At 48.7% G+C, this 70,319-nt stretch overlaps 1 protein-coding gene and 2 long non-coding RNA genes across 4 annotated transcripts; 1 reads left to right on the top strand and 2 right to left on the bottom strand.

Moving 5' to 3' along the window:
• Positions 1-17,942: 17,942 nt before the first annotated feature.
• GATA2 (GATA binding protein 2) lies at positions 17,943-28,048 on the top strand. Its single transcript, XM_058812838.1, has 6 exons — positions 17,943-18,263; positions 18,803-19,290; positions 19,944-20,543; positions 23,180-23,325; positions 26,266-26,391; positions 27,216-28,048. Exons 2-6 carry the CDS (start codon positions 19,062-19,064, stop codon positions 27,513-27,515), a joined length of 1,401 nt encoding a protein of 466 aa, XP_058668821.1. The 5' UTR covers positions 17,943-18,263; positions 18,803-19,061; the 3' UTR covers positions 27,516-28,048.
• On the bottom strand, positions 28,024-44,844 carry LOC131562991 (uncharacterized). Of its 2 annotated transcripts, XR_009275273.1 has the most exons (6): positions 44,802-44,844; positions 44,230-44,651; positions 32,351-32,492; positions 31,952-32,059; positions 31,269-31,414; positions 28,024-28,744 (listed from the first exon to the last, which is right to left on the bottom strand). It is a non-coding gene; the product is annotated as an uncharacterized LOC131562991 (long non-coding RNA). The 2 variants fall into 2 exon arrangements; XR_009275272.1 differs by lacking the exon at positions 31,952-32,059.
• A 2,575-nt stretch (positions 44,845-47,419) lies between these two features.
• Positions 47,420-59,189, bottom strand: LOC131562992 (uncharacterized). Its single transcript, XR_009275274.1, has 4 exons — positions 59,066-59,189; positions 56,001-56,142; positions 51,523-51,575; positions 47,420-47,476 (listed from the first exon to the last, which is right to left on the bottom strand). It is a non-coding gene; the product is annotated as an uncharacterized LOC131562992 (long non-coding RNA).
• Between the last annotated feature and the right edge of the window lie 11,130 nt (positions 59,190-70,319).

Below are 70,319 nucleotides of genomic sequence, written 5' to 3' on the forward strand. Positions count from 1 at the left end.
GCACATACAGACAAAAAACAGAGAGATAATCCAGGATGGTGGGTCTGGCACAGTCCTAGAGGGCACTGAGGATGGAGGTCAGCTGGGTGGGCATCCCATGGGGCCCACAGAAACACCCAGCACAAGATGCAGGATAAAAGGACATACACCGGAATTGCTAAGAGGGAGATGCTGAACCAGCACCCACCTGCAAGACCTGTCAGGAGGCAAAGATGGGCTGTCTGCAACACGCCCTGGGGCAAAGGAGGATCCTTCTCTCTTTATTTTCCCCTTCACTTGTGCTGTTTGGGTATGACAGGGCAGTCATTCCTTGCAGAAGCAGCACCAGGCTCCTGGGCTCTCTTAAATGCCATCTCCCCGCTCTGTGGAATGGAAAACCAAGCCACTGGGAGCCCTTTGCTGAGGCATTTGTCACTTTTAAGGACAGCAAAGGCCACTGCCATGCCCCTGAGGGGGTGGGAGAGGTGTCTCCCCTTGGCAGCCCCTCCTGGGGCTCCTCCCCATCCCTGCACTGTTTCCAGCCCCAGGCTCCATTTCATCCTGGGCAGAGCAGGGGAGGATTCAGTGTGGGATTCAAGATGGTGACATGAACCTGTTATAAACTCCCTGAGGCTTCCAGCTGCTGCTTTTCATTTGGCACCAGGACAGGACCTGCTGCTCCCTGGCCCTCTGTGACCTGGGGGTGTTCTGTGTACATGAACCCCACAGACATTTTGGGTGCATTTGACCCTGAAGCACCTGGGGAAATACCGGAAAAGGGAACCAGATGCCTCCCACAGTGAGGCACCAAGGTTCAGGTAAAAACCTGGGGGAGCAGGGGCAGGAGATGCTCTTCCCTGTGTTGGGTGCTCCTCCACTCCACATTCAGAGACAGGAGCATCCCTGATGGATAAAGTCTGGATCTTTGCTGCTATCCCAATGAAATGTGCTGCACAACCCCTAATCCCAGATATTTAATGGTCAAGAAGAAGGATTTCCTTGGCTCTCCAGCCCAGTGCTCACTCTGTGGGCTTGCAGCACATCCCTGGCTGAGCTTTAGTGTGGAGAACTAGGGTGGGTACAGTACACAGCAAGGCTGCTGATGGCTGAGCAAAAAGTGGAGAAATAAACCTGGTGCAGCTAGGACAGCACTAATTTTAGCAAGGCTGAATCCAACAAGCTCAACTGGAATAAATCAGACGAGCAGCCAGGGCTGTGGGGCTGCAGGAGCAATCTCTGTGCTTCCATGGAGAGAGTGTTTCCTTGCAGCAGCTTTTCCCATCCCTGCTCCAGCGGCCCCATCTCCACCAGGCCTGACACAGCCCACATTTGTAAGTTATTTTTTGTTGTTTTAACGCAATGCTGCAATTCTAACCCACAGCCTCAGATTGTCAAGCAGTTTTTCTTTTATTTCCTTCAGAAAAAAAAAAAAAAATACAGCTGAACTAATTTGATGAAAGGAGAAAATAAAATGTAAGCCAGACTAAACACATGCAGTTCCTACCTACAGCCAGGGCCTGGCTTCTCCCAGGCCAAAGTCAACACATGTCAATTTTTAACATGACAGGGCTTTAAAAGGGAGGTTTGAGCCCTGGATGAGAGGCGGCTGGAAAACATTAATAACAAGGTCTGTCAATTAAAGGCAGGAATGACAAGTCATCAAGACAAGAGCTGAGGGGTTTTCCCTTCCTCCCCTTCTCTTCCTCCTTAGTTTGGTGGGAAAAAAAAGTGATTTAAGAAAAAAAAAATTAAATTCTGAAAGAACAAAATGTAGCCACATTACCTAATGAAGGATGGGTTTTGTTTAGGAGCCTTGGGAACAGCCCAGCAGGAAAGGGTTGAGATCAACAGGTGAAGGAAAGCATTGCTGTGAGGGATGCTCCCAGTGGTTCCACCCATCCCAGGGCCATTGCTCCCACTCCACCTGGGCATGCTGGGCAGGAGCAGCAGCCTGGCTGCCTCCAGCATCACTATCCAGAGGGATTTGCAGTTACTGCACTGAGGTGAGTTGGTGGTGATGTATCTGTTGCACTGGAAAGGGCTATTTTGGGTTCTGGTCAAGGGAAAATAAAAAAAAAAAAATTAAAAAGGAAAACCACCACCCTACTTTTATCAGCCCCATAGGAAGTGTTTCTATGGCTTTCATGAGCTGGGCAGGCTTCTGTCCCAAGCCACCCACTGGGCTCCAAAACAGTTGGGAAAAACAAGGGAAAGAGGCAGAGCAGTGGCAGCCCCACCAGCATTTGGAAATGAAGGCAAAAGTGGGTGAGGAGAGGGGTAAGAGGGAAAGGGGGAGTGAGTGTTGGCATTGGGGGTGTGGAGGGAAAAGGGCTTTGCTCCCAAAACCCAGCAAACATCCCTCTGAGCTGGGAGGGCGTTCCCATGGTGCAGTGTTGCCTTTCAGCTGGGAGAGCAGGTAAAGATTGAGCCCAGAGGGGAATGGCAGAGATCTATTTCACCTTCAACACCTAAATAAATACTGCATCCCCAGTCACACCCTGTGTACAGTGCATTCTGTGCTGGTGTGCATTACACACCCACAGCAGAGGACCTGGCTGGTGCAGCAGCTCCAGCATCCCTGCTGCCATGTCCTGTGCCCAGCCTGATGCTCCAGCAGGTCTTAAGAGCCCCACAACAGTCAAAGGTAACGTGCTCTGCCTCCCAGCATCAGCTCTCTCAGTCTCTGAAGGGGAGAGGGCCTTCCTGGAGACTCCCAAGTTACAGGCATTGCATCCTGGCTGGTGGCTGTGTGGGGCTGCAGCAGCAAAATTCCAGTGGCTCAGACCTGCAGGGCTTTGAGGGATGAAGCTCTGCCCCTTCATGAGCCATTTGCCTGAGTGTGGCAGGTGAGCTGGGCTCCTGCCCTGCTCTCAGGCTGTGCTCCACTTTTTCTGGCCCAGCAAACAAACCCTCCCTGCAGCACACTTGGGGGTTCACTCTGCAAGGACAGGCAGAGCCATGCCAGGCTGATTTATTGCAACGAGCCCTAGGCCAGGGCCCTGAGGTGGGGGAAAGGCTCCTGGGCTCTCTTATGGCTCTCTACAAGTGCCATCTCCCCTCTCTGTGGAGAGGAAAGCAAAGCCATTAGGTGCTCTCTGCTCAGGGATTTGTCACTGTTAAGGACAGCAAGAGCAGACCAAGATGTTGAGTGAAAACAGTGGTGAAGCTGATGCTTTCACCCCAGCAGAGACTGAATGCACTGAGGATGGAGAAACCCCACAGGAGAGTCACCCCTGAGCTCCTGCACTGTCTGTTTTCTCCATTTGGGCATGCTGGCCTCACTGCCCAGCTCTGGCCACTGCCACAGCAGCGCAGGCCCCCAGCCCAGGCAGTGCCCACCCGTGCTCAGCACCAGAGAGCTTGTGGTGATCTTTCACAGCAGCCACTTTCATCATCAAAAAGCATCTGAAGGCAGAGCTCAGAAAGCCTTTGGCTGTCCCTGTTCTGTGCCCATGGCTTCTGGAAGCTGCTTCATTGATGCTCCCACTGCTGTGGGCCTGCTGGGACAGCTCTTGGGAGCACCACTGATGTGTCCACAGGCAGGGGGTTGGAAACATTGCTCTGAGCAGTGCAAGCACTGTGCCTGAAGTCAAGAGCAGCTGCCTGTGCTCCTGGCCTTACTCATGTAAACCCTTGGCTCTGGTGGCTGCCACCAAGCCCGTGTACCACCCACAGTGGGTCAGTGCTGGCTCTGAGCTCCCTCCAGGCCCTGCACAAAGCCAGAGCACTGTGCACCATACCTGGGGCACAGGTAGGTGGCACCTGGGATGATGACCTCTGCCTTTGCTGCTGAGGCACTGTTGGGGCTTTTGGAGCTGTCAGTGCAGCTCAGAGGAGACTGAAAGCAGGGGGATGATCCCTCTGTGGCCAGCAGGGACCATCTGACATCTCCATCCCCATGGCTGCCTGCTGTCACTGTGCTGTCCCCACACCCATGCTGTCCTCTAGCACACAGGTCCCACATACCCAGCACAGCCTATCACACTGTCCTCCCTCCTCCCCTTCCCTTCCAGGCAGGCAGAGCATCCCCTGCCTTCCACAGAATCACCCTGAGGATCCCTCAGCACTGTTCAGGGGAACAAAAGTGAAGGGAAGCCCTTTTAAATCAAGTTCACACCTTGTATCAAGCAAGGTGAGTCTTCCACTCCCCAGATAATGGATAGAGGTGTTACACTGATGCCACGTTTGATTTCAGCCAAAAAGCCAAGGGAGTTTAAAACATTTATTAATCTTAAACTGTAAGCAAAGCTTATTCTTGCTAATCTCAATAATTACTGGACTTCTCCCACAACACAAGGAACAGCCATACAATGGCAAGATTTCCTTCCTCCATAGGACCCTGCTCAGGGCAGGGATCAGAGATTTGCAAGAAATTCCCTCTTTAAAGGGACATTGCTGGTGTTGCTGAACTGGATTCAGCAGGACTGGGGCCCAAACCCTCCCCATTCAAGCAAACATCTTTGCCCCAAGAGCAGCAGGCTGTTGGTGCCACTGTGAGACCAGACATGTACAAAGTCACGAGGGATCAGGAGGACTCAGCTCCCTCTCAAACTCCCCAGGATCTCTTTAGGCATACAGTGGGGACAGGGATAAATTAACATCTCCAGTATAGTATCAAGTGAACAATTAGCAGAGAAAAGCTGCTCATGAGGGCCTGATGGAAAAGAGTAAAGAGATTTTCTTCCCAGACATGTCTGCTAGAAACAGCCTGAAACATTTCCATTTCTGTTGCCTTTTAACAGCAAGGTCAGCTCCTTTCTTCCTACCCTGACATCCTCCATCAGGGCCTCTTTCTGGGAACTCACAGCAATGCACCAGATGTCACCGAGAGACAGAAAAACAACCAGGGGCCAAACTGGGGCATTCACCATGGCCCTGAACGAACCACACAGCATTTGGCTCATGGGGAGGGGAGCACAGAACATCCCTTGGTTGCACTGCCAGGCCTCCCAAGCCCTGGGGCTGGAAGGAGCCCCCTTCTCCCAGCAGGAGCAGCCCCACATCCTCCAGGCTCCCCCAGCACTAACTGGGCACTGGAAATAATCTAAATATTAAAGGAGACTTGTTTTCCCCATTTTTGCTGAGTTTGAGCAGCACTCAGCACGGTACCCAGCACCATTCCAGTTCCCAGCAGCCCCAGTGGGCACCAGCACACAAACACCCCACTTGCTGGAGGACAGGAGTGCTCACAGTGAGCTCTGTCCCAGACCCTCCACAACAGCCACACTGCCAGCCCTGGGGCAGCTTAGCCCCACCTGGCACAGCAGCAGCTACCACAGGAGAGCCAGAGATGTGGGACAAGAACAACACCACTACCCCAGAAAGAGGGTGCTAACACCATACTCAAACATGTTTTTTTAGCTGAAGGATGCAATTACTCCCAGATTTCTAAAGGCTTTCTCAGGACCATAGACCTCAGGTATGCAACCACCATGGCAGCTGCTGACCAGGAGGGCAAGGGTGAAGCTGGAGAGAAAAGAAACCACAAGACTTAGAAAAGAAACCCACCTGTGTTTGGTGATGGGCTCGATTCCTCCTTAAAATATTCAGCTCAGGACACATTTCCAGCCTTCTTCTCTTTAGTACAAACTTTGAGACTAAAAAATACATCCACCTTAAAAAAACCCAAACCAAACATCCAAAAATCTAAAAATATGTGTGTTTGTACTAGTTCTAAAGATGTGCTCTCCCCCCAGAGGGGCAGAAGGAAGCAGGGAGCAGAGGAAGGGGAGGGGAAGGTGCAGGTGTGGGTTTTTATGGGTGCACAGCTGGGGAAGGCACCTTGGCATCCCCTCCCAGGTGTGCTGCTGAGAGCAGGGGCTACTCCCTGCCTTCAGAGGGTGGGCATGGCTCTGGCAGCTGCTGTGCAACCCCTTCCTGCAAACAGCTCATTGAGAGCACCCTGGGCCTGTGCTGAGCTCTGGCAACTCCTCTGTGCCCTCGCCCAGGCTGGGGGAAGCTGAGGCAGTGGGGGAATGCAGGGGTCAGGTGGGGTTTGGCTTTGCCCACACCAGCTCCTGCCTCCCAGTCCCATTGCAGGTGTAGATCATCTCCAGGGATAGACTGGGATACACCATCCCTGCTAAACCCCCAGCTGGCTCCTCCAACAGCATGGCTGGGGCCACTGGGACACCCCTGTGGAATCTCCTGGGAATGGAGGGATGGGGAAAAGTAGGAAAAAAAAATCCTTCCATCCTTTTGCCACCCTTGGGGTTCTCCCCATTTCCACATATTCCAAGAGTGTCTATTTTTCCACATTAAAAGGGACTAGAATAAATGTCACATTGGAGCCTGTATCTGTGAACAAAGCCACAAGTGTGAGTGGCCACATGCACAAATTCTGTCCCCTGATTTCCCAGGTTTTCAGGAGTGACCTTGGGAAAAGAGTGAGCCGCAGTTCTTCACGGCACGGGTGATAAGTGTTTGCCACCATTCAAACTGTCTGAAGGCTGCCCAGGTTTTACTTTATTGCATTTCCAGGTGTCACCGAGACCTGGTTGAATTACGTTGCCAACTCCTTCATAAAAAAAGAAAAGTGACTTCAGGGCTCACAGGAGCCACTCAGATGTGTGTAAAAAAAATATTTTTTTTTTCCTTTTTTTTCCTGTAAGCCTGCAATAGCTAAAACTTGTGGGCGAAAGGCTTTGGGAACCTACGTAAATAAAGATGTTTAATCATGGGGGAAAGCAGCAGATGCAGACTCAGAAGTGTTGCAGCCACAGCGGGGTTTATGAATTGTTACGGTCCGGGGCAAATTCGGGTGGGGCCGTCCCGGGGTACCCGTGAGGAGCCCCCGGACCCCGGCCGAGCTCGGTTCGTCCCGGGGATGCTGATCTGGCCCGTCCCGGCGTCCCGGTGCTCCTGTGTCCCGCTGTCCCGGTGCCCCAGTCCCGGTGCCCCAGTCCCGGTGTCCCGGTGTCCCGCTGTCCCGGTGTCCCCGCTGTCCCTGTGTCCCGGTGTCCCGGTGCCCCAGTCCCGGTGTCCTGGTGTCCCGGTGTCCCGCTGTCCCGGTGTCCCGCTGTCCCGGTGTCTCGGTCCCGGTGTCCCGCTGTCCCTGTGTCCCCCTGTCCCGGTGTCCCGCTGTCCCGGTGTCCCCCTGTCCCGGTGTCCCGGTGTCCCGCTGTCCCTGTGTCCCCCTGTCCCGGTCCCGCTGTCCCGCTGTCCCTGTGTCCCCCTGTCCCGGTCCCGCTGTCCCGGCCCCGCCGCGCTCACCCGCCGCTGCCAGAAGGTGCCGCCGTCCGCCTGCGAATCGCTCCCAGCCCAATTAGGCAGCAGGTATCGGCTGCAATCACGGCTGCTGATAGAGATAAATGGCGAAGGCACTATCTGCCCAACAATAGTGGGGGTTTTTTAAAGAGAATAAAAAAAAAAAAAAAGAGAGAGAGAGAGAGAGAAGGAAAAAAAAAAAAAGAAAAAAACAATTGAACTTTTCATCAGCTGCTAATCATGATTTTTTTATTGCTTTGCTTAGCATTTTCTGGGGAATAAAACCTCAGAGGAGCCCAGTCTTTTGTGGAAAATGAAAAGGGCAATATAAAAAAATGAATGTACATGGATTCTAAATATTTCAGGTTGTATGACTTTGTGTTTGACCTTAGCAGAAGATGAACTAATCCTGCAATATAATAGACTTTCATAGAGATATGGAAAATGGCTGCTTTTTTATCTCAGTTGCCATGGGAACCATCAGAGAGAAGGCCTAGCTGAGATGCAATAGAAGGTTATTAAATGTGTGCTTGTGTATATTGGAAAAATACAGCTTTTTGTCATCTTGTGTCACTCATAGGTCTTTAATGCGTAATGTTTAGGTTATTAATAACTAACACAGGTCCATTTTTTACAGAGAACAACTGTGAATACAGCCATACAAAATTAGTACAAGTTGAACATTTGCAAAACTTTGAAGCGCGGGCAGGGGCTGCTGCTTGCCTGCAACATCCCATCAAAGTTTCTCTCTCTTTGCAGGCAGGGATGAGATGAGCTGTGCTGGACAGGCAGAGGAGATTGTGGGTGTCCTGTCCCCAAGCCAGAATCTTGCTGTCCCCCCTGGCCTGGGGGTCCAGGGCAGTGCTGGCAATGTGTCATGTGCTGCAAAATAAAATGTTTCCTTGTCTGGTTGCTGGCACAAGCTCAGGTAGTGCCAGAGGAAAGAAGATTGGGTGAGCCAAAGGGATTTCTGTCCCTGCCTCTGGGTTGGGGGATCTCCTGTTCTGGAGCTGGGGGCTGCACACCCAGACTGGGAGGTGTTTACTGTTATATAGATGGGTTTTGGGGAGGGAAAAGAAAAGAAAAGAAAGGAAAGGAAAGGAAAGAGGAAAGGAAAGGAAAGGAAAGGAAAGGAAAGGAAAGGAAAGGAAAGGAAAGGAAAGGAAAGGAAAGGAAAGGAAAGGAAAGGAAAGAGGAAAGGAAAGGAAAGGAAAGGAAAGGAAAGAGGAAAGGAAAGGAAAGGAAAGGAAAGAGGAAAGGAAAGGAAAGGAAAGGAAAGAGGAAAGGAAAGGAAAGGAAAGGAAAGGAAAGGAAAGGAAAGGAAAGGAAAGGAAAGGAAAGGAAAGGAAAAGGAAAGGAAAGGAAAGGAAAGGAAAGGAAAGGAAAGGAAAGGAAAGGAAAGGAAAGGAAAGGAAAGGAAAGGAAAGGAAAGGAAAGGAAAGGAAAGGAAAAGAAAAAGAAAAGGAAAGGAAAAGAAAAAGAAAAGAAAAGAAAAAGAAAAGAAAAAGAAAAAAAAAAGAAAAGAAAAGAAAAAGAAAAGGAAAGAAGAAATAAGGAGAGAACTAAAGAAAGAGAGGAAGAGAGAAAGAAAGGAAGAAAAATCTGATACTGTCCTGAGCTGGAAGGGACAGACTTCATACTAACTCTAGGAGAAAATAACTCCCTTTCTGTAAGGTTTATTTCTGTCCCACAGAATCACCAATTTTCTTCCCGAATTCGGGCTGTCTCACGTGCCCTGTTGTGCCTGTGGCTGGAAGGGATCACCCAGCCCAGCCTGTGGAGGACCGGCCAGGGTTTGGGGGGAACAAGCCGGGGGAGCCCTGGGAGTTTTCCCTAGACTGACCCAGCTGACCCTGAGGCTGCCGAGGCAGGGCAGGACTGGGGCACAGCTGAGCCTGGCCGTGGCTCTCCGCGTGGGGACAGAGGTGCTGCCACAACTTCATCACTCCCGAAGCACGGACTGCCCAGGGATGCAGGTGAAGGAGGCTGTGGGTGCAGGAGTGAGTGTGAGTACCAGCAGGTGCCCAGGATGATGTTCTCAACTCTTCTCCCTTCCCTGCAAATCCACCAGTGCCTCAGCAGAGCAACCCAAATTTCCAAGCGTGCTGTGTGGCAGCGCCCTGCACGCTGAGCTGCTGTCCACCCGGCTGCCCCGATCGGGGACGGGCAGGGGACACTCCTGTCATCCACAGAATCCACAGCAAAACCCTTGGCGTGTGCCAAGAGCCTCGGGGGTGGTCCCGGGCCCGGCCGGGGGCAGCCCCGGGCTCAGCAGCCCCGCATCCATGCATACTAAGTAAAGCAAGGAATACATAGATTTTGCCTAGCAGCCGATCAAACGCGGAGAGTCTGCTCTGGTAAATGATGCATTAGATGCGGTGGCTGTATTTGTTGTGTGAGTTTTGAAAGGGTTCCGATAATCTGGAAGCGAGAGATAAGGAACACCATTTATTCAGCAGCCACTATTGGAACCAATTTTCAACCTGTTCAACTTTTCATCTCCTCATTCTTCTATCTCCAGCAGCCTCCAGGAGCCCAGGAGATAAGGATTGGGCTATTCATTATCTTCACAAGGAACAAAGATTAGCTAGCAGAGATGAAAAATTACCCCTGGATAGTAATAATAAGGAAGCTAACCTGGAGAGCTGCTGAGCCTATATTCTCCTTGCTGCTGGTGCTGCTTCTTCTCTTTTAAAATTCTCTCCCTTTTTTTTTTTTTTTGAATCAATATTGAAAAGGTTGGTTTTTTTTTTATTTTCTTTTTTTCTTTTCTTTTCTTTTTTTTTTTTTTTTTTTTTTTTTAATGGGGGAGGAAATCTTCCCCCACTGTCCATCATATTTTTCAATATGATATGGTTGTTACCGTGAAAGAGAGCAGAGCACGGTCCCCCTTCTTCCTAGACTTTCAGATGACATCTTTAGTATGAAAGCTTAACAGGAAAGAAAAACATCCTTCTTTTCCAGCGGGCATGAGGGGAAAATCCTGACTCCCTGCCCGTGCGACCCCCGATGTCCCTGGTGGCACGTGGAGGGGTGACCCGGGCTGTCCCGGGACAGCGCGGTCAGCTCGGCTGGGCATCGCTCCGGTCTCAGCCCCCGGAGCCCCCGGCTCGCACACCCCCGTTTGACCCCGCTTGGGGAAAAATCCGCAGCCTTCAAACCCCACTTGTCCCGTAGTTTTTCCGCCTGAGAGACAGTTCCTCGTTTGGGAGTCGTTCGGTGCCGGGCGATCCCAGGACGCGGCTGCCGACGGCGTCTCCCTCAGCCTGGGCACAAGGGAAAAAAGAGGGGAAAGATGTATGGATGTGTTTTAATACCACATTCTTTTGTATTTTTCCCCTGCATAAATCTGGCGATGTATCTTCTCTCAGAGGATGAAGGGTAATACAGGAGGAGTAATTAAAACACTTACTTTGGAAATGGGCTGCGTGGGGCTGATAAGAATTATCTGCCGCATATCAAGGACCCTTTTTCCCCCGAACCATATCACAAAGACAGACAGAAAATGCCAGCAGAATAGGATCCCCCCCCTCTTTTCCCTGCTCACATTTTTACCTCCATTATGATGATAATTCCTCTCCCGCGAAACTTTTCTCCATCCTTTCCCGAACCATATTTCGTTACCCCACCGCCCGCAGGGCCCCCGCCGGACGGTCCGGCCTTTGTTTCTGTATTAATGTGGTTTTCCCGCAGCCTCGGGCGGGGGTCCCGCCTGTCCCCCCCTCTGGAGAATCGCGCCCCCGGCAGCCCGAGGGAAGCCCCCAGCCCCGCACACACTCGCACCGGGCAGGGAAACACCCGGCAGGTGAGGGCTGCCAAGCCAGGGCTGGGGCGAGCAAACATTTCCCAAAACATTCGTTCTGCATTTCTTAGCGATCTACGAAATGTGTATTTTACCGTCTCTTTCCTAGCTATAACAACGACTCGTCGCGTAATATCTGCTAGTGCCTCTTCCAGCTTCTCTGCTTCCTCACTTAGGTGCAGGTGCACAGCCTGAAAGGCTGAATTTGGAAGGGAAAGGTGTGAGAAGAAACATGAGGTTATGCAAAAACCAGGCTGTCAATGGGAAAAAAAATCCAAGACTCCCAAAGCATTTCCTTCGCTAGAGAGGGAAAGAAAATTAATACGACTAGGAGTAATTTATAGGAATAATTGATCCTACGAAGGGTCTCCTCCCCAGCCCACCTTCCCTGGGACCAGAGGAAGAAACGAGAGGCTCGGGAGAGGCTGGGGCTGCGGCGCCCGCCGTGCCGGAGCCCGCTTTCCCCGCGTCGGGGATGTGAGTGCGTGTTGTTGGTATAATATCAATTCATTTAAAATATGAAAGTCAAGTCGCGTAGACTGTGACAGCAACCGTAACAAAAGGTGCAAGCAACAGACAATGTGATGTGCTTGTACAGATATTGTAATGATGCAAATGAAGTGGAGGGGACGAGCTGCCGTATTATGTACATAAATACACAGCGGCTCGCCGTGCCATCCGTGAATGCAGGAGAGTGAGAGAGAGAAGGGGAGGGAAAGAAGGGAGAGAGGAAAGGAGAGGGAGGGAGGAGGGAGGAAGGGAAGGGGGGAAGGAGGGAACGGAGGAAAAAAAAAAAAGGGCTCAGCTCGGAGCTGCTGCCAGTTTCCAGCGGCGCGCTCGGCCGCAGCCCCTCCGCACAGCCGCGCTCCGGCCGCGGGCACCGGGGAGGCTCCGGCGGCCGAACCCCTCCCCAGCCCGCCGAGCGGCCCCGCCAGCAGCACAACTGCCGCTTCCCGTGCACCGTGCGGAGAACTGAAAGAAAACCGAGGAGCGGCGAGAGGCAAGGTAAGGGGCCGCGGCTTTGCGCGGCTTTGCGCGGCCCTGCCGGCGCCGAGGCGCGGGTCCCGTTGCGGGAGCGCTTCTCTCGGGGCAGTTTTCCCCAGGGACAGATCTGGCAGGGTTTGTAAAGAACGAAAAAACGTCCCCGGAGCGGCCGGAGCTCCCGGGCCGCCGCCTCGCAGCCGGCCGGGCGGAGCCGGTGCAGCGCCGCCTGCCCGGGGGCACCGGGGGCTCCCCGGCTCTGCCCGCGGCGGGGCTCTCCCCGCACCGCGCCCGCGGCAGCGCGGCCGCCGGGCCCTGGTTGGCTGTTCTGATTTTTTTTTTCCTTTCCCATTGTCACTGGGGTGATTATTTAAATCTCCATCTTGGAAAGTTGCATTTCACCCAGGGCGGCCAGGCAGAGATTTCCCGGAGACAGGGTGTGCAGAGAGCCCTGCGTCCCCTCCCCGCAGCTACATCCTATCTCCTCTCTCCCTTTGTTGGCAGATTTGGGCATTAAAAAAAAAAAAAAAAAAAAAAAAAGAAAAAAAAAAAAAAAAAAGAGATGCGAGTGTTTGTTCTGCCCCGAAAGGCGGCAGGGCCCGGCCCCGCTCTCTCTGCACCTGCCTGCCGGGGAGTCCTCCCGTCCCAGTCCCGTGCGGCAGCTTTACGGGGCTTTGCATGATTTAAAATTACCCAGGCACGTCGGGGCACGGCCGCTCCTCTCCGCCGACTCTTTCACCCCTTCGCCTTTTTTTTTTTTTTCTTCTGTTTTTGTATGTGCAAAGTTCCCCTCTTTATCCTCCTTTTGCTTTGGGGTGCTCAGGCTGGAAGGCAAGAAAAAAAAATATAAAAAAAGAGAAGCGTCCAGGAGCGAAGCCTGTCCGGTTTTGATGCGATTTCAATAAGAAAAGCGATTTCACTGAGGGAGTGCGAGTTTCGGTGGCGGGGATTGTTCTTCCCCGGCGCACGGAGCATCTTTATTAAACGCAAATATTTTTTCCTCGGAAGTCTAAGCTCGGGCCCTGGCTCAGCCCCGCGGCTCGGGGAAGGCGTGAGGCGAGTCCCGTTCACCGTGCCGGGTCCGTCTCTCCCCACCAAAGTTTTGCCTGAGGAGAAAAAAATCAAACCTGCGGGGTCGGCCTCGTTCCTCCCTCCTACAACAGCTTCTTCCGAAATAACCTTGAAAGAAAAAAAAAAAAAACAAAAAACCCAAAAATATATATACATAAAATTAACGAGATCCTGCAAACGAAATCTTTCCTGGCAGCTCCTGAAAAGGAAAATTATACCTTTTTCTGGACAAAGCTGCGCGTGTCCAACCTCCCCCTTCCCCACGCACGCATTTCTCTTCGGAAACTTACACAAAAGGCGGTTTTGTGGCCAGGCTGGGGTCTGCTTGAGGCTTTTCCTCCCCTTTAAATTTGCAGCCTAGCCAGCCGGGGGGCTGCGGGCACCAGGCAAATTGCGGACAAAGCGCAGGTGAAGGCGTGTGCGGGAGCGGGACCGAGGTCTCCCACTGTGGGCTACAAACCCCGCAGAAATCCTCTGCGGGATGGGGATAGATTATTTACAAAAACAAGCAAAAAAAAAAATTTTTCCGTGATTTATTCCCCTAGACGTATCTCTAGCGCTTCCCCCCCCCCCTTTTTTGTTTTTCTTTTTGTTTTTCCTTAATGCAGTTTAAGTCAGGGTCTTGTGGTTACGAGGTAACTGTGTCACTTTATAACCCTATCAGGAGCCATTAATACGATTTAGTAACGCAGGACGGGGGAGCCGGGGGACACAGAAAGCAAAGCGGAGACAAGACCAGAGGGCCTAAAACACCGAGAATTTATTTTTTTTTAAGGCAGACAGCAAGAACTTTCTCTCCCCCCAAAATCCAAGGAGATACACCCTGTGCGGGTGTGGGGGCTGCTCGCAGGGATCGCTGCCCGGGGCTCCTACCTGCGGGCGGGGGCAGAGCCGGCTCTCCCCATCCTGCAGGAGGGGAGCAGGGACGGGACACCCACGGCAAACCCTCCCAGCCCCTTCCCCAGCCCGCCCGGGGCTCGCACACCGCCCGCCGGCACCGGCAGCGCCCGTGCGCGGCTGAGCACCGAGCGCTTCCCTCTCGCCCTCTTCTCCTTTCCTTTCACGGAGTTTTCCTGCCCTCCCTGCTGGCGTGTGCGGGCTGCACCCCGGGGAGGCAGCGGGCGATGCTGCACGGGAGGTCTCGGTCCCCGGTCTCCGTTCACCGGGACAGGGTGGCCCTGGGGGCACCCCAGGAACGAGGGGTCTCCCCTGGGGTCTGCGGGGTCTCCTCAGCTACAATTTTTCCCAGATCGAAATACCCAGAATGAAGGGAAAAAAAAAAAAAAAAAGAGGAAGAATCCCCTCTCCGGACATGTAAATAAATGGTCCGTGTGCGGCGCCGGCTTATTTGTTTTCTGCCTTCTCCTCTGCCCAGGAATAGGTGTCAACTCTATCACATGGCACCACTAACTGTTGCTAAAACATGTTGTCGTCTCCCCCCTCCCTTAATGATATGACATCACTTGTCAATCAAATCAAAATAACCAGTTGTGCTTCCAGATCTGGGAAAGCTCCCTTATTAAAAGAGAAAAATACATTGCAACAGTAATAATAATAATAAAAATAAAGGTAATAAAACGAAGCCCGTAGTGCCCGGGGGAAGAAAGGGGGAAAGAAGGTAAAAGGGGGTTGGCAGGCGCGGGGTGAAGGAGGGGGCCCGGCTGGACCCTCTCCGGGGAAGCTTTGGCAGAAAATTGAGGGAAGAGCTGCTTAACCAGCCGTGTGAGCGGCGGGCTGCGGAGCGGAGCTAAGCCGCTCGCCTCCAGCAGCCAGCGCAGTTCGCTGCTGCTCCCGGCGGGTGCATTAATTCAATTAAAACCCTCAGCCGTGCCGCCGGGGCGGTGAGCGGCCGAGCCCAGAGCCGGCACCCGGTTCGCCAGAACCAGGCAGCGGGGACGGGACACGTCAGGAATTTAAAAAATAACAAAATTGGATAAAATTATAAAATAGAACAAAATAAACCAACATACTGCGAGCCGGCCGCTTAGGAAGTCTCCCAGCTCAGGCGGGCTCTCAGCAGAAATCTTTCATCCCTGCCGGAGGGGTCATTTATTTTACAAAAGGCTTGAATGGGAGGGGTTGCAGAAGGCGAGAGGTGGGTGCGAGGAGAGGCGCCGGCCGCCGGAGGAGAGCACCGGGCGGCGGGAGTTGGCAGCCGGACCCCCGGGCCGGAGGTGGGGCGGGCGCCGGGGAAGCCGGTCCGGAGCCGCCGCCGCCGCCCGCTCGCCCCTTTTGTTTTCCTTCGCCTGCCGGGCCTCGGGTAACCCGAGACGGGGGCTTCAGGGAGCCCTGGCCGGGCAGCGCCGGGGTCTGCCTCGCCATAAATCAAGCCGCCTGATTAATCTTTACAATTTGTCTTTTAAAACAAACACGAACGAATTATCAGCTCGTTAACTGCGATTTTATCACCTGCCTAAAACAAACAGCCCACCCCATTCCCCCCCCCCCAAAAAAAAAAAAACCCAAAATCGCGTCCCCGTGCTGACGGCAGGAGGACAGTAATTAAAACATCCAAATTAATTAATAAGCATGTAGCGAGGAGCTGGATTTGGCTGGCGGCGGGAGCCGGCGAGGCCCGGGTGATCCCGGCTGACCACAGCCCTGCTCCGCCGGCCGGGGCTCACCGGCCCGGCCGCCTCCGCCTGGGTACAACGAGGCGCCGGGGGGATCTACCTGCAAAGGCCCGCGTTTGTTTTATAGTTATCAATCTTTCAAAACATTTAAAAATCCATTTCCGGGTGATACTTGGGTGATTTTGGTGCATTTAGAAAGAGAATGCTTCGGAGGGAGAAGCTGGATTCTTGGAAAGCTCGCTTGGTTTTCTCTCTGCCTTTTAACTTTCCCTTTTTAATTTTTTTTTTTTTTTAATTTTTGCTTTGTTTCCCTTTCCTCCCGGTCACCACGGGACTGAGGCTCCCGGGCACTCTCCGCATTTGCCCTCCCGAACCGCGGCCCGTCTCCCACCAAGCCCGGCCCAGCGCCTGTCCCCGGCCTGCCCGGGCCAACCAGCCGGTCTCGGGAGCAGCCCGGCTCCATCCACCGCCCGTTCCGCGCCCGGCAGCCGCCGGAGGAGCTGCCCGGCCCCGCCGCTTGCGACCCCCCCGCAGCGGCAGGAGGGGGCGAGGGGCGCCGCGGTCCCGGCGCCACCACACAGCCCCGAGGTCAGGGGGCCGGGAGGAGCGGGACACCCGGGCTTGGGGCGGAGGAGGCGTCACAGGAGAGCATGAGAAGGGGGAGGGGGGGAAGCGTAATCGCCTCCCCCTGTCCCAACCTTCAGGTCCCCCAGTATGGCCCCGGCTCCCGCGGGCTGCGTTGTGCGTTCCCCCCGGGGGGCTGCCTTGAGGATCCCTTGGGGGAAGGTTACAGGGGGACAACGCGTAGTGGCGGGGGGAATTACAAGAGAGGGAGCTCCACGTCGCTCCGACCAGACGTGCTCCGCAGCGAGGAAAAGGAGCTTTATTATTATTATTTTTTATTGCCATTATTATTATTATTGTTATTATTTTTTAAAAAGTTCATTTCCTGGCGAATTTGGCAGTGACGGGTGACGTCAGAGCCCCGGCGTCGTAGTGACTGGGGCGGTCGGGCCGGGGGAGGCCGGCTCCAGCTCCCAGCCCCCAGCGCTGCCCGCCGCGGGGGCGGCCCGGGGGCAGCAGCGGCAGCAGGAGCAGGAGCAGCATCCTCGGGGCTGCCCCCGCCCGCAGCCCCCGGCGCAAACAGCACGGCCCCGGTGCCCCGCGCCCCCTGCCCCGGCCGCGCCGTCGGGCTGGAGCCGCCAGCCCCTAGAGCCCCGGGCAGGGACGGTGTCCTCGCCCGCGCCCAGCCGGGAGGGCTGGAGGATTGCGATCAGCGTTTCCCTTTTTCCCCGAAAGCAGCGGCTGAGGAACGGGACGGGAGCGCCTGGGAAACGGGACACGCAGCAGCGCCCGGCCTCGCTCCGGGGAGTTGTTTGTGCCTTTCCCATTATTATTATTTTCCGCCCCAAAGGCGGACCGGTTTATCCGCACCTTCGCGGGTGGCGAAGGCAGACCGGCGCCCCGGCTGCTGCCGCTGAGCTGCACCACAAACTCCGCAGAAAACGCCTGTTGATTCGGGATGCACCTCCGCTCTCCGCCCCAAGCACACGAATAATTGCAATCAGTAAAACTAATGTTTGGTTTTTGTTATTAATTATTTTAAGAAAAATTTGTGAGGTTGGGGAAATAATAAAAAAGCATTAGCGATGTCGCAGCTCCACTGGGAAGGCTGCACTCCGTCCCAGTGTCCTTGTGCCCGGCCCGGCTCGGCTCCCCGGCCCAGGGTTGCCAGCCAGCCCCAGCCCGAGTCCGGCCCGAGCACTACGGGCCGGGTCCGTCCCTGCCCTGCAGCCGGCTCGGAGCGGCCCCGCTGCCCGGGCCCTGCTCGTCCCGTCGGTCTCCGGGGTCGGCGCGGAGCCTCACAATTATTTGTTTTTAATTATTTTTTTCCCGATCCAGACAGTTATTTCAAACTAATGTGACCGGGCTGAGGTTTGTCCCGCTCCCGGCTGCGCGCCGCTGTGCCTGATTTAAGGGATTTTAGCATATTTATCTCCCCGGTGCCGATTTCCAGCCGCGGGCATCCCGGCGGCGGCGCTGAAAGTCGCGGCTCAGCGGCGGGGCAGCACCCGGCGGAGTCAGCCCCATGGCCGAGCCCTTCCCGCACTCCATCTCCGCTCGGCCCCCCTGTCCCCGCTCCGGATCCCGCACTCCCCGGCGGGACCCCCTCCGTTCGGCCGTCCCCGCCCCGCAGGGGCGTGCAGCGCCCGGGCGGGGAAAGCCCCCACGGCATTGCCGGGCGAGATGCTGCGAGCGGGGGCAGAGGGGCGGAGGAGGGGGGTCTGCCGCGCTCCCCCCCCGGGCCGGCTCCGTTTGGGGCCGGGGGTGCGGTTGGGGGCGGTGTGGGGCGGCGGGATTGGCTGGCCCGGCCGCCGGCCCTGCGCACCCCGGCCCGTCGGCGGCGCCGCGGCCAGCTGGCGCCAGCGCTCATATAGGATGCGCGGGGATGGGACCGAGTCGGCCAGAGCAGCGGCTTTGCCATCTGAGTAACACTCTCCATCCAACCTCCTCGGCTCTTCCCGCGCTCGCTCTGCCTTTGCCCCCTCCTCTCTCTCTTCGCTTTTTTAATTCCCCCTCCGTTCTCCTCCTCTTTGCCGCACTCGCATCGTCCACGCCGGCATTCATCGCCACCCAGCCTCCCGCGCCGGGTAAGTGTGGGGCGCGGGGGGGTCGCCGCGCCACTGCCAGCGCGCACTCGCTGCTTTCTCTAAACACCCTTCTCTCCACTCTTCTTCTTTACTCCCTCCCTATTTCTCCCCCTCCTTTTCCTTTTGTGTCAGTCGGAGTTCTTGCTAGAACTACGCTGTATTAGTTCTGCCGTTCTTTTTTACCCCGCTTTTGAAGCCAGCTGGAAAAACTCCTATTGACGTTTCTAGCGAGGGGGGGGGGGAGAACGAAACTATTTCCTTTTTTCCTTTTTTTTTTTTTTCCTTCCTTTCCTTTCTTTTTTCCTTTTTCTTTTTAGTTAAGAGTTTGAAATGGATCTCTGTTTATTTTGCGGGGCAATGAGCAGGGAGAGAGCAAGGCAAGGAGTTTTGGGGACAGGATATTTTTGGCAGGGAGGAGGGGCTCTGCTTCCCCCTCCCCTTCCATGTACCTCTGGGAAAAGAAGCCGGCCGGGAGCCGGCCCGGCGAGCAGCGCACCCACGGCTGCCGAGCTCCTCAACCCTCCTGTCTCTCCCTACAGGTGCTGCCCTGGCGCTTCCCCGGACCTGCCTCCGCTGCCCGCCTGTTGACGGAGGGACACGCTGACTTCAGGGGTCCTCTCCCACTCCTCAGAGGGCGCGCTCCACTCACCCGGCGGTTTTCTTTCGAAGAAAAGCCACCCCAATCTCCTAAAACCCAGCGGGCAGCGTCCAAAGCGACCCCCCGAGCAGCGCTGCCCGCCCCCGCCGAGCGCCGCTCGCTCCTGGCCTGGGGGTGGGTGCGAGGGGAGGCCCAAGGCCATGGAGGTGGCCACGGATCAGCCTCGCTGGATGGCCCACCACGCCGTGCTCAACGGGCAGCACCCCGACAGCCACCACCCCGGGCTGCCTCACAACTACATGGAACCGGCGCAGCTCCTACCTCCGGATGAAGTCGACGTCTTCTTCAACCACCTGGACTCCCAGGGCAACCCTTACTACGCCAATTCCGCCCATGCCCGGGCCAGGGTCTCGTACAGCCAGGCACACGGTAAATGAGCACCGCGGCCCCTTCCCCGCCGTGCGAGCCGCGGGTGTCCCGCGAGGGGTGAGGAGTTTCACTCGGGGCCGCCCCGGTGTGTCGGAGCCGGGGAAAAGGAGATCGAAAACAGGATAGACAGGCAGGCACGGGTGGATTTTAACCCTAGGGATAACCAAAGGCTAGCGGAGGGGAGGGAAAGAAAGGGGGGAGGTGAGAGAGGAAGGGGAAACAGTGTGCGCACGGGCTAAAACTTCTCAGACACGGCTACTTCCCGGATGCAAAATACAAACCGATTCAAACCGGCGATGGATTTTATTTGGGGGTGTTCTTAGGAGCCGAAGAGAGAGCATTACGGCAGCTCAGAAAGATAGAGTAAAAAGGGGTTTAGTGCATTTTCCTAGGAATGGGGTGGGAGGAAAGGGATTGCCTGAGTGTCCCTCCTGCTCCCCTTGCTCCTTCTAGCCGGGCTGTCTGGTATGTCCCTCAGATGGGACAGGGGGAAGGGGCTGCTCCACCAGCCTGGCTGCTCTTCCCTGGGTTGTGGAGTGTCTCCCGTGGCCGCCTGTCCTCCGGCTGCCCAACCACGGGGAGCTGGGGTCTTCCCCGGCCGCTCCGGGCTGAGCCGCCCCACGCTGACCCCAATCGCTCTTGTGTTCCTACAGCCCGCCTGACCGGGAGTCAAATGTGCCGGCCTCACCTTATCCACAGCCCCGGGATCCCTTGGCTGGACAGCAGCAAGGCGGCACTGTCTGCCCATCACCACAACCCCTGGACCGTCAGCCCCTTCACCAAGACACCCCTTCACCCCTCGGCGGCCGGAGCGCCTGGGGCCATCTCGGTGTACCCGGGCAGCAGCACCTCCAGCACCGCCTCCGTGTCTTCGCTCACCCCGGCCTCGCACTCCGGCTCCCACCTCTTCGGCTTCCCCCCGACCCCTCCCAAGGAAGTGTCCCCAGACCCCAACTCCACCAGCGCCGCCTCCCCTTCTTCCTCCGCCGGGGCTCGGCAGGAGGACAAAGACAGCATCAAGTACCAAGTGTCGCTGTCGGAGGGGATGAAGATGGAGAGCGCCAGCCCGCTCAGAAGCAGCCTCACCAGCATGGGGGCCCAGCCCTCCACCCACCACCCCATCCCCACCTACCCCTCCTACGTGCCGGCAGCCCACGACTACAGCAGCAGCCTCTTCCACCCGGGCAGCTTTCTGGGGGGCCCCGCGTCCAGCTTCACCCCCAAGCCGCGGAGCAAGGCCCGCTCCTGCTCGGGTAAGTGTCGCAGCCGTGTCCCGCCTGGAAGGGCCGCGCTCCCGGGCTTCGTGCGGGCTCTCGGGGCGAGGATACGGGCTGCTGCGAGGCTGGGTGCTTGTGCTGGCCCGCTTCGGGACAGGGGGACAGGTGACTGCTCGGTTCTGCTTTTCTGGGTTTTTAACAGTAGGAGATGGAGCCTGGGCTGGGCTCCTGCGGGCGCCGATGCACACAGGGCGCTCGAACGGGCCGCGGGACGCGGCACCGGGGCAGGCTGAGCCAGCAGCCCGCTCTGTACAAAGAGGGATTTATATGGAGAAAGAAACCCGAACCCTTTTCATCGGAGAAAAGCAGGCCTCAGGCTCCCGAGGGGCTCCGGCTCGACCCTGCTCCCTCAAGGCAGGCAAGCCCCCATGGATGACACATGGGGACTTTCCAGCCATAGGTATTTGTCCCTCCGTAATTTCCACGTCTCTCCATTAACACCACCCAAAGCTCCAGCGCAAGATGAAAGCGAAACTTCCCTGGCCTGTCCCCTTCAGATCGCAAAGGGCCTTTTTCCCTTCGCGTTTTACAAGAGCAAAAGTTCAAATATAGTTTACATACCAGTGCAAAAGACTAAGGTGTCCAGTAACTGCTAACTTACTCCAGCCTAACTTTAACTAGAAAATGCTTCCCCCCCGCTTTTTTTTTTTACCCTGAATCAGACATATCTCTGCTTCCAAACAACTGCCTGCAGACCTTTCCCATGCTCACCCTTCCTTGCATTTCTTCTAAAAGTGCGGTCCTAAATCTGTAAATTAGGCGATGAACAAAGTTTTGACCCCACTTTGAAATCTCAGTAGTTATACAGCTAGACACATATTATGACAATTTATGTGATTCTACTGATCTTCTTGGTTTAGTATTCTCACCAATGGAAGGAAATTAATTGCAATATATTGGGGCTGAATTTAGACAGTCCTTTAAAAATAAATGGCCCTATAGGCATTTGCATATGTATTCCATTGAACATATTTGCTTATGAATACACTACATGTTTTTATTTAAGTAGACAATAATTTAGAAATGTGATCTCTTATGAGTTTTGCAACAAAAATACCAGCTATTTTACAAGCTCATCAGTACTGTTTCAAATGATTCCTGGGAAGGGAAAAATACATTCTTTTTCTGCTGTTATTTCCAGGCAGTTGCTGCTATATGTATCTATATGTATACATTTTTAGTGCCTGGAAGAGAAGCTACAGGCAGTGGGTAGCCCAAATCTCCTGAGTCTGGAATCTGACTCAAGATCCAGGTCTCTAAAGACAAGAAGGATCCTGAGTAGCTTTTTTAAAATTTTTGTCCCATAGCTGCTGCTGATTTTTACATGGGGGAAACAAGGACCTTTTTTCTTTTGTTTTAGAGTTTCTTCTTCTTTTTTTTTTTTTTTTTTTTTCCCTCTGTGAGGGAGCTCCCAGTGTAAGGAACTGGGGAAAGTTCGTGACCACTCAGTGTTTTTGTAGGAAAACTAAGACTCACGACAGGACGACTCCTGCAGCTTCCTGCCCTAGGAGGGACAAGAGCTGCAAATGCAGTGCCGCAGAGCTCCCCTCATTTCTCACTCCAGATTGTGTTGTTTAAAAGCTACCCACTCCCTAGATTAAGGCAGACACGAGCCCCGCTGAACTCAACATGGCCTGCTTCAGTTATTAGCAAAAAGAATTTCCTTTCCAGTTAAATACTGTAGGATTTGCATAAACGGTATTAAGAGAGATTTCTATATTAAGCAGACCTGCCCTCAAACCATCCAAGGCAAATGAACTTTAGCAGGAAGCTCTCTGATGCAGAATCAGATATCTTGGAGTTACATGTTGTGTTTTATTTAATGCAGCCATTCTACAGTGCTATGTTTACCACATAGTACTAAAACTAATAATGAAGGTAAACTGCTCCCTACCAAATCCAAACTGGATTGTTGAAAAATCACAGAAACAGAAAAGCACTCAAGCCTATTTTTACAGTAATGTCCAGTGAAACTGAACTCTCTCAAAGAACAGCATTAACAGCATTTTTATGCCTTTAGAACAAAAATCATAACTGAGACTCTGGTATTTTGTATCCATTCCCAGTCTGCTCTGCTCTACTTTCTCATCCCATAGCATTTGCAACAGAAAAGAAAGTGCAGAATTAGAGGTCTTTTTGCTTAGATTTATTTCTAGAAAACCTCTTCCTCTGACTCTGTCCCTAAGGTGCTGTGTGTTTGCAGGTGTGTGTGTTTGCATGTGCACGGGTGTTTCTGTGGCAGGGGAACCCGGGATTTCACCGCCGCAGTGCAATAGATCCGGGAGGGGAGCGGTGCCCGGTGAGAACTCAGGGAGTTCTTGCTGAAATGATAACTTCCATCTGACACAATACGAGTGTCACTCTTTCTCACTTTGCAGAGAGCACTGCCTATTCCTGATCATGACATAAAAGACTCACTGGAGCCTGGGAGTTCTTGAAACACTGAGCTCCTTGCTGCCTGTACTGTAGATGTCACTGCTGCCTGGTTGTGCTTAATTAACAGAATTAACTCACTGTTTTGACTTCTGAAAAATACCTAAAGGACAATGCAGGAAGATTTTGTGAATTTGTTTTTAAAGAAAGAAATCTGTTTTCTTCATGTTTCCTTTTAGAAGGCAGAGAGTGTGTGAACTGTGGAGCCACTGCCACCCCTCTCTGGAGAAGAGACGGCACCGGGCATTACCTGTGTAACGCCTGCGGGCTCTACCACAAAATGAACGGGCAAAACCGACCTCTCATTAAACCCAAGCGAAGGCTGGTAGGTGTCTTTATTTCTCCTGGGTTTGGGGATAAATAAGGCAGCGGGACCACCCACAGGCACGAGTCGGTCGTGCCTCGTCTGTGCTGAGCCCCTGCGTGGAGCCGAGCTGTACTGTACCCTGCACCGGGTCAGTCACGGCGGGGTCACTGCCGTGCCTCGGGGCACATCTCCCCCTCCGCCCCCATCCCATCCCATCCCATCCCATCCCATCCCATCCCATCCCGGCAGGAGCTCCCAGCCGCTGTCCCAGCCTCCCTGCCGCTCACAATGCACGCGGGATATCGTGTGTCCTGCGCCCCGTTTGTCCTCAGATGACAGCTTTTAATTCCTCATTTACTTGGCCTCTTGGGATGGTTTGGGCTCACACTGGGAGCGAAAGGGTTATGAGCATGAATGTCCTCCACCATGGACTAAAAAAAAGTTCCAGCTCCAGAAAAGCAAAACAAATCAGATGAGTCAAAGCTACGGCTCCCCACTCAAAAATTATTTGTATAAAAGCCATGAAGTAATTTTCACTCTTATAGTCTCTGGCAATATTAATATTGGTTCCCTCCCCAGACAATCCCCTACTGTTAAAAAAAATCCTATTATTTTTCCATGGAGTCACCTATACTTTGTATTTTCATTTGGCTGATTAAAAAAAAAAAAAGTCCTTTCTAAGCTCCTGGTAGTAGTTTCCTATCCGGATATCTGTACGTTAAAGATAATGAAACTTTGTGTATCTGTTTCCTGACTCTAAAAGCTTTAGAGAGTTTCTATAGGCAAGCCTTGCCAGTCATGCTTGCTGTTTTGAAATTTCTAATACACTCTACTCCGCAAATAATGTGTAAAATGCTAAGAATAATAAATATATTTTTTGGAGCTTTGTGATTTATGGTGCCTAAATCTCCTAGCTATTCGTGGGCAAATATCAACGAGGTTTAGAGAGCAGAAAATTGGCATTACTGTTCTAACACTGGGATGGGATATAGAAGATTTCTGTCCTGAGTCAGAATTTCAGCTATGTAAGCTTCTTAATGACTTGCCTTCTAAAGTGACTGACATATAGAAAAATGTTAAGACAACAGTGTAACATTATCGTCTCTCAAGCTCAAGTGCTTTCCAGACTGAATGGGACAGGCCATAGAGTTAAGCAGCATAGCTGAGTATCAGTAAGCCATCTCAAATATGCAAACATAGGTCTCCACCTTCCAGTGTGTTGGGAGACTGTTATACTTAGCTCACTGTGCAGGGTTTGGGGGGCACTAGAGAGGGTTTATTTTAGTGTTTAGCTGTTTAAATGTTTAGTTTTAATTGATTTACAGCTTTGTTTATTGCCCCTTTTTCCACTGTAGTTCGCTTGTTTGCGGGGGAGAGGAGGTGGCCATCTTTGGGAATTTGTTCATCTGCCCTGCAATAGCAAAGTGATCGTATTAATAATGTCAGCATTTGGACGTCTGACATTAATTGTGTTTGGGTTGCATGAGTGCATTTGCAGTAGGGGGTACCCCCTCTTTCTGCCTTTGGCCTGTTCTCACAGGCGAGTAAGGCGCCAAAATATACGAGTCTCCGAGGGTCTGATTCTTGCCTAAAGCTGCTGAACTGTCCACCAGCTTTGGGAAAGTTACAGGGGGCCATGGCATAAATCAGGAGCAAGTGAGAGTAGAACCCTGTGCTCCTCTTGGGTGAGTGGGCCGAGCTGTGCTTCCAGCGCATCGAGTTCCCTGGAAATCTCACTGCCCTGGGACCGCCTCTGCTCATGGAGATGCCCCGTGCATTCCTGTGAGCTTTGCTGGGCTTCACCCCATGGCTCTCCATGGCTAATTGCAGAAATATCCAGGGAGCAAGGCTCCAGGGAACGACAGCGATTGATACGCTTTAGGAAGTAAACTCCAATTTAAGAAAATAACGAGTCCTCAGCATTAATTCAGCTGCACAAAATGGACTTGGTGTTTTGACCACTTCTAGAGGGTTTCTAATACAAAATAATTTCCCAAAATGTGGGTTGCAGTTAGTCTGTCCATAACACTTTCTACATCAGTGTCCATGCACAAAGGACGCTTTATTGTGGGTCTGCTAGACAAGGGCCCGTCCAGGAATCACGGGCGCCTGCAGTTCTACTTTTCCTGTTCTTGTTTTGGGAGGTGGGTGAATGGGCTTTTCTCTTTCCCCTCACCTGGGTTTCAGCAGAACAATAGTTTTATGACAGGGTGGTGGATTTTTTGGCGGTTTTGTTTAATTTTAAGACAGTTGTTTGAGGGCTTGTCAGCCAAGGAACTAAGTAGGGACAGAGGCGGCAGACAGGGGGTCAGCGGAATCATTGCTGCAAGGCATGAAATTTGGTTTGCTAAATATTTAAAGAAAGTTGGAGCCGGTTTTGTTTTCTCCCTTTCACTTGTAAATGCAAACTGAATTGTCAGTGATGGCTCTGATAAATACTGCACCCAGCTAAGTAATGTGGTTCATTTTCTTTTGTGTCCATCTTTCAAGGGCCAGAGTAGGGGTAAAAATCACATTCTTAAAGATTCCCTAGTTTCAAACCCAGTCCCAACATTGGCAAAGACTAAAATTGAAGAAAAAGAAAAAGGCAAATGCATTTTCATGACGGAGGCATTCTAGAATCCTGAAAAAGGAAAATTTGAAAAATTCAAGATTATTTTTTCACCCCTCTAAATTTTTTTTTGTTTGTGGAATCAGGGATTCATTGTTTCTCTCTTTACTTCTGTTGCACACAGAGTGCCATGGGGCTTTAAAGTTTGTATAGGATAATATTTAAATTTAAACAAAAACATAACATCCATAAAACTTAAAACCGACAGCACCTTTCCTCCAGCCCTGATACTCTGTAAATTCTTAGTAACAAGTTTTCCCTAAACTAAATATTGAGTCCAATTTGACCTTTCTCATGATCTCCCTCCACCTGGCGATACATTTTAATTTTCTTTTTCTTTTGGTTAGTCAGCGGCCAGGAGAGCAGGGACTTGTTGTGCCAACTGTCAGACAACCACCACGACCTTATGGCGACGTAATGCAAACGGGGACCCAGTTTGTAATGCCTGTGGACTCTACTATAAATTGCACAATGTGAGTATTTACTCATCTCATGTGTCGCTGCTTGCCTAGTGTGGATTGATGTCTTAACTGCGTGGTGTTCGCTGCGCTTTTATTGGTTTCAGGGGCTTGGTTGTTGTTTTATTCCTTGCCTGTCTCTAAGGTTCCCCTGGGAAGTGACAGCCGTTCTTTGTCAGCATAGTGATGCTAAGTTCAGTGACATTACAATGTATTAGCTTGGCTTCTGGCTTGGGCAAACCAGGCTAAACAGAGCTGCCACACTTGGTTTTAACTAAGTGGGTTTTGTGTGCAGTTTCCCTCCAGAAACGGAGGCCATTTGGAAGGGGCTCTGTGCAACAATTAATCCTGATGGGCCATCTTCATTTTGACTTGTAAAAAAATCATTGTATCTAAGGCTTTGTTGTATTATTTAATTTTTTTAAAAGAAATTAATCCTGGGCGGGAACATTTGATACGTTGGAATTATTTACACTGTAGGTAACAGAGGTTACTGGTACAAGATTGCTCATGTCTCAGGACTGAGTTTGGGTCAGCATGTGCCTCCTAGTTTGATCTCCTATTAGGAAATTAATGAGGACTGAGGGTAAGCCTACGGGAAAGAGACTCATCAGCTGCCAAATTCAGTTCAATTTGTTTTTCATGTCTAGGGGTTTTTTGTGTGTGTGGTTTTATTAAACAAATCAATATAAACAAATTCTGCAGAGAGAAACACCATTTTTTTTGGCCAGAAAAAGGTCTCCATCCAGGAAAAACACATGGGGGCTGTCCAAATATTTTCATTTTTGCACAATAAAGTCATTTTGTCTGCATGAGCCTGATTTTCTCATTTCTTGCAGGTGAACAGGCCTCTGACCATGAAAAAGGAAGGAATTCAGACCAGGAATAGGAAAATGTCCAACAAATCAAAGAAAAGCAAGAAAGGCTCTGAGTGTTTTGAGGAACTGTCCAAGTGCATGCAGGAGAAGTCATCTCCCTTCAGTGCTGCTGCCCTTGCCAGTCACATGGCGCCCATGGGGCATTTGCCCCCTTTCAGCCACTCTGGACACATCCTACCAACACCTACCCCCATCCACCCATCTTCCAGCATCTCATTTGGACACCCACACCCATCCAGCATGGTTACAGCCATGGGATAAAACCTGATGACCAAGAGACCCATCCAGATATTAGGAACATGGGACTTTGCCTAAGATGACAGCAAGTAAGACAATGTTCTGCCAAGAGGAGAATGTAGGGATGGCAAAAGGAGACCTTTGCTCTCCCATGTGGTTAACTTTTAATGCTGGACTAAAACCTTGCAAATGATGGGTCTTCTGCAGAAGTGTGTAGTGGTGCCTGTAATGCACTTTGCCCCCTCAGGTATAAGAAAAAAGAACTCACCTGTTCGATACTAATGGTCCAGCAGGAAGCAAAAGATGGCAGAAGCTGAAAGAGAAGGCTTGGAACTGGTTTTCCTTTCTCTCTTTGTTATTACTGTGAATATTGTAAAGAGATATAAGCAGCCTCCTAGGATGGAACTGGCTCACTGGAAGCCAGACATGCTGGATTTCTATTGCGGACTTTGGGATAGGGAACAAAAGAAGAAAAAAAAAACAAAAAAAAGAAAAGTAAAAAAAAAACAAACAAGAGAAAGAAAAGGGCATCTTTATTAAACCATAAGTTTTAAAATCAGACACAAAGTCATATTTATTTTATTTTCCACAAAAAGCCTCAACCCCTCTGATTGCATGTTTTTGTGCTGTCATTTGCAATGGCTACCCTGTAAGAAAATCTGCCTTCAAAACAAGGAGAGGGGAAATTTACTCAACAGCCCTCTTGGATTAGCTCCATCTATCTTCCATACCAAAGTTACCAGGAAGGGGGAAAAGATTGTGAGGGCCAGGAACAAAGCAAAAATGTAGCCGTAATATGGGATTTTAATATACCCAAGATGGTGATTATTTTGACACAATTCCTTCATTCTTCTCCCTAACATGAAATATTTATTTTAAAAAAGAGCCCCTCTCCCAACTACCCTATTGTTCCTCAAACCAGACAACCTGGGTCAAACAAACTTGTTGGGAAAAAACTCGGGGGAAGGCAATCCTGCACTAGCAAGGGGTGAGAGCTTTGGTAAATGCCTGTAGAAGTTCTAGCACAGCCAAAACTGTAATGGGGCACAAAAACCATCCTGCTTGCAGACTCTGGAGGTTGAAGCATTTTGTTCTGTTGTGTTGGCAGCTGTCGCTTAAAAATGCAGATTAGCTGCTTGGGTAAACTTTGGGCAGTGTGGCCACCACATCCACATGCAGCCAGCGCCTGCTCTCTCAGGCACCCACCCCGGTGGAGTCCACCGGGAGCAAGGGCAGAAAGGAGGCTGGGATCACTGGAGATGGGGAAAAAGAGAGACAATCAGTTTGAGCTTCACACATCCATCAAATCCCAGACACAGAGACAGCTGAGGGAAAGCATCGTTCTAAGGGGAACGTCTGTTTTCCGTAGCGGATTTTATATGAAAACAAGAAAAGAACAAAAAAAAAAAAAATCTCCCATTATGAAACCATATTGTACGTAAATGACCGAAAACAAAGCTATTGCCAATGTGAAGTGTATTCTATTGATTGTTATGATCTGATGCCTCTTGTGATCACAAGCTCCAGTATAACATACGGTGTACATATTTAGGTATACTTCTGATGAAAATGCCCCAATGAACAGAGGGGTTTGATAATGTAAACCACGTAAGCTTAACTCTGTGAAAAGCTTTTTATTTTATTTTTTTAAATTGTAACTATTTTGTTGTTGGGTTTTTCTTTTTCCTTTTTTTTTTTTTTTTTTTTTTTTTTGGATCAAGCCAAATTGTATCTTTACTGCAAAAGTCCTGCTTTAAAGAAAAAAACCAGAATGAAACAAAAAAAGGATGTATGTAAATTTTTTAAGCCTGTAATTTTTAAGCCTACTAAAATGTAGTATTTTATAATTAAGAACCAAGCAGCCATGAAAATCCTGCTTTCCTCTTTTTTTTTGGTCTGTGTAGGCATATAGGTGCACTTTGTAAAGAAGTGGAAATAAATGGGAAACTAAATTGGTTGGGAGAAATCATCAGAATTTTTAATCTACTGAGGTAAAAAATTAGGTCCTTTTTGCTTTTTACCTTTTACAATGGTACAGTTGTACATTATTTGTACCCAACTCAAATTTCTGTAGGATTTGGGCAGAGGGGAAGGGGTGTGGGTGAAAGACAGGGATTACTGATACAGTTGACAAAGTGCAATATATTGTCAGTCACTGCAGCATAGACAACAGCAGTTGAGATTTAAATTATTTTGTACTTGTATCAGCATAAAAAATTCTTCAGTATTTTCTGTTTTTATTTTAATTTTTATTTTGCTTATTTTTGGATTAGTGAACTAAATTATTGTTAATTATGTACAACATGTTTATATATTGTCTGTAAAAAGTGTATGCTTTCCTCATATTCCTTCCAGGTGAATATTGCTAAGAATAATAAATACCTTTTTTGTGAAACTACCTGTGCCCTGCTTCATGTCATAAAAGCTGCTTTTAGTAGCGATAGAAGAAAAATTATCGTCATTGTTGCCAGTTGAATTATTAGCTTATACTTTATGCAGAGCAGGCTATGATATTTTGAAACCCTAACAGGGTAGGACAAAACAAGGTAGTTAAAGAATGATTTAGTATTGGAAGCACAGGTACAAAAGCTCATTCTCCTGTGTTGTTTTGGAGTGACGAGGTCAAGCAGTTAAGTGTGCCTAAGTTTCTAAGCTAGTTTAAATTTTGAGGGAGCAGCCACATTGAAGATGATGAACTGTGGTTTCTCTTGAAATTTTTTGTGTTTCATTGAAGTGTTTGGAGAAATACTTTTACATTAATAACACATTTTAAAAGCACTGTAAACATAGAAAAGAAGCCAGCTGCTTAATGGATTTCAAGGCAGGACCTGTGTTAGACCAGGGAAAGTTCTCCAAAGGAATATTCTACACCTGGAAATGTGTTTCTTGCCATTTGTCATTATCAGTGGTGGGAAGGGAGCAAGGGGGGATGGCCAGCCTGGAGCTGCTCAGTGCTGCCCTGGGAACAGGGCTGCAGCCCTGAGTGCAGGAGGTGTGCACATGGACTGGCATGTGAGGATGGAGAAAAGGGCTGACCAAACACATCTTCCATGACACCAAAACTTTGCAGCTGCTTTCATCACACAGTGGAGTTTGACCCACACAAGGAACCCCTTGGGGCCCTACAAAGTGAAGCAAAGTCTTGCAAAGTCACCCTGCCATGTGTAGGGGTGGGCATTGATGCTGCAACGATATATTCAAGAAAACTGCTAGTGAATTTTGGGTTTCCTCCTTTGACCTCCTGTGGAAACCAGCTTGGGGATAACTACTCATTAAGGAAAAAAATGACCTGGGTTATTTTTTCAGTGTGTGTGTGAATTCCAGCCCTTTCTAGCAGTGCTTGTCTTTCCCCCTGCAGCCTCCTGCCCAGCCCTGGTTGCAAGCCCTGCTTGTGAATTCCACGGAGCTGCAGCAGCTCTCCATGTGCTGAAGGAAGAACACACAACTGGGACAAGGCCTTCCTGCATCATTTCAGACGAGTTAGTCATCTCTCTAACTTGTTCAGCAAGGCTTAGTGCAAACACCCATTAAAAAAGAAAAAAAAGGAAAAAAAAAAGAGGCCGTTTATAGCATACTGTGCAAGCTTCATTTTAACAGAAACATGTTCTTTTTTAGACAGGTTCAAAATGGGATTGTAAGTAAACTCAGCCTCTCTCCCTCCATCTTCAAATAGCTGAGAAATGAGAACGAGCAATATCTCTTTGAAATTTGGAATAATTAAGTTGTTTGCTTTGGTTGCACAGTACACATCCCACTCAGGTTGTGATGGTGGCTTACCTGGGGGCTGCCTCTCTGCCTCTTTGCTGGTTGGGTTGCATCCACTGAAAGAAGTGGGGCCCTAATCCATCAGGCTGTCAGGAGGGGTGGTGCATCCCCCAGCGCCTGGAGGAGCGTGCTTCTCCGAGCGGGGGCTTCAGCAGTTCCTGCAACACAGATAATAAATAATCCCATGTTTGTCAGGTGGCACTAATCTGTGAAAGATCAAACTATCTCTCTGCAATGTGTGTATTGTGTTTGTCTCCAGACATTTCGCATAGCAGAAGAAAAACAAACAGCAGGGAATGGAAATGGAGCAAGTGTGTAAAGTTCAACGTAAAGTGTAAGCACCGAGCAGATATCAAGGCAACAAATTCGGATTTATAGTCCTTTCACTACCACCAAACACTGGGGGACGGGATTTTTGTGAGGGGGGAACTCTGACATTACTTGCCTTTGGTTCCTGTTGTTGGGATTATTGTTTTAAGCGGTGCTTAATTGTCATGTCTCCACGGCCACATCAAAAGCCAAGAAGATTAGGTTACAGGGAGTGTTTGATGTCAAAATACAAAATAAATAAAAGGGAAGCTGAAAAGGTACTATATTTTCCATGATGTCTACTGAGGTTTTTGCTTCAAACATCCCTCTTTTTATTATTATTTTGCAAAGGTTGCACTTTTAGTGACAAGATTTTATTTACTTACTTTCAAATGGCTCCACTGCCTTCCTGCAGTGGCTCGAAAGGGTTAATATCCCCTCTTTGATGGCAAACATGGTATAATTAACGCAAACTTCTTAAGTATCCTGGTGACCTGTAGATGGCCACATGAGAATTTTGTTATTTACTGACTTGCCAAACGTTTATTGCTTATAGAAGGACAAGTGGGAAGCAGGCATTAATTTTGATGCTGTTATCTGTGATTGCATGTAAAGTTCATAGCAGAGAGTGCCTATATGTCAACTGCAATTAAGCATTTTCCCATTTTTAAAAAAATTAATTTCACTTTGGTGGAGGGGGTTGGGGCAGCAGATTTACAAACTGAGCTCCTGCTCATCCGTAGAGCAGGCGTGACACAGCCAGAAATAGGACAACTTCCCCTTACCTGCAGGCTGCAAAAGAAAACAGTCTGGCGCCATGGAGCATTTGATCCTTGGCTTCTCCACAGAGACAGTCAAATTCAGGACCAACTGTGGCAGGGCAGAGAGGGACATTTTGTGGTGAGGCATCTCCCCTTGGAAATTAGCCTGAAAAACAAAAATGAAGCCAAAAAAAAAAAAAGTGGCTATCAGGTGAGTATGTTCATTTATCACCAACCTGGACTGGATTAGAATGCATGACCTAGAAGTAAAATGCTTTGTTTAGCCCAATTCCCTGGGCCATCTGGTCCTTGCAAGTAAACATTTCTGAGTGAGAATAAGTGACTGTTCTCTAAGCCTGGTGATATGAATACAAACCAGGCTGCTCTAACAGATCAAACCTGAGCAGCAGGGCAGCTGGCTGGTGCCAATTCAGAGACACCATTTTCTTCAACAGCTTTGGGTGCAATTCTCTGTGGTGCCAGCTTTGCAGTCAGCCCTACGGGTTCAGTCTTATGTGTCCCTGCCAGATCCAGAGCTTATCCTAAATCCAGGGCTCACATTGCACCAAGGTGCTGCTGGGAGGTCTAGGACCCTTGTCAGAGGAGACCCATGGGAGACACTGCAGAACCGCCCTGCATTTGCAGTAAGAGCTAAGTTGCATTTCTGAGCGCCAAAAGTGCATCTGAACAAAATGCGGTTGCAGGGTGAGAGACACAGCAGAGAGAACTTCCAGCAGGTAGAAAGACAATAGTGAACTAACCCCTCCTTCAGGGAAAGGCTTCAACAAACCACTGAGGGAGGGAACTGCTACTGTTTGGTCTATAAAAACCTGAATCAGGGAAGTATAACGTTAACCCAGCCTGTACTGCAGCACCCGGCAGAAAACAGCCACCTGCCTGTATCCTGCACGTTCCTCTCTCTGTGGTTCTGCACTCTGGGCTGCAGGGAGTTATTTGGGGGAAAGTTGACTCTGGCTCAGGAGGGTCAAGAGCCTGTGTAAATCATTTGGAGTTGGGCCTATCAATGCCAGAGTGTGAACATGGACCCTTGTTTCTTCTAACATCTGCTTCACCAAAGTCTTCCCCAATGCTTTTAGTTTCCTCTGGCTCTTAATTCAGCTCCTGCCTGCTCTCTGTCAGGCAGAGAGTAAACAGCAGATTTCTTTACTTGGGGAATTTTGTTGTCTATTTGGTTGTGATTTTTTGTCTCTGGTTCTTTAGTTCACTCCCACTTGCCCACACTGGCATTCTAGTGGCTGGTTATACCGCTAGGGTGATCTCAAGGCAATTCCTACTGGATTTTGCTGTAAAATACAGGTTATTACAGATTACTACAGATTATTTTTCCTGCTTTAATTCAACCCATCCATTATTTTATTTTATTTTATTTTATTTTATTTTATTTTATTTTATTTTATTTTATTTTTTGTGTATCCTTGAAAAATTTGGAAGTAAAACCATCCCATGTTGAGAGTTAATCGTAGGTAGAAGAGAACTAGATGAACAAAAAGGAACAGACCAAAATTGTTCACATAACCTTTGAGCCCACAGTCACTCTGGACGGCACACTATTTTCTTATTTCCAATCATTACTCCCAGCAGCACAGGAAATATATTCTTGATGAAAAAGCACATCTCTGGAGGCAGACCACTGCCTGACTGGTGCCAGGACTCACCCCATTCCCTCACACACTCACTTTCTGATAACAAGCAGAGTTACAGTGCTCTGTGCCTCAGTTTACCCTTGCAGAGCAGGCATAAAGAAGACATGACCTGCCCTATCAGCTACACACAAGTGTTAACTTGCTCCAGCCTAGCAAACTTCAGGGCAAGTTCTAACAAATGTCAGTATGTGGTGTGTACTGATAGGCACAGGGAAAGGGCACAGCACTCTCTAGGTTAGAAGCTCCTCCCTGCCTCTCCTGTGGAGCTGCTGCACTGCTCTTACCACCTCCATACAGCTGCTTGTGGCACAGATGACACACTGGAGACATTAGTCATTGGGGTGCATCCCCTGGCTGATGCCAAGTGCTGACCACAGTGCCTCAGGGAGAGCCCCACGCACATGCAGAGCCGCACGCAGCGCTGCCAGCCCCGGCCCATTGTGAAGCAGCCCTCTCGCCATCTCCCATGCTGTCAGCCCCTGACCTTCCTTTCACATGCTCTAATGGTCACTAGAACACTGCAGAGGGAACACAGCCCCGGGATTAAATAACCCTAATTTGTCTTCAGGTCTTTCCCCCTCCTTCCCCTTACCTCAGTCTCCCGCGACTTAACATTTAAAACAGCTGAAGTTTACAAAAAAAATCAAAGCTCCCAATAGGCCCAGATTGTCTAAATACGGAAAACAGGAAGTGAGTAACCTTCAACGGGAAATTGTTCATCCGATGGAGGCCAAGACCCAAGGCCTGGCTCTGTGCAGTCCTGCCCAGCCCCGCTCGTGTACCGAGCGCTCACACGGAGCTTGGCAGGAGGGAACCGCTGGGGGAAACTTTGGCTGCTCTGGCCATCATGTCACGGCTGCCTCAAGAAAGGAAATGGGGTTTGCTCCCATACAGAGCAGCAGAAGGGCAGCTGGAAGGGTTATTTTTAAGAAGGCCAGGATGGGATGGAGAAGCAGACAAAGGTTGGAAGGGAAAACGGAGAAGATACATGAGTCCTAACTAAAATGGTCTCTGGCTTCCTATGAGAATGAAGGTGGCAAGAGAGCACTGCAAATGACATTGGGCTGCTTCCAGAAGGGCGGGGAGAGATTCTGTGTGACAGCCCACTTGATGATGAAAAGGAGAACACTTCATTTCCTACGTAGTGAGAATAATAATTTCTTTTTGTTGAGTAACTTGCCTACTTCCCCCCGCCAGGAAAGATCCCAATTATTTTACCAGGTGTTTATCTAAGGTTATATTATTCGCTCCTGAATCGCAACCATTAGTGGGGTGGAACACAGCAGCTGTTTAAAAACTCAAAACAATGTCCCTTTTTTCACGGAAGGTCATATTAAGATTCTCTCTAACTGAAGGTGAACTTCTTGCTACGTGCTGCGTTCTCTGGAATAAAACTTTGCTCACAATTACACTTCTGCAAGAGTCACCAAACTGCCAAAGAAACTAGGATGCACAAACACACCCAAGCATGCCTGAGTCCTTCCACTCCAGCTCTGGACTAGGCTAATGAACCATGTACCACAAAGGCCCCTGTGTCATAGGCAACCTTCTTCTGACCCCCTTGGAACCTGCTCCTGTGCTCATATGCCAGTTTTCCTCTGGGCAGCTTATGGGATAAGCACCAGCAATGAAGCCTGGTCTCCAATTTGAGAAACAGGCAGAGAAAAAAAAAAGGTGTGGTTTGGTTTGGAGTTTGGCACCACTGTCAAGGAGATTGGGGTGGTTTGGTCCTCTCCTGGTTTTTTGCCCCAGGACTGGAGTGCTATAGATAAAGGGCAGTTCTGGGCAGATGTGCATACATGGGACAGACTCCAGAGAACATTCATGCAGAAAACACATTGGCCCTGCCTGACTGGGATGCTGCACCTTTGCAAAGAGAGGGGCTACAGAGAAGTGTAGAGCAATCCTAACTGCTGTGTCTCTTGAGAAAGACAAGCTAGAGATGAAGCTTCTAGATAGATCTCTTTTCTGCAGAATTTCAAATACTGCACTAAAATTACCCTTTAAAAATATTTTTTTAAATATTTGGTTTAGGCAGAAATATTTTCCTTCTTGCTTCTACAGTCTTTTTCTGCAAAGATTTCCCCAGATTTCTTGTGGTTTATATAGGTGAATAAAATGGAACTCATGGCATTTGCTCCACAGAGATTTCCTCTCTTGCATAAAGATGAAGTCTAGTTGGTTGTTTTGCTAGCAAACCAGCTGGCTGGGAGAAAGATGCTCTTAATCAAACAGCTCTGCTGCCTCTCTGGAGAGAACTCTGTCTTTTTTCCCATCACAACAGGTTTCTTCTTTGTTCTCTGGTGGGCAGGTGTTGTCCCTGTGGGATGTGAAAAAGGGCAGGCTCTGATCCCATTAAAGATAGCCCCATTGGTAATAGATCAGAGGGGCATCCCTAGGTTGTGGGAGAGTATGCCTGTCTTGCTTCACTGGCTAGGGAATAATAGAGCTGGCTCTCAATGATACTTGCAGGGTTTTTAACAAGAGTCCTGTTCTCCAGAGGGACAATGAAAGGGAAAGGAACCCAGAGAGTGATGGCTGTGTCTGGCATTGCATTGCGAGAAATCACAGCTGGTCCTGCAAGTGATGGGAACTGGGACGATGCCTCTACCCAGGAAAGATGCAAAGAAATGCTCCCCCACTGCACTATCTTCTTGCTTTACTCCCTTTCTCCACTAATTCCACAGTAAGCTGACTTTGAGGGATATGAAAGTGAATTTTGCTCCAGTGGAAGGCATGACATGGATAATCCTGAGATAGCAACACTGCTGTAACCCCTGGTCTCAGCCACTCCTTGGACCTTCCATCTTGAGGGTTACAGCAGCTCTGATCTGACTTCCTGGGAAGAAAGATTGGGTGTGTGGGCTGAAGGAGGTCAGGGAGTTCCAACCACATCCCTGGCCTGGATGAGTTGGTCACGGAATCAGGGCTGTGGCTTGCCCAGAGGAGCCTGCCTGCTTGCAGTCCTGACATAGCATGGAGTCGCTGTTTTTCTGCTGACCTTGTGCTCAGAAGAACTGAGATAGCATCAAGGATCTCCAGTGCATTTCCTTCTTCTGTGCTTTCTAGAGTCCTCCAGGAGGCAAGTCCACTGTGCCCAGAAGCTACAGACTCCTGAGATTTAGAACAGGCTCCACACCTGCTTAACTCACATCCCTACAGTCCATGCCTGCTTAGTTAAGGCATGATTTTTCTATATTATGTAGAGTTGTGGCAATCCATTAATCTGTGTTAGGGAAGGCCTTGGACAGGGTCACATGCCAAGAATGGAAACTTGCAGCTGAATACATGCAGCAGGCAAAATATGCAGCTCTGACTGCAAACCATACCATAGGCACATTCCCAAAGTATGCACCAGCACTATGGGCCCAGAGGCTTGTCCAGATGAAGCAACACCTCTTACAGACAATGTGTTCAGGCACAGGCTTCTTGAATTTCCTTTCTTTGTGAAGATCCCTGTTGCCAGAGTCATTCCAGCTCCAGCAAAGGTGTTCAGGAGGGACACACACCTACCCAGCAAAGGTCCTGCATCAGAGTTAACCCTGAGCTCCTGACTAGACTCCCAGGAAAGCAGCAACCCTGGGCAGTGTCACTGGGGTCAGCTTGGAACTCTGCCTTCTTAGGAGCCTGCACATCTTGGAGCTCAACAGCAGCTGCACTCAGTGGGGTCAGGACAAGAACAGAGGTGGTACTGGAATGTGAGACAGCTGGCTATATCTTAACACAGTCTTTTTACTTTCTTTTCCTACGTTCTTCCTTAGTGTCACTTGGAAATTACACTCCTTTTGCCTATGCACTCTGCACCATTTGCACATCTTTTCATCTGCACCCTCATCCTTGCTGCTTTCTTTCTGATGGCTCACTCTCCCATTTACATCTTTGCTGAATTTACCTGTGTGGCTTAGGAACCACCTAGAATCCTTTAAATCCACTGCACTAGGTCCTGGGAAGACTGGTCATTCTCCCTGTGAAGCCACTGGCTCAGGCCACTGCACTTGATCCAGCCCTGCCTGAAATCACCACCCCTGCTCAGCATTCCTACATCCTGCCTTCACTTTTACCTTGATGCTGCAAAGCACAGCTCTGTGTGTGTGTGTGTGTGTGTGTGTGTGTGTGTGTGTATGTATTTATACACATGCTCCCCACCACAGAAAGAGACCAATTTTGCAAGGTTTAATATGCTCCCAGTTCTGCTGTGGACTCTTCCTCTTTTGTTGCAGCTGTGGTTTTAGGGCAGGCTTTGTGGGTTTCAGAGAGTCCTTGGATGTCTTAGGAAATGTTCTGCAGAAGTGTGCTTTCTCTCCATGCATTTTGCACTCCAGCCACCAGGTCCTGAAATCTCAGTGCACAGGATTTCCCCTATTTAGATGAACACCAAATCTACTTGACTTTCAGGCATCGTTTCTGATTGATACCACTCACTTATGCCTCCAGGGTCAGGCAAAGAAACAGAAGAGGCAGCTGCACTCCCTCCTGCATCAGCAGTGGCTCTAACTCACCACAGCACAGCATCAGGATGCTCTGAATGGGCAAAGAACCACCAGCTCCTCACAGTCACAGCAACCCTGGGATGGCTGGTGTGAGCTGTTTTGCTACAGCTCTGGGGAGAATAAGACCTCAGCCATCACCCCTAATGTCTGTCCCTGACACAGGAGAAGCAGTGCAGCCTACCTTATATAAAATAAGGGAAAGCCTGCAAGTGCCAAATTGAAACAGAAACACCTTCTGCCTCTCCTGTGCTTGTCCTAGTTACACATGAGGGAAAAGGAACCCTGCCTTAGAAAAGCCGAGGATTAGCCCAACACACCTGGGTACCACCTGCTGCTTTAGTGTCTCCAGCTCACAGTTTTGTGACAAGCTGGGTGTTTGACAACAATATCCCTTTGAAATGGCAGGTACAGAGCTGAAGGTTTGGAAAAGCCTAGCTCCAGCACAGGGTAATTGTCAATGTGCATGAAGACAAGCTTCCTGAGGCTGGCTGGGGGCAACAAGGGGGCAGCTCGGGTGGAAAAAATGCTTAAACCAGAGCACAAGGCATGCCTGTGCTCCAAACCAGCTACCCAGCAACTTGGCCCTCTGGAGTTAGAGCAGCCTTGGGGTGCCTCTGACAGGCAAAGCACACGAATGCTGTGATAAGAAAACAACCCCCAAAGCAACAGAATGTCTCACAAGGTTTAAAAGCACAGTTGTTCAGCCTTGCCTATTTGTATGGGAAGCAAGAGCTGCAGCTCCTGAACGTGGAGCTGGCAGGCAGCATAGGAAAGGAGAGGGAGGCGAGAGATATGTGGCTGAGGAATTTGCAGCCTTCAAGTTCCCTCTCTCCCGCCTCCTCCTCTCGCAGGAAATGAAAGAAGCCTCTTTTGTGGAAGGAGGCTGGTAGGTGTGCATGCGTGAGTGTGTGTTTGGGAGCAGCCGGGCCTTGCTGCTCCCCTCACGGCCTGCCGGGCACCCCGAGTCTCCCCTGGCCTGGGCTTGTGTCTCCCTTGGCCTGGGCTCATGTCTGCCCTGGCCTGGGCTCCTTGAATTTCCCCTGCCTTGGGCTCCTCATGTCTGCCCTGACCGGGGCTTGAATCTCCCCTGGCCTGGACTCCTCGTGTCTCCTCTGCCCTGGGCTTGAGTCTCCCCTGCCCTGGGCTCATGTCTGCCCTGCCCTGGGCTGAATCCCCCCTGGCCTGGGCACATGTCTGGGCTTGAGTCTCCCCTGGCCTGGGCTCAAGTCTGCCCCGCCCTGTGCTCATGTCTCCTCTGCCCTGGGCTAGAATCTCCTCTTGGCCTGGGCTCATGTCTCCCTTGCCCTGGGCTTGAGTCTCCCCTGCCTTGTGCTCTTTGAGTCTCCCCTGGCCTGGGCTTGTGTCTCCCCTGGCCTGGGCTAGAATCTCCCCTGCCCTGAGCTCAGCTGCAGGAGTGCTCCAGGCTGGCCCAGGGCAATTCTCAGAAGTTTCCTCATGTGTCTAAAAAGGTGGACCAGGCAACAGAAGTGGTAAAACCACCAAACGTGCCCAGGCCCTGGAGAACTGCCTTTTCCCTTTTTTTTTTTTTTCCTTTTTTTTCTGTAAAACAACCCCTGAAACTTCTTCCTCCTTCCCTTCCCCATTCTACCTTGCTGAACCGCAGTGCTAGAGCAGCAAAGCCTGAAACTGGAGGAAAGTAAGGGGCAAAAAAGTGGCCATGGGCTTTGTTAAGTGATGACAGGGACCAAGGCCAGCAGGACTGGCTGTGGGCATGGCCGTGGGCAGTTGGTGCTGCCCTCACCCAGGACTGAGCATGGGGTGGAGCAGGCTGTAGCCTCTGTTTCCATAATAGCAAGAACAAAAGAATGGGCTGTTCATCCCCACTCACTGCATCCATTACACAGTGTACCAGCATGGCCTGCTGGCCTCTCCTTTAGTGTCCTTGGGAGGGAGAGGAAAAGCATGGCTGGAGATTGCGCTTCTGTTTATATCTCTCTGTTAGCAGTAATGCCATCCTCTCACTGTGCTTGCTCCTGAGGGAGGTGGTAGCAGTGGGCTGAGGAATGAGAGGATGGCCCAAGCCTCCTCCTTGTGCACCCTCAAAGAACAGGCAGGACAGGCTGTCTCAGCATGGTGATGGTGAACATGTCCGCACCATCCCTTGTGGGCTTTTACTATCCCAATCCATAGCCACAGAGTGCTGGAGAGCTCTGAGTCCACATTCAGCCCTTCTGGTTTTCTGGGCCAAAAATAAACCCTGCATAAATAGTATTTTCTGAAAAATAAGTAATTTTTACTTTGCATGTTTTTTGTAGAACAAAAGGTGTTGGGTGAAAGAAAGGAGCTGTCTGAGGAGGTAGGAACCTCCCAAGAAGAAGGAAGGGCAAATCCAGCATTGCAAAAAAAAAAAAAAAAAGTGCCAAAGCAAAAAGGTGAATGAGTGGAAGTGAATTAAGAAATGGAGCAAATAATGTGCCATGTGAGTAAGACCTGAGATCTACACATCCTGAGATGTGTGTAAGGTAGATGGGGTCTACCTTACACAGCAATGGGGAGAGGAAAAGAAGAGTAAATAAAGAAGAAAAATGCAAGAAATAAGCCTGCTTAGAGATCTGAGGATTAAAAAGAAAACCTTTAGTAGGAATGGAAAACAGGGAGGCAACCAAACAAGAATATTCAGTCAGTTAAGGCTTGCAGGGAAAAGATAAGGGCAGCAAAAATGCAGAATGAGTTAATTATAGCCAAAGGGATTAAGGAGAATAAGAGGCCTTTTACAAATATATCAGGGGAAACAGAAACACTAGGTAGAAGGTGGGTCTGTTAATAATAGGTCAGAGTAGGGAAGGAAAATAATGAAACAAGGGGGCAAATCATGCCAACAGCACTATGGGCATCTTCCAAATAACACGTCCATTGATGGTGACTGGTTTCAACCCAGACACTGCCCATCCACAGGGGCAGATCTGAGCTGGGTATGGAAATGAATCTCCCCATGCAGTGCCTGACACTTCCTACAAGAAATCAATATGTTTTCAGAGATGGAATTGCCTCAGCCTGGTGTTTTGTGTTTTGTAGGAGGCTGGAGAAAGCACACATATTCAGCTTAGGCCACACATGTGGTGCAATGGCCTTGGAAGAAGAGCACTGAGTGATAGACTAACTGACCAGTTAACTATGGGTTTCTCATCAACTCTTGTTCCTTGGCTTGGCTATTTCCTCTGTCTGCCTCTCTTACTTCCACTGAAAGCAACAAGGATAAAAACCAGTAAATCCCCTGAGGATAAAAGCAAGAATTGGCAAATATTAGTACTTTGCAAAGCTTGCATTGAGTTGATTTATGGGTCAGAGTCTCACCTCTTAAGAAATTTTGTGCAAGAATTTTAAATATTTGAAATATGCACACACTTCTGACGTCAGGATTTTGGCTTTCACCCCCTTCAGAACTAAAGTTTGGCTCCAAATGCCGGGTTTCCCTCTCAGTTTCTATTAAAACAAAAGGCTCAGTTAGTAAAACTATAGACTACTTATGTCTTCTCAAAGTCAAAACAAGAACCATCAGGAGACAAAAACTGTTTCACCCAGGTCTTTCTCAGGAGGAGCCCACCCCTTTCCTGCCTGCCCTTGGGTGCGTTTTGCATACTGGAGCCTTTCCTTGAACAAGACCCCTCAGGCACCTTCCATCTGCCCGGGAGTCACACGGTGGAACAAAGGGCCAGCTCCTTTGTTTGAGGAGACAAGGTGAAAACCTGCCTGTCTGTCTCTGTTTACCAACGGGAGGGATGCTAGCAGGGTGAGAATGGGGGCTGGGACCATTGCAGGGCTGGGCACCATTTGTCCTCCATTGCCGGCTCTCGGGCGCTTTCCCCACCCTGCTGTCTCCCTCTGATTTTCACCTCTTGCCAGCTTGGCTTTTTGAAATGTTTTAAATAGATGTTTAGGAGGCTGCAGCTTTAAGATGGATGGATGGATGGATGGATGGATAGATTTAGATAAATAGATAGATAGATAGATAGATAGATAGATAGATGATAGATTGATTCTATTTCTGAAAGGGTCCTGTGATCTAATTCCCTACAGCTCCATCAAGGGTTCTTAATCCATGGATAACCATGGATACACACAAACAACCCATACCTTGTCCTTTACCTTTTCCTGCATCCCTACTGCATCTCGTGTCCAGAGTAGACAGTGAGGAGATACCTGGGGCCAAGTCCTAGAATCATCTGTTCCCCAGCCACACATTTGCACACTGCCATGTCAGAAATGGACAAACACAGCCAGAAAAATGTGTGGGACACCAGCACTAGAGACTTTCCTTCCATACACATCCTTCTTACCTTGGAGATCGCATGAGTGACAAAAACAAGTCAGCCTTCCCCCTTTTTACCTGTGTTGCATTTTACAGGGTGAAGTTAACGCTGTCTATCTCCCTGCTTCCTGTGCACTTTCAACTCAAATACATAAAACAGAACAAAGAAGGAAAGGTTAAAATAACAACACTCCATTATAAATTATATACTGTCCTTTATAGGTCTTCCCTTTACACCATTGGTTCTTTTACCAGCATTAGTTCTGTCAGGTATTATGTTAGAGAGAGTCTTCAGAAAGATTCTGAACAGGATACTGGATTTTATAAAAATTAAAACTATATGCTGCTGCTTTGTATTGCACTTTCAACCTAACAAATAACACACAGATGATGCTTCTGGAGGCAGATTTGCAATGTTCCCCTATCTCTTGCTATATTTGCCCAGCAGTATCACATGAGTCCTCCCACTTCTTCTGTCCGCTCTGGCACTCCAGGGCTCAAACAGGAGTGGCAGAATTGCAAAGTATTGCTGCTTCCCTGGCTCAGCCCCTCCTAGAGCAGGGACAGAGTTCTCTTGCTCTCTGGACTCACACAGATTTTTTCTCCTGTGCACAGAGACCTTGCTTCAGTAAATCTAAATTGCTCTTAGTTTTTTTCTCCTCCTGTGGCTCCCAGTTTCCCAGGATATGGTTTGCAAAATCTGGCCAGGAGAGGTGGTGTTGTGGGGAGGGAAAGGGAGGTAGAGCCCAAGCACCAAAAGCAGCAGCCACAGCAGAAGGCAGATTCATGATCTCATGAATCAGCCACATTATCTACAGTGAAATGCCTTGGAAGGGGTTTCCCATGTCCTACCCTGACCTGGAAGGTTGAATCCTCAGGGGTCTGAAGGGCATTTTGATTGCCAAAGACAAAGGCTAAATTAGAAGGAAATGATATTTTATTTAGCCTCTGCATCACGATGGAGGCCTGAGGAGAGGGTAGAGGCAGGAGGGTGGTGACAGAGGCATTGGGATAATAAAGGGAATTCAGAAGAGATAACTCAGGAACATATGGGCTCTCACTAAAGCAGCGTGTCCCACTGAAAAGCCAATTTCCCTTGACACGCTGTCAGCCACAGCCGGGGGAGGGCAGAGCCCTGCACCAGCCCAGCCTGCTCTGCCAGGGCTGTGCTCTGCCGTGCCACCCTGCTGTTCAGTGCCAAGAGGGAATTTCCTTTAGGGAAAGAGCTGTGGTGATTGTTTCTCTGCACAGTGCCAGACACTGGAGCCTATATAGAGGCAAATCTCCCAGGGACACCCTGACTTGGCCTGGAAGCCAGCTGGGGCTCCAAGTACTCAGCATTATGGAAGATCAGGCTGCAGGACTGCACCTATTGGTGCAGAGACCAGCTCTTCCGTGGGTGTCCTGCTCCAAAAGTGTGACTGGTGGCCATTAAAAAAATCAGTATCACAAGGGCTTTGGAGTGTGGGGTGAACTTACCTCTTTGTTTTCACGGCATTTTAGCTACAAAAGCTTTGGATGCTTTCCTCACATGACATTGCAGCAGGAAGTTGCTGTAGATGTCCTGAGGACCCAGGCAATCTGGTGAGTAGGTGGGGAAGGGCTATCTAGCAGGGAGGGACTGGGAGGGAAGGCAGGGAATGCAGCAGTGCCTCCAAGGGAAGGTGGGGCCCATACCACCCTGAGTGGTGGGCTTTATGCGAGAATGGCCCAGAGGAGAGGTGGGAGCCATGGCTGTGGAGTACAGCCTGTGGTGCCAGCAAGGTGAGACCTGGGTGGTGGTGTCAGCTCTGGTCTGCTCTCAATTCAGGGAAGATAACAAGGGTATCTCAACATCTCCAATGCTTCTGTGAAATCCAGCCTTTTCAGGATTGCTCTCTCTCTCAAGTTTTTTAGCCCAGCTGGAGGCACAAATAGGGTGGGGATCAGAAAACAAGAAGCATAAGAAATGGCAAAGGCCTTCACTATAGATCACCTCATCTGGTATTTCATCAGAAAATGCAGGCCTACAGTGGCACCTTAGCACTTCTTTTGGGAGGTAATTTCCCTACCTTTTATGCACCCGGAACAGGTTGTATTTTGCCCAATTTCTGCTTCACTGTAAGTAGAAAATAGTCATGGATGTCAATATGAGTTTTCACAAGTGAAAACAACTTAAAAGTGACAACCCCTCCTGTCTTCCCACCCTGTCAAAACATCTCATGTCAAAGATCCTCCTCTGAGAGCTGAATTCCCCCTTCACACAAAGTTCAAGGACTGAGGCTTGTTCCAAGCATTTCTATTTCAGCCTCTTGGTCTCTGACCAAATCACTGCATTTCAGGCTTGTGCTGAAGACCTGAGGACCATATTTGTTTGTATTCCCTTTGCACTTGGGGCTCCAGGCACAGCCCCATACTCAGATGTACAAAGGCAGCAGAAAGCCTCAGCCTGTCCTGAGCAGGTTCCCCCAGACTGGTGTTTCCTTAGAGGTCCTGGATACTTTGGGGACAGGTCAGGCACACACCAGTTCTCCAGCTCTGCTTTGTAGGGAACCTACAGCACAAATTGATCTGTGGGGAGCATGACCCAAACTGTCAAAACAGGGCCTTTAACATTTTCCACTGCCACCAAACCTGTTTGACTGAATTGCAGGTTAAAAAGGCATTGTGTCTATAATTGTTGGGCTTTAGAGAGCATGTCTTTTCTTTTAATGAAATACCTTGCCCATTCCATTCGAAAAGGAACCAAAGACTTCTCAGGTTTATGATGAAGTTGTAAAAATTTTATTTACCCCATATTTCCTGCTGGGTTATTTACGAGGCATTTTGTCAGTTCTCATAAAACTGCCTAGTAAAATATATTTTCTTACAAAAAAAATAAAATCATTTGTGCGGAACATCTTGAGAGCAGTGAGGACAGAGTTAATGGGATACACACACGTTCCAACCCTGGGAGAAAACAAAACAGAACGAAAGCCAGGCATTGTTGTGCTGCATTAGTTAATAATAGCTTTAGAGCTGAAATCCTGCTCCCACTGATGTTACTGGAAGTTGGTCCTTAATATAAAATAATCAGAGAACCAGCTGCCATGAATTACAGAGCCCCAAAATGTACCTGAAATGCATCAAAGCACCCAGAAGACACGCTTCTGTTATTGAGATTTCACAGGGAACACCAGCTCAAGCAGTTTTTCTTTAAATTATGGTGGTTTGGGCATATGCAAGTTGGGGATGGATGCAAATTGTAACTCACTCTGGAACCCCAGGTTGGTTGATTATTAATACAATAACTTTTACCTAGTTAAGGGTCAAGAGATATGACATGCTCCTTGATGTAAACCTGGAGGAAATCCCATCCTGGTAGTTGCTGTCGAATAAACAGCCTGGGCACAGAAAAAGCATGCCCCACCCACTCCAGGCACAGCTGGAGCGCATTTGCCTCTCTTGGAGCACAGTTTTTCAGTTTTGTATCACATGTTTGCATCTGCTCAGTTCTCTGTGGTCTAAACTTTTGCTTTTTATTCCAGCAGTGCTCATGTTCCCTAATCCCAGTGGGAATCTTGAAGCACAAAGTTTGTTCTGCAGTATTACCCCAGCACCCTTCATTTCAAACCTTGCAGCTTCACTCCAGCCACACTCACCACTTGCAGATAAGCAGGACACAGGTAAAAAGTCCTTTCCATATTTCAGGCTTGGCTTAGCTCAGTCAGGAGCTCTGCAAAGGTATTCTAGCTTGGACGCATCAGAAATATAAAGGAAACAGGAAAATAATGAATAAAAGAAAAAAAAAACATACAAACAAACCAGGGGAGATTGTTTTTAAAACAAGACCTGGATGCTGGGAAGAGGTCAGAGGTCTTCTTTTCTGTGCCTGTACAGCACTTTGCACAATGCAACCCCAAATTACAGCTGAGCTCTTGCTCCTGCTACCCTGCAAACATTAAGAAGCAGCAGCCAAGTATGGGAAACAGGCAAGGAGCCAGGTTTGCAAAGGTATTTAAGTGTATAAAGACACAGGGGGATATTTATTTACAGATGTTAGTAGAGGTCCTGTTTCCTACAGGAGCCAAGGGGCATTAGGCTCTCACTCCATCAGTTTATCAGTTCCACCAGGATCTGTCTTTAGATACAGATAGAGCTGGGCTCACCACTCCTCTCAACAAGATTTGTGTTTTAAAAGCTTCTCTTATCATGGGCTTGCTCTCTATGTGTGCATTTTGCAATGCAAGGGCCTTCCTCAGCCACAGAACCTGTGACAGCAGTGACAGGTCCGTGCTGCTTTGGGCATGTGCAGATGTTGGACTGAGCTTCCCTTTGGCACAGCTGTGTTTCTCTTGGGAGGCAGGTAGGTCATGAGGTGTCTGGGTGATCCAGGGGCCTGAGGCTACCCAGAAATCTCTCTCAGCCTGCTCTTGGGGAGTAGAAGGGGGAAGTGTCTGCTGAACAGAGCAGGGGGTGCTGCCTGGAAAACACCTACATAGAGTGGGATGTACCAGACCTGAGCTTGAACAAGCAGTTCAGGAACTGGCTGTGATTTTAACAGTTTAGCCAAGCTGGACCAAACTTCCTCCAGCTCAACCCTGACAGAAGTGTCTGATAGACCAGAAAATGTCCTCCAACTGCTACATTCTCCCTAGACTGAGCTAAGTCCACTACACTAACTCAGCAAGCAAATTAAAGTTGGACTCACCTGGAATAGTTGTCAGTTGTCTAGAAATAAATGCAGTGGAACTCCAATGCTGGTAGTCTGGAAAGGAAAGGAGAAATGTGTCCAAAGGATCTCTGGATGTGACTTGGAGTGTTGAGTAGGTGGAGTTGGAGCAGGAAGCCATTTCTATTCCAGATATCAAATAAGCTCTCAGGGAAATTCCTTCTAGAGCTTAATTCATTTTAAAAGAGAACACCTTTGCCTCCCAGCTTTCAAGAGGTTTCAGCATCCTCTACGACCAGCACAGTCAGTTCCAGAATCAACAGTTTTGGTCAATGACTGACAAGGAAAGGCTGCTTTGCCTCAGTGCACCGGGAAGAAACCAGCAGACATGTGGCAGACACCTTATTTGCACTGGTGGGACTAATGCCTTTGAGTCAGCTCGAGAAAGGTGAGCTGGCAGGATGTTAGCATACTGCACGCTTGGACAAACCCCTGGTGATGAGAGAGCTGCTGGAGACCAGAGCAATCTGGCCCAGGAGGAATGTTTCTCTCCATTCCACCAGACCGTGCCTATTAATGGGGCAAATTCCAAAAATCAAAACTACAAAAAGCACCTCCCTGTGCTCCAGGCAGGGGTCAGAACATATGGTGCTTAAGCTCTGGAGCTGGCTGCTGCTGTCTTTAGGAGGGGAAACATAAAAGGACACAGATAGTGGAGATGCGCAATGGCCCGTGCTGAGGTCTCTGAAATACTGCCACTGATGGGACTCCTTGTCAAATCATTCCAATCATATAAGCACACACCAGGCTTGGAGCTGCCCTTCAGTTTTTTAATTCTTTGCAACAAGCTGTGTTATTTCTCTTCCCTGCTGCCAATTGGCATCAGAGACCAAGTTATCCACAGCAAACACAAAGATTTGGGTTGTCTGAAACCAGGCAGGACCCTCATCTAGGGAACACTCTGGGGCTGTTTAATAAAGTTAAGAGACCAGAGAAGCTTCCAAGCTTTCCCACCATAGTAGAAGAAGATGAAATTCTTTAATTGTTTGTGTTTGACTGAAACTCATATAAAAAGAGGATTTGGGATTCTGGGGAAGCTTTAGAGTGGAGTCTGACCTTAAGCCATGTTTCTGAGCAGCATCGCACGTTCTCACACTGTGCTCCCTGCACCCACTCTGGGAACGCAGCCCTCACTCTCATCTCTCTCACTCAGGCACTTGGAGGGATTCAGATATTTTATCCTATAGTTAGTATAAGATCTTTTGGGGCTTGTAGTCCAGGCAACTTAAAAGAAGCTGTGCCGCTCATGGACGGACAAACATACAAACACTCTGCATCCCATTACAGCTCAATTATCCAGTTATGCAGAAGTCATAAAGTAGTTTGGATTCCAGGTTGGGGTCTCTCCTTAACCCAAATTTGAGCATATCTGAAACGTTTAACAAATTCTGCTCTCATTCTGCTTCACACAGCCTTTATCACAGTGCTCAGACTTTTCCAAGGAGTAGTAAAAGGAATAGACAAATCAAGTTTAGCATGTGACTTTGACTTTGAATGGCAGAAATCTCATAGGACAATCAGTTTTCATAATTCTGTCTTCATTTGGAATTGAACTTCTGTGAGCCTGCTAAATTGGCTGCTATTTAGACTCAAAGAAAGTCCTACCTGCTAAATCCACCCAAATTTGGAACTAGCAGTGGTAACACGAATCTAAGAACACAGAACAGCCACCAGCCCAGATGCATACTGGAAACAATAGTAGAAGGATCTGAATCTTCTTAAACCACAGACAAGTTCATTAATGCTGTAGTCAGCCTTTGTGTCATCTCTCAATCTTGATAAAAACCAAATGGGTTTTGGTGGTGTTGGTTTTCAGTTGGTTGAGTTTTTTATTTGCTTTAATTGGTAGATACAGGGACCACTAGGAGCTGTTTTAACTTTTTTATCTTGAAAGTCCTTATGGGGTGAGAAGTCTGCCTTCCATCCTTCACCAGCTCACATTCACAAGTCACTTGTAGAGATGATGAGAAACCTTTCCCTTACAGATTGCATGTATTTTGTAGTATTAGAGATATTGTAGCTTTGGATATCATCAAAGCTGTGGCACAAGCACAGGCTTGAAGGTGAAACACAGAACTTTTCTTTGGCTCCAAAGATGCCAGCATACTTGCCCTAAAATACCATCTGGCACAGTGGACATCTCACTGACAAAAAGAGCAAGAAACCAACTGACAGTAGAGGAAAACCCAGTCATGACAGCACTGACTCTTACTGCCTTTCCTAAAATTGTCCCACTTTAACCAACTATACCTCTATGAGGAATAACTAAAGAAACTGGGGTATTTCTGGGAAGTAAATGAGAGAGTAAATGATCACAGACAGCTATAAAATGCTGTGTGCAACCGGCAAAGGTGAATCAGGAACAACCGTTGAGCGGTTTTTATGGCAAAGGTTGGGAGCAACTGGAGAAGCTGGGAGGAGGCAGACTCAGAGCAAACAGAAGGCAGTGTCTGGGCACTGTGTGCTACAGCCTGGCCCCACCAAGTCTCTGTTTTGAAAAATAATCCTGACAAGGGTTACCAGCCCCGACGGAGCTGGGCTGAACAAGCACCAAATCTCTGCACGCTCAGCTGAAGGGCAGGTCTGGTCAATGACAGGGAGCCTTTGTGAGGGGTTGTCTCAACTGCAGGGAAGACAGATGCTTTCAGTCAACCCTAAAAAAATAATTGTAGCTCTTTTCCCCCCTGGAAGTGAGATACAAGTGGATTAAGAGCCTTCCACCTTCTCATAATCCTGGATGGCAGGAATGTTTAGCAGTCAAAGCATGGCACAGGCTGTTCAAATTCTCATGCTGCAATCCTGGTTTTACTACCAGTTTGTTGCATGGCATTACAAAACATATCCAAGGTCTTGGCATATATATGATGAGTGTCAATCAAGCAATAGCCAGGGTTCTGTAGTCTAAACTTTGGCTCAGCTTGAGAATGTTGGTCTTTGCATGCTGGTATCCCACTCAGGAGGGTGGGACTTCCCCTAACACTGCAAAAGTTTAAGGGTGCCCAAATGTTAGTTGTACACATTTGAATCAAACTGAATAAATTAACTCAAGTTTTTCAGGGTAAGTTGGCAGAAGGCAGAACAATCTGCAAATGGAGAAACGCAAGCAAAGGAGGAAAAAAGTTCAGTTTTGCATCCTGAAAGGAAATACAAATCTTAGGGTTTGGGGTTTTTTTCTACTTGAGTTTCAGTGCTGGTCTTCTCTGATTCTACACCTTGTGGCATAGGAATGAAACCAGTCTAATTTCAGGAACTGGCCAAGGAATGCTCAGGCTTTCTGAAGTCCCAGCCTACTCGGTTAGCTCTGTTTCTGAGACAGAGAAACAGCAATCTTTATACTTTTAACATCAATAACACCAGTTATTCTCCCAAAGAATTATTATCAACAATTCCTTTGCTATATTTACAAAGAAGCAGGGCTATTCTTAGAGGAAACACTAAAAAAGCCATTTTATTTAGCTTTCTTGGCAGTTATACAAAAATGTAAGGAATGCAGTCAGTTAAAAACATCAAATCCCCAGCACGAGCCTATAAGAGCTTTCTAATGCATATTTACAGTATAGAAAGCAACCACTTTCCTGTTTTGTAGAACAAACAGGGAACCTTCTCTTTTCCTCCTGGCTGTTCCTGAAGACCAAACATTAAGTTAGACACAGAATGTCGCTTTTAATGGTGTGGGTTGTAAACTTTTAATGCCTAGAAAATGAGATTTTATATTACAGCCTTCCTTTCCTAAAAAGGAATCGGAGGCAAATTTTACTGCTGGTTTTAGGAAAGTTCTGAATTGGCAGCCCAGGGTATCCAAATACTCCTTTAGCCACAGCTTGGTTTGCCATAGGAAACAGCAGTGCTAACTTGTTCCATGCTGGTGCTGGCCCAGGCAAGGGCATGCACCCAGAGAGGCAGGGACTGGGGAAAACTCTGTATTCCCACAGGGACCCAGCTCTGTATTCTCACAGGGACACAGCAAGGGACCACCCCACTTCTCTATACATGCAACAGCTTCTCAGTACTTTGCTCCAGGCTCTGATTACCATTAGGAAGAATCTTTATCTCTATTAGGAAGTAATAGAGGCATTACTTACTGCTGAAGAAGGAGACTGTGTGGTGCATCCAGATCACAGCTTTCCTGAGGATGCTGAAAACAAAGAAACAAAAGACAGGCCTTATTGCCTCAGATGGGGTGGGGGATAATGAGTTCATCTCTTAGCTGGTGAAAATGGACAAATACCACCAATGATACTTGCATTGCATAAAGCCCAAAAGATTCCCAATAATTGTGCCAATATCTCCCTTAAAAAATAGTCTTTCTCACTTTCTTCTCATGGAAATCCACTTGCTGGAATTTTGTAAATGAAATGGTATAGACAACATACTGCAAGGGATAATCCTCTACAGGTAGGATTTTTTTTCCAGGTATAACTAACTCCCCCCACTCCATTTATCTCTTAAGTTTGCCAGTGTTGGAGACCTCCTGACTCAGCTTGAAACTAAAGATGTGAAAAGGCTCCAGATCCCATTCCCCATACCTGAAATTAGCTCAGCTCTCCCAGGTTAGAGGGAGGCTGGACTCATACTGCCCTATCCCAGCCTCTGAACTGTATCACCATTTGTTGCTGTTCTGCTGCTAGAAAGCCTATTCTTTAAGATATGTTTTCAGTGGGTCCCACATGAACCTTCCTTAGTGAGGTGATAAAACTGCTTTGAAGTTCTCCATAAGCTTTTGTTTCCATAACCAATAAAAATTGAATTTATTCGGATTATTATTTTTTCTTGTCTGATCCTTATGTAAGATAATGGCTGAAAAGGTCAAAATCCTTCCTTGCCCTATATTGAATCAGTGCTCCAAAACTGGAAATGTGTTCAGTTTCCTTTGCCCAAATGGCACTGGACACAGTCCTGAGGGTTCTATCATCATCCTCCCAAGCAAGGGTGCAGTCTCCCTCTGTGCCACAGCCCTAACACTGCAGTGGGAAACAAATATATCATGCAAACATTTTGCAGAGTAACATATCAGGATCTGACAAATTAGCCCATCACAACACCCTGCTGCTCCATTGGCATGAGCTAAAGCCAGCAGGAGAGCAGCTTGGCTCTCGCTACCCTGCCATGGAGCAAGCCAATGCCAGGTCGGAACAAATCCTAATATGGCCCCAAATCCCACTGCAGTGAAGGGATAGGACCTAGGGGAGTAATTGCTCTTTGAGGCAGATGATGCAACCCCAGCCAGGATTTCTATGGGCTTTTGTGATTTGTACCATAACCACATGCTTCTTTTTCTGCTTCAGAGTGATCAGAACTGAGCAAGGCCTCACCCAGAGAAAACCAGGCAAGAAAACAACCACAGTTAAAGACATCAAGAGGAAAAGAGAGGCTCTTCAGCGTTTGGCTTCCATTTGCTGTCATGTAACAGTCTCATATTGTAAGAAGTGTCAATAAGATACCAACAGGGTCAGATAGACTTTCACAGAGCCAGTTAACTGGACCATGGCTGCTTCATATACAATGCCTATGCAGTGTCATTTCTAATGGGGGAATTTATACAGTGTAATTATGTCAGAATTTCCTCCAGGCTACACACTGCTGCATTATAAACCTGGCCATTGCCTGTGATTAGTCAGAGCTTTAAATAACACTGAAAGTAATTATATCAAGCCAGAGGAAGAGAAGTGGTGCATTCCAGTGCTTACCACATAGCAGCCCCTGAAGGGGACTAGCTAAGGAGGATGCTCCTTTATTGCTGGAAGTTTTGATACCTTAGGTCACATCCTCATCACCTGGATCACTTCACAAACCATTTAAAGACCTTATTTTGGCCCTTGTAATTATGGAGCAGAGGACTTCATGCAAGTGACAAGATTCCCAGATGATTGGCTGTAGATGGATGGGATTGAAATGCAAAGAGAAGGAGGCTGCCTCACACAGAAGCGCATGGCCAAAGGGCCTTCACATCAGAGAGATCTCCTGGAATGTTTGCAGGCATACTGCATGTCAGGCATGCTGTCATCAGTGACCTGAGGATTATGGGCAGCTCTGGTTGCAGCAAAAGGTCACGTTTCTGTCCTGATGGTGGTACTGGAGAAAGCAATGCTCCTCCAGGCCTGCATGAGCATGGCATCACATTGCCAATGCTCTGCAAAAGTGAATTCTCCATCCAGGAGGGACAGAAAAAGGATCAAAAAGAAAATGATCACTGGATGGAAGAGGAGCAGATTGCAGGGTTATGTGATACTTCTATTTTGCATTTTCTGTTAAAAGAGCCCTAATCATCTGACATCTGTGGATCCCCATTTCCAAGAGAGAGAAAACAGATTCTTTGCTTTCCAAGTCATGCCAAGGCTAAGCTTCATTTCTGTGATGGGGACAGAGCTGGCTGACACTTTCCTTGCTCTGGCTGTGGCCCCACAGGGCTGTTACAAGCTCTTCTGGTTTGTAGCAGCTCTCCTGAGGGCTGTTACAATGGCTGAGAATTGCCACCACACAGCACTTTTAGTCTCCCTCAGTCCTGCCTTCATTTCTTGCTCTGTGTCACAGGGGGTGCTACCCCTTTACTTTAATTTCTCTTTCCTGTAAATGCTCACTTGGACATGAAGCAGTGCACGGAGAGCTCCAGAGATCATGGGATGAGGCATCTGAGATGTTGCAGCCAAATTGGTCTGAGTCACAATCAGAAATGTTGCTATTGCTGGTGCCTTACAGTGTCTGCTCAAGAAGAGGCTGAGACACTCAAGACTCTACAGATACACTTTTAGAAACTGATAGGATAATTCATGAGAAATCCCCACTACTTCTGCTTCTTCCTGACCTGAAGAGCTACAGCACCAACAATTACTTGTGGTATCCTGGTATTTCTACTTTTGTCTGGGATGGGAATTAAGCCAGGTGCTGGATTGACAACAGAAATAAGAGAGTGGTGGAACATTAGCCAAATCTTTTTTTTTCTGAGATTTTAAAAGTTGCCTTTAACTTTATGAGCCAGCATTCAGAATAGTTTTCATTTGCTCTGGACTGATTCACTCTTCCTCTTCCTTTGACCTGATGGAATGGTGACTGAAGCTCTAGGCTGTGCATCCTGTTCCAGCTGCAGCCAAACTCCATGCAGAGGTGTCTGGCCACAGCTGCTTTTCATGGCTCTTATCCAGAGGTTGCCATCTCTTCTGATCTGCCAGCACAACTATTTGTGCTATCAACTATTTGTGTCATTACTTCCCCAGCTCTTATCAAAAGTCCTGCTTACAGAAGACTGAAATTAAATGGGCTTTAAATACAGATACCACAGATACAGATTGCTGGGATGGGACTAGGGGAAGGACTTCTGTTAAACAGCATGCTCTGGTCAAAGCATTGAGCAAGAACCAGAGCAAGCATCCACACAAGATATATAATGTACCAGCATTAAAGAAACAGGGTTGGAGGCAGCAGCTCTGCAGCATCCCCAGCCAATCTCTCTGCTGAGCACACTCTCCTACTTGGTCTCCCTCTTTTCTCCTCCTTTTCACTTGACCCTGTAAAAAACTGCCTCAATACACTGAACTGGACATAAAATCTAACAAAACCAAAAATTGCTTTCATTTTACTACTCAGGATCCTGAACGGGCTCAGAGCAGCATCCAGTGAGCCCCAGAGCTGGTGAGAGGGGGAGGCTGCTCTGCAGCCACAGCCCAGGTACATTGCTGTAACTAGGTGTGTCTCTCTAGGTCTTAGTCACAAAATCTGCATTTCCAAGCTGCTGTGACAAAAAAAAAAACTGCTCTGGGCAACCGTGTGGGGGAACTGAACAGATGCAAATTTGTGTTTTAAATGAGAGAAAGGGGGTGGGGTGAAGAATGAAGGGCAGTGAGATGAAGGATGGATTTTTTTAAAAATGCACCCACTGTTTATAAGACAGGGTTACTTGAAGTGTAATAATTTTGCATCCACTTCTGGATGGTAATTCCTAGTCATTTTAGCTCATGTCATCAGCTGATCTAAAAGAGCCAAGCTTGTGAAATTGCTGCTGTATTTATCTAAGTGAAGTCACATAATGTGCATGCTGGAAAAAGGAAGTAAAACCCAATACCTCCATCAATTTTTCCATCTGAGGTGCTTTATCTCAGTGTGAATAGTTCAAAAGAATAAAATCCCCAAATCTGAGGTGATAAGTAAAGGAATAGGTGGTTGGCTTGCTGTGATTTACTTCCAGTACCTCCTTGGTACGGAATACCTGGATGTTCACCTTGAACTGGTTTTCTTTTTCACCTGGAAGGGGGCTTTGACAACAGGGATGCTTTCAGCCAAAAGCTCCTTGTTGCTTGTTCATAAATTTGTGGAAATACTACTGAGCACTGCACTGGGAGCACTAAAAGCCTGTTCTGGCTGGAGTCCTCTGTGTCTGTGCTGTTCTCACTCTCATCAGAGTGCTGAACTAGCAGCCCTGGTCCATAACAGTTGAGCATTTGACTGGTTTCTTACCACAGCAGAGCATTGAGAGGTGGTGTTGGCTTAATATTGTCAGTGCCCAGTGTAGGCAGCCTGTCCTGTCCAGCAGAGTAAACCAAGCAAGGTTTCATTCTGAGCTGCTTACCTCCTCCACGGTATAGAATTTCTGAGCATGGCAGGTGTGGGACGCTCCAGTCCCAAACTGTGCTGGTGACATGTGGCTCTGTGCTGGCACAGTCCCTGTTCTGAGGCACCCCAGGAAAGATTTCAGGGATCTCCCAGGTTCCCTGCTTGAAGGAGAAAGAGAAGTTAACTTTTCTTACTTCCTTAGACTTCTATTAATAGTCACAGAAGTCACAGTGCTACAGCAGCCTGGGGCAAAGCAAAACCCCACTGCACAGGGCCTGGTAACTGCAAGGGCAGGTAGAACAAAAGAGAAGCCAAAGATGTGTGTGGGCACAGCTGCTCCAATGCACGGCCCTGTATTCCTCTTCCAAACTCCTCAGGAAGGTGTTGGTTACCATGGCTCTTGGATGAGAGAAGGAGGCTTTGCTCTAGGCAGTGACCCAAAGCCTGTGAAGTCTGTCCCCAGCCCTGGAGTGCCACTGGGCTGTCACCCAGCCCTGAGACCCTCCTGTTCCTCCAGCAGTAATAGAAGCCTGGCACAGCTTTGCTGAGGAGCAAGCAAGGCCAAGCAGCCTCTGATTCTGCCTGGTGCCAAATTATTTTGGTCCCTTTGACACGGAGTTGGAACAGATCCTCGTAAATGAGGGGGTGCATGGGCTCTCAGAGGCATCAGTCAGTTCCTGCCAGGTGGGGAGCCAGGGACTTTAAGCCTTGCAAGTAATAAGACTCCCATCATGGATTGCACCAGAGTTCTAAAGCTGCAGAGAAGATGGATTCAGCCAGATATGGAAAGGACACAACTTCCCTTTTGTTTGCCCTTCTTTAGCCATCTCTGTCACCTCTGAAACACCAAATTTCTTGTGTCGCAGAGATGCTTGTAATATTTGGAGGAGAATCACTTTTGGGGAGGGAATCTCAGGTGTGCTGAGCTGCAGCCTCACAGTCCCTGCACCATAGCCATCAAACTTGGGGAGACTGCAGGAACTGGGAGGTGGCATTGATTATCCTTGTGGAGCCTGGGTGCCTGTGATGAGACAGATCAAGAAAAATGAAATGGAGAAAAAGAATTGCTTCATTCTCCTATACTAACATGGCCTAAAAAGTTAATTGGCATGGCTTTGCCCCATCTCTTGAGCTTTTCTGAAACAAAACCTGTGGTTTTGAGTGCTAAAAAGTGAAATTGATGAAGTGATGAATGAAATGTGATGAGGTGGAGCAGTTGAGGATGCACCAGGATGAGAGCAAGAAAAAAGGCATACCAGAGAAGAAGGAAGGAAGATTGGTGGAAGGAGAAGCCTGTGGTGTGGCAAAGAAACCCCTTCAGCAGCAGCATCCCAGCAGCAGCAGCCAGCCAGCGTGGCTTGCTCCCGGCCTCCAGCCTGGTCCAACTGCAGCAACATCTGTTACACTTGAGCTCGGCTCAGTTAGTGGCATGTTTGTTTAATTGTGGGCCTGGTTTGTTATTTTGCTTCCCATTAGGAAGCTGAAGAAAGAAGGAGGAGGGTGTTTTCGTTCTGGGGAGCATTTTGCCAGGACAATGAGGTTTTTTTCCATGGCACTGGGTAGTCAGAACTAAGCTGTACTGCTCCTCGCGACAAGGCAGACGCCTCCAAAGCCCATTGTTCAACCTGATGCATTAAGGGCTCACACTTGTAATTTTGGCACTGATCCCCCTTGCCCATTGTGTGAGCAGAATGGAGTGAAAAAGGAGAGTCTGTCCTCTTTATCTGGCAGCAAGAAAAGGAAGCAGCAGTGGTGGCAGTGACTCCTCTGCTCGCCAAGGTTTCAGCTCTTCTGTGGCAGTGCTGGGGAAGGGGGGGTTGATGGCTTTGAAATCTTCCCTGGTCACTCCCAGGAAAGTCACCCAGCTTTCAGTCTGCTATAATTCCTTGGCCTCCCTCCAATTTTCCCAAATTCATCACTGTCTGTTTTGGAAAAATGACTTCTTCCTGCCTGAGCATTTGAGCTTTTTTGTTTTAATAAAACAGAGAATTGTTGAAAGGGGAATTTTCTAGTGCTGAACAGCAGCCCTGACACCAGTACCCTGTGCTGCTCCATGCACTGCTGTCAGAGAACAGCAGGAACAAACTCCCATGCCACTGTCCCCACTGTGCTCATTTCTGACCAAGGTGGTGCAGAGGGTGTCCATGACATGAACATCTCCTTCCTTTGCCAGGGATGGTATCCAAGCCCTCTGAGAGATGCTGGCTTGTCAGAGGAGCTGGCATGTGCTGGCATATTCTGGTGTGTTTGTCTTGCTCAGAGGCAGGACAGCTGACCAGGTTTCTGACTCAGCACCAGCACAGACCTCTCTGACTGCAGAAAGCATGTCCTAGCAGCCACTGGGACAAAAGAACATCAAGAAATGTGATGGGACAATATAACTTTGTACAGTACAGTTCTTCTGCTCCTTCATTATTGATCTAAACTAGAGACAGCAACTCAAACCACTGGACCCACTGCTGCAGCAACATGCTGAACTCACAAGTGACACTGCAGACTTCTGCTTAAAAAGCAAAGCAAGAAACCACTTTCCTTAAAATTATGGCTGGGTTAAAAAAATTAACAGAGCATCAGAAACTTAAATATAAACTTAAATTATTAAACAAGCAATACAAATAGAGTCCTGACTTGGCAAATATTTGCATATACAAAAACCCTGGGCACTTGGAGCTCAAGGGCAAGGATCCAGTATCTAAACATACTTATGAGGATCAGCATCCTTCGGGACACTGAAAAGGCTTTGGGGTGTTACAGCAAGGATCCACTGCTGAACCCCAGCAAGAGCCCACATCTAACCAGAACCTCATTAGCAGAAATAAAATGTCTTGGATTTTAAGCAACCTGAACAGAAACATCAGAAAAGCAGTGGGAAAAAAATTACAGTAAAGTCAGGAGAGAGATGTAGATTTTGAAGACAACTACAAAATGCTTCCCAGTTTCATTGTTGCAGACTCCAGAGTGTCCAGCCCTGCTTTGGCAGCACTGTGCTCTCTGTACCCAGTCTGTCCTCCAGGGAAGGACCCAGCCATGCCTGGGTGCATTGTGTGGATCCCAAACCTCACCCTGTTGGCTCCATGGTACCTTTACAACAGGAATTCCATTGACTGCATTTGCAGGACTGCAGTTGATCCCTGGGCCGAAACCAGCACTTCAGTCACACCTGGAGTCTCTCTGTGCCAGCTGCAGTTGGAGCTTGGTATTTTGGGTGAGCTGCCCCAGCTGGTAGAGATTTGGGCAAAGCAGTCTTGCCCCTTTCATGTCTTTCTGGCTGACCATGCTCTGACCTGGGGAGGAAAGGGGAACATTTGATGGGCTTCTTCCCCCAGTGCCTGAAAGCCAGTTATGTGTTGGTAACCTATGGTAGGAACTTCAAATAACTAGGAGTCTAGCTGCCAACTGTTAAGACTCACATTACTGAGCTAATTCCATCCATGTAATTAGATGTCTTAACTCCAATAGATGCCTTGACCATTAGAAACTACAGCTTCCAGCCCCACAGATCAACAATTATCCCGGAGCAATGGAGGACTTCTGGGGTTTTCCTGTTTCTAAAAGTCAACCTCTGCTGGTTTCAGCTACATTTAACAGCCATTCTGATAGGGCAGGACTCCCTCTTTCTTCCAAACATGTGCATCTTACATTTTACACCATCCTGCCATGCCTGGCTCAGTGCATAATCTCGAGGGACAGGAGGCATCATCATACCTGCTACCTTTGCAGAGCAGCACATCTTCCTCAGTTGCATTTGAGCTCCTCAAGTGTCAGCCAGGTGGAAACAGCAGTGTCTTTTCCTTGCTGGAGTCACATGCAAACAGACTGACCCAATACAAAACTCTTCTCCACAGGGCAGAAATCCAGCCTTAGCTCCAGCCCTGCCAGCCACAGCTCACTTCACTTTCTGTACAATGTCAGATGTAGTTTGCTAACCTGTCCCAAGGCACTGAGTCTGTGGGTGCTGCCTGTGTGACTGCTGTAAGCCATGGGAAGTAAATTGTTTTGGGATCTGGCACTAAAACAGCTTTATGGGACACACTGCAGTTCCCATGTTCTTGGCCACCAGCTTCAAACTCTGAGAGGACCATTGGCACAGGAAGCTGTGGTCAGAGGCTCACCAGCCCTGTAGCTTAACCTGATTGTAAGGTCTGCATGGAGCAAATATTAACAAGAGATCTGCACTGCAGGGCTGGCTGCAGAGGCTGGGCTGCAGAGCGAGTGTCCATTAGTGAGGAGGCAGTGCAGATGTTATCTGCCTGCAGCATCATCCCTCACTGTCCTAACTTCACTTTGGACAGTTAAGATCTTGATGACATTAGGAGCAGGGCTAAGGGCAAACTGTGGCCACAGCCAGATTAGTGGCACACACAGGGCCTGGCTGCTGCTGTTGCTGCTCCTTTCCTGGGCTGTCCCATTCCTGCTCTGCAGAGCAGTGCCCCATGGCTGTACCACAGCAATCCCTTGCAAGCCATCACACTGAAATAAATTTTTAAATAATTTAAAATTAATAATTAAAGGAAAACACATTACAGGCCCAGTTACACACCCAGCCACAGAAAGCAACAGGCACAGGGACATTCCCTGCTTTGCTGGGTGAAAGGTGTGATGGCAGGATAACCTCTCCCATGGGTTCAACCCCGCACCTCCCAGCAAAGCTTTTACCACCCTCAGCCCAGGGGCGGGTGATGTTTGCTTAAGCCCAGGCTGTTTCACGTTTTCACAGTGATATGATAATTGCGTTTAGATAGCCCTGTCTCTCTCTGCTGGCTTTCACAGGGCTCTCCTGGCCTCCAGCAGGGCTCATTTAAAAGCGGTTTCTCAGTGATATGCCACAGTGTTTTCAAAAAGAAACAACCAGCAGTGGCTCTCTAGAAAAATAACAAAGAGACCCAATTACAAGCAAATGTGTTGAAGGGTCCCAGGGCCGTCTGTGGGCAAATTAGGGCCAATTAAAGGTCAAAATGATTTAAGGTATAAGGACAAGAGAGAGAAGGGAAACAATTGGTCAGATTCCTGCGCAGAATAAGTGTCTGCTGCCAGGTTTGAATATATTTTAGCACCCAAACAGTGCATAAACTTCAGAGTTGAGGTTGTGCCTGATTTTTAAAGTGGGTAATTTTTACTTTCGCTTCCATCCATGCGCGAGAAAGTGCTTGGTGTGCTCACAGTGAGCAGTCTGCCTCATGAGCCCTGCTAGGGCCTGGCACACGGCTGCCTGCATGGCCCCGTGCAATCCCAAACCCTTGGGCAGTGGTGTGCAGATGAGTTCCACTGTCATCCAAAAGCTGTGAGGAGGTTTGCTCTGGCTGTCCCTGACATCCAGAGGGGACTCAGAGCAGCACTCCAGGTCCTCACTGCCAGGTTACAGCTGGAGCTTGGACCAGCTGTTCCATCAAGTTTGTTGAACTCAGCTCAAAGCTGAATATTTTCTTGGGGGAGTCAGATGGCTCCCCAAGGGAGATGGTGACAGCCATGCTGGGTGACAGCCCTGTCCCACCCCTCCACTTCCCCTCCCACCACACCACTGCAGTTCTGACCTCTGCCTGTGCTCCTGTTGGCTCCATGACCTCCTGGCATGTCCATGGACAAGCTGGCCATAGCTGGTTGGGGCAGATGGACTGCTGAGCCTTTACATTCACCTTCCTGCAAAGGCAGCTTGAAATGCAGGAATGAATGTAACCCTGCTCAAAATTTTTAAATTGCATGCTCAACCATGAAATTTAAAAAATTTTCAGCAAATCATCTCTTTGGGATGATCTTTTGGAAATGTTTAAAAAGTCATACTCAAGTGAGGTGCACAACTCTTCTGAATGAAACTGTCTTCCTCCTGCTACCCCAGCATCAGAGCAAAGGCAAAAGCAGCTTTCCCCTCCCTCACTAGGATGTCTGTTTCCATGCCCTCATAGATGAGATCATCAGCCGCTTGAAAAAGCTGAAGTCTTATCCAGAAATGGTCCAGCACATGAATCTGTAAATGGGCTGGGGATCTGACACCAAGTTTCCATACAGAATCTGTTCTTCTGTCTGCAGTCACCACAAATACCCCAGATATGCTGCAACAAATACAACATGATAAATACTTTCACCAGATCTATTTAAAACCAGAGAACATGCTCAGCCTGTTTTCTGTTGAATTTCAGAGGAACCCTATGCAGGACTTGGTTTTCTCATTGCCATTTTTATCCAAAGACAAAGAAGCCTGGGTAAGGTTTGAACTGATTACTTCCCCACATTTCCATTTATGCAAAGACCTAAAGCTCTAATTTTTAAATTATTTTGTAAAAAATTATTTCTCCCATTCCCTGCCCAAGAACAGACAGGCCATTTGAAAAAAGTACCCTGGATTTAGAATTCACACATTCCTCGGTGAATAAGTGTTGAAATCTAAAGAAAGACTCAGAAAAGTAGTCCTGATGTAGCATTTTGAATAGCCCATGATACTGGTTGGCTTTTTATAAGAAAGCAAATAAAACCATTTAGGAAGAAATCACACCACAAATGGTTTTACCCAATTATTCATTATTCTGTACATCTTCATCATCTGCTACCTGGACCTTTTGGAAACAGCTTATTATTGGTGCCATATTTCTATGCAGACTTGCTTAAACAACCACAAACAAACCTAAAACAACAAGAAAAACATAGTTTAAACCCATTTGACAAATAGCTCTAAAACTTCCAACCCTGTCCCGTTTCCTCCTTCCCCCTTCCTACATTCTCCAGCTGGAAAGAAGACCATAAAGCAGTTTTGTGCAGTCACATGTAAATCCCCTGTCTCTGTTAAGGCAAGAGATTAGCCTGTTAACAAAGTCACCTTGTCACCTACTCTGCTTAATCCTTGCATTTCAAAGTGTAATTTTATTGAGCGCCTTGGAGCTGAAGTCTGGTATGTGCTATTTATTTATTTTGTTCCCTACTTTTTTTTTTTTTTAATTTTATTTTTAATTCACCTGGAGCCTAAAACATTTTTTTTCTGCCCTGCTGAAACTTGTGACTTTTGGAAAGGCAACACCTGTGCCATCTGCATTAATTTAAATACATTTATTTAACCCTTCGGGGACTGAGGTAGTGCAAGGCCCCCTCCTCCTCCTCTTCCACACCTTTCTGAGACGACAGTCAGACAGTCTCCACACGGTGCCGTACGGCTTCTGGTGCAGCAGCATATCCCGGCCATAAATCTGTCAATACAAAGAGAACAACACACACACACAAAATGTGGCTAAAACCAAGAAATGTAGCATAATTACAGGTTCATTATTGCAAACAAAAGCATCCCCCGATCCCACCCCTTTGGCAGGGACGGGAGCAATTCAAACAGGCTCATTATGTAGTTACCTAGCCAGGGTCAGAGCCTCCTGAATGGCTCCTGTGGCTCTGCTTATTATCCGGCTCCGGACGCTGGGAATGCGCCCGTTCAGGCTGGGGAGGTGCAGGAGCAGCGAGGCTCCCAGGTCTGCTCTCCCCCGCCCTGCCCACCTATTGTTATCTCCATCCTCAGAAGAAGATCTGCCTTTGTGCTCGCTTTGAAGAGTGTTTGGCCATGGCAAAATGTGGTTGACAGCCTTGGAGACTGAAATCTTGTGCTTATCTGCCCAGTGGGTGCAGCAGGAAAAGGGGAGATGGGGTGCAGCAACGGGCATGGGAAGGGGAACAGCATTTTCATCTCCATTGCCTGCTCCATTTCCCCTCCAAAAGCGCCGGCCACAAGGCTGGATGCTGGCTGGGTGAGGCACACAGCTCCTGCAGGCCCTCCAGCAAACACCTCTCTGCTTGGAAACACCTTGTACTGACCTGGGGTGGAAAAACCACAATTTTCCAAATCATCCTCAATTTCCCAGAAGTCTGAGGGCATTCATAACATGCTAAACCAGAACACTGCCTTGGGCTAGCAGGCAGAACTTTTTCCCAAAACATCTACTCCAGCCCAGTGCAAGCCTGTGCTCTGTCCCATCACTCCTTCCCCACACCCAGCCAGGGATGCAGCCGGTGCTTTCTGAACGTTTCCAGCCCGGGCTCCCCTTCTCGCCAGGCCGGGAAGTGGTGTGAAGTCCCCTTTGACACCACGTGCCCCTTCCAGAGCCACAGCTTCCCTCTGCGATGGCCCAAGAATTGAGGAACTCCAAACGGCACCGCCGAATATTCAGGGAACCTGCCAGCCCCCTTCCCCTCCGCCTGCAGCAGCGGTGAGCGCCGCTCGCACCCACGCCGAGCCTGCCTCCATCCATAACCTAAATGTCAAAACATTTCCTCTCTTGCAGCCCCGTTCATCTCGTGGAAGCCCCGAGCCCAGGTCTCAGTCACTTTTGCTGCTTTTGGGGTCTGCCTGGCTGAGCCATCAGTGCCACTGCCCCACTGTGTGCAGATAAGAATGCACTGCTTCTTCTGACTCATTTAGCTAAAACAATGGAACCACCAGAGGCCAAATTAATCCCTGGCGATTTCAGCAGAGTTACACCAGTCTAAATTTGGTCCCAAGCGTGCAATTAGCACAGAGGAAAGCACAGTGTCATGACAGTGAGTCTCGGCTCTCGCTCCAGGCTTCTTTCACCAGAGCAGCTGGGTGCTCCCTCTCAGCCACCTCACTGGTCATGTCTTGCCATTTCTGGGCACTGGGCAGGGCACCCTGCAAGGGGAAAAGGCGCCTCATCACCAGCAGTTTTTGCCTGGGAAGGGCAGATCCTGTTTCTCTCAGTATATAGAAAGAAAAAGCTCATCTTCCACACCTTGGGCTTGAAAGGAAATGAAACCCATTCTGTGTGAAAACATGCCTGCAGGTACCCTTCCAGCACTGGACATCCTGCTTGATGCCTTCAGCTGGCTGAGAATCTCTCCCAGTTCTAGTCTTCAGGCCCTTTTACTACCACACCACAGGTCATTAAATTCAACCCTGAACCAGCCTTTCATCATTGTTATCATCACCATCATCACCAGTTTTGCGCAACCAGATTCCCTCTAGTAATAGTTAAGCCACTGAACTGCTCTTTTTCAGCATATTTGCATTTCAAATGCTGAGAAAAATGCCTCAGAAATCATACAGGAATTTTCTTTGGTTGCTCATGGCTGACCAGGCACTAGGAAAAGTGGAGGCATTGCATGTGTGCTCCTGCAGCTGCACAGAAATGCCACACCCAAAAAATAGAAGAGGCAGAAAAAAACTAATTAAAAAATATAAAAAAGGCAGCTAACCAGAACTTTTCAAACTCCCTAAACACTTCCTCAAAAAATGGTTTGTGTGTCATGCATGAGCAGAGCCTGGATCACAGAGCTACTTCCACGTGCTGTTCTGCAGCAAGGTGTGGGAAATGCCACACCAGCAATGCCATGGTGTAGGACTGGGACTTTGCTGAAACTGTACAAAAATTCTTGCTGGCCTATGAAAGTGCATGTGAGAGAGACAAAACAAATAAGCAATGAAAAAAACTTCTAATAATTTAAGAAAATAAAAAAAAGGAAAAGGGGAACAAAGATCAGAGTGTGTGTCTGGAGAAGGTCTCTGCTTGATGCCTCTCTCTCTGTGTCCCCCTGCCCCCTCTGGCTCCACAACCCAGAGCCTTTTCAAACATTCAGACTTCTCATTCCTTTGACAATTCTTCAAAGGCCCCAGGATTTGAGGGAACTTCCTGTTCCATCGCAAACCCTCGCTTTCCTTTCCTTTTCCAGACGATTAAGCCCCGCGCTAACGAAGTGGCGCTCGCCACGTGTCCCACAGCCCTGCCTGCTGCGTGACATTAAAGATACACTGCTCAAGGTGTTTTGGTCCTCACATCCCCCTTCTGACCCCTGGGTTTACTGCAGAACAAAGTCTTGTTAAGCTCGACACTGGAAAATATATTTCCTTCCTCGCATGCCTCGTGGTGGTTGTTTCAGCGTTGTACAGGGTTGCGTGTATTATTTTGTTATTGCAGGGTTGCTGGTGACAACTGATCTGCACACACTGCTTTGTTATTGTAGGGTTGCTTTAAAATCCTAGACTCCTCGTCTTAGTTTTATTTGTTTTAGGGAAAGGTAGTTTTTGAGGGTTGAAAAATAAACATGCTTAAAAACTTACCAAGATATGGCAAGGAGATGGTGTAGAGAGGAAATCCTGTCAAATCCAGGGCCTTGCCTGCCTGAGCTGTGCCCCTCCAGCATGACCACTGCTCTCACCTCAGCTCTCCTGTGGCTGTCACAACCCAGTAGCAGTGACTGACTTGATACTCAGCATTTTTAGAGTGCACATTTAATGTTGCTGTGAAAACAGCCTAGCATTAACAATTCTCAAAGGTTTGAGTTACTGCAAAAAACTGCACCAGATGTGAAGTTTAAAAGTTCAGATAAAGGAAGAGATGGAAGGGAAGAAAAGAGCAGGGAGCAAGAGAGGAGTGAATGATGGCATGTGCTGATGGCTCTCATTGTAACTAACAGGCATCACCCCAGGCAGGATCCCCTGCTGCCAGGGAGCACCTGGAAGGGCTGCAGGAACTCACTTCATTGTCTGTTGGTGGGTGACCAGCTGTCAGAAAGGCATTTAGAAATCACAGAAATCCATCCCAGCATCCGTCTCACCTACAGCACCCCCAAAACCTCCTAAATTTGCTCATTTAGACAGAATCCAGTCCCTGACACTGCTCAAGAGCACAGCAGTGATGGTGCAAGGGCCCAGACCCTCACCTTGCCCTGGAATCATGTCTGGGTCTCTTTTTCCTCATCTGCTGAGGGAAGGGGGAAAACAGATGAGTTTGAGCAAAGCAGAGAAGAATCAGAAACAGTGCACCCTTCCCAGCAGAGCATCCACAGTGAAACGGGAGACTGAGAATACAATGAAATTAAGGGGAGAGACTCCTGTCAAGCTAAATAATTAAGTCCCAGGCTACATAATTGATGGGCTCTTGATGTGGACCCTAAATCATTTACAAAGCTGGTGCATCACCCGACATGTGCAGCTCTGGCACGGCAAGAGCAAGGGAGGAGCACCTCCCGCCGCAGAGTGAACTGAGCAGGGCACTCCTGCTGCTCAGGAACACACTCCCAGGGGCTGGGGTGCTGCACCTGCCTGCTCCCCGCTTCCCCAGCCTGTAATCAGGCTCCTCAGCTGTGCCACTTGCCTGGCCTTATGCTCTGGTAGACAAGAATAGCTCCACCAGCCCAGGAAAGAGGTTCATGTGGCAGGACAGAGAGGTATGACAGGGAGATGCTGCTGTTTCTCTGCCAAGATTTTTCACCCAGCTTCAACTGAACACAACCTCTTTAAGCTGAATCTTAAACATCAACACAAGATACCCAGCACTACTGTAGCACACACAGTTTTTTTCCACCACTAGAGTCAAACTGGAGCTCACCTGCAGTGCATGCACATGGTCTGCTGGATACAAACATCCCTGCCCAGTATTGCTTGGGAACAGCTCTTTCAAACTTCTTTCCCTGCAGCTATGCTGATCTGTGTGCCTTACCCAGAGAGATGGAGTAATCAATACACAAACAAACTGCTGGACTAAACAGGGCCAGTGGGGACAGGGTGGTGCTGTGGACACAATCCCTGGGGTTTCTCTGCCTGGGCTGAGGAGAAGGACGCAGAACCAGCAGCTGCCTGCACTCTCCCATAAGAAAGACATCAATCTCCAGGGCTTTTCCCACTGTCAGTTATCTGCAATCCTCCTTCCTGCCCCATCAGTTGCCAAAGTCAAATGGTACCATGCATTCCTGTTCTGGTCTGGTTCTTTTCTCTTTCTATACTCCATCATCAAGAAGATCTCTTTCTGCCCTTCTCATGCCTCCCTGTGACCCTGCCACCTGCCTTGCAGGAGCACCAACACATGCCATGAATGCTCTGGGCATCACCAGGTGCCTGGCCTGGTGGCAAGAGCATGGAGCAGAGCACAACTCAGGGCTGTCTGCTGTCACAGAGACTGACCTGGAGAGCAGCAGATTGGCTCCATGCTGAAAAATATCACTGTTGCCCCCTGCTCCCAGTGTTTTGACAGTCAGCTTGATGATCTGGGTGTGTTAACAGTCACCCAGAGCCCCACCAGCTCCACTCCACCCTGTGCCCACCCCAGGCATGCGCTGTCTGCCTGACACTGCCTACAAACTCTATTAGCTTTGTAATTAAAAACAGCTGTAATCTGATCAGGTGGAGATCATGATTACAAAATGAAGGAAGCCATTAGCAGGAAATGTTGTGGTTCAGGCAGACATCAAATCAGTTTAAAGAGATTGGATTTCATTGTTTTTATACAGTTACTCCATTACTATAATGCACTGGGTCCATTTAAGCGGCTGGCTCGGAGGAGTGCTCATAAGGCAGTAGTGACATCTATGTGAAATGAATGGCATAAACTGCAAACTCTGAGGAGATAGTGGTGAATTTACACCCCTGCCTCTGCGGGGAATATCAATGCACCCTGAGCTGCTGGACTGGGGCTTGTTGGGGGCTGGTTTTCTCTCCTCTCTCTCCAGCCCCCGTTGGTGTTGCTGGTGCCTCTGTGGGACTGAAAGAGCCTTCCCAGCAGGGATCAGATCCAAGGGCCATTCCTCTTCCCCCCCAGCCACAAACCAAACCACGGGTCCAGTTTCTCAGTAGCAAGGTGGAGTGAGAACTGAAACCACAGCAGCCACATCGCTTTGCTTCCTCCTGGCCTCTTCACCCCTGTGTAAACAGCAGCCAGTCAGGACAAAAGCAGGAGAGTAAAATATTTAAGTTCTCACATGGGATGTTGCCCTTTTCCTCTCTTTTCCCCCCACAAAAAAGGGGAAGCAATCTGTGTTTGAAAGCATCAGACTGGTCCAAGAGCACTCAGTCCAGTGAGGTGACCCAAAGGCATTGCCATCAGGAGGGGCTCTCTGCAAAAGCTGCTGGCTCCTGCTTCCCATTTAGTCCTGTTCTGAAGACAATAGCCAAGATAAAGCTGAGGTACCTGAAGGAAAACCTACATCAAGAGGCTCAGCATGGCCCCTGACTTCTGCAAGGCTGATGGTGGTGACTAGAGGAGTGAGCAGGGTAGAGAGTGGGAGTTTTTACAATATTTTTACAATATTTTTACAATATTTTTACATAATTTTTACAATATTTTGTGGGTTGCACAGCACCAGTGGGGACAAGGCTAGTGAGTTGAGCTGGACCAGGTTGCCGTGAAAAAGCATGGCCAGAAGCAATGTGAGGGAAGGGCTGTGCTCCCCTGATTTCACCCCATCCTTGGTGCCTGTGAGCTCTTCATGCTCCAAATATTGGTAGGACAATTGGTGCCTCTAATATGTCCCTAGAAAAAAAGCCCCATGTAGTACCACGTGGGTCCATTTGTTTCTTCCAAGCCTTCTAGCAGGAAAATGGGCAGGGAAACTCATGGTGGAGCTGGTAAAGGGTCTAAGATGAGGAGAGTGCTAAGGAGATGCAAACATGATGAGAGCTAGCTGCCAGAAGGGAACTCTGACCATCCCATGGTCCTGCCTGAGCAGCAGAAGGACTCTCCACGCAATACAGAATACAAACACCCTCTCCCCTTGCCAATCTACTCATCAGTGACAGAGATAAAAAGCACCCTCCAGACAAATGCTCAGGCTGCCTCCTATCCATCGTGGCCAGGACAGGGAGCCCCTGCTCTGCCCTCTTGGCTAGAAAATGGTTCTGTCATTTTCATACTAATCCAGTTCCCACACAAACAGGCAACTCTTTCCTTCCCTGCCACCACTATTGCCTTCCTCTCCTATCCTCCCCCTCCTCCTTTTCACCCTAAACTGTATCAAATGAATCAAAGCCCCAGTAAATTATGTTTCCTTTGACCTGCTGGCAACAAGTTCAGCCACAGTACATTAAAAGAACAGAGGCTGAAGTTTCCTGGTCAGTGAAGGCAGAAGCAGAGGGGGAACTGCAGGTCTTTTTGCTGCATTGCTTTTGCCTTCAGAAGTGATGTTTTCAGCCAAGTTCAGTGGGTACTCAGTACTAAGGTTTGGGGCTCAGCCCGTATAGGAAAGGGGAGCTGGTTTCTGAACAGCCCCACAGCTGCGTGTCCTGGCTGGGTGGTCTGACCCAGCACAGCAATGGCATTGCCTCCCACCACCCATTTCTGGAGATAATGGGCTGGACAGAGGTTAATGGGGGCCCAGGGGAAGTGGCAAGGGCAGGAGACACAACACAGCTGGGCTGGCTGAATCTTTGCAAACCCCTGCATGGGTGCAGCTTCACTCACTGGGGTTCACTGTGCATGCTGGGCTGATCACAACCTCCCACAGCCCTCCCCATCCTGATGGTTTCCCCAGGCATGGTCTGTGCTTTGGAATTCATGATGTTACATGGGCAATCAGAGCATCCTCACCTGGTTTTGGTTTTGATTGCAAATGACACCCATACCTTTGCTGATGACGGCTC

Source organism: Ammospiza caudacuta, chromosome 12 (assembly GCF_027887145.1).
Source record: "Ammospiza caudacuta isolate bAmmCau1 chromosome 12, bAmmCau1.pri, whole genome shotgun sequence".
NCBI classification, from domain to species: Eukaryota; Metazoa; Chordata; class Aves; order Passeriformes; family Passerellidae; genus Ammospiza; species Ammospiza caudacuta.

Coding starts and splice junctions, on each gene's coding strand:
- GATA2 (XM_058812838.1), top strand. CDS start 19,062: ATGGAGGTGGCCACGGATCAGCCTCGCTGGATGGCCCACCACGCCGTG. Junction 20,544..23,179: donor CAAGGCCCGCTCCTGCTCGG/GTAAGTGTCGCA, acceptor GTTTCCTTTTAG/AAGGCAGAGAGTGTGTGAAC. Junction 23,326..26,265: donor TTAAACCCAAGCGAAGGCTG/GTAGGTGTCTTT, acceptor TCTTTTGGTTAG/TCAGCGGCCAGGAGAGCAGG.